This window comes from Octopus bimaculoides, chromosome 20 (assembly GCF_046866305.1).
Source record: "Octopus bimaculoides isolate indiv1 chromosome 20, ASM4686630v1, whole genome shotgun sequence".
In the NCBI taxonomy this organism is placed as follows: Eukaryota; Metazoa; Mollusca; class Cephalopoda; order Octopoda; family Octopodidae; genus Octopus; species Octopus bimaculoides.
Window position 1 is genome coordinate 15,778,514 of NC_142947.1, and position 65,668 is coordinate 15,844,181.

The window sequence follows — 65,668 nt, forward strand, 5'->3', positions numbered from 1 at the left end:
ACCAGTTTGAGAAACACCGTTGAGAGAAACTTTTTGAAATTGTGATTCTGGAAACTGCTCAGCAGTTGACTTTGGTAATTTCTTAGGTGTGTGCTTGTCTTCCGAAATTGATGTTCCTGATGCGAACTGATCTATCTCATAATTTGAGTGGGATGATGAAGTGTTAAAGTTTCCTATAAGTCAAGATTAAAGAAAAATAAAACAAACAAAATGAATAAATAAACATACAACTAATAATAATAATAACAATAATAATAAAAATAATCATTATTTCTGCTCTGGGCATAAGGCCCTGAAAATTTGGAGGAAGGGGACTAGTCAATTACACTGACCCCAGTGTTTCACTGGAACTTTATTTATCAACCCCGAAAGGATGAAAGGCAAAGTTGACCTCAGCAGCATTTGAACTCAGAATGTAAAGACAGACGAAACGCTGCTAAGCATTTTGCTCAACATGCTAAAAATTCTGCCAGCTTGCTGCCTTACTACTACTACTACTACACATAAGCTCCCCCCCCCCCATCAGATCGACATTACCTGTGCAGGTGCAACTGGGTGCCACATGTCAGATGTTGAAATGATCGCAGAGCAAGGTGAGATGATGTGCTTTGCTCAAGAACACAACGCATAGCCCGGTCTGGAAACTGAACCTACGATCTCACAATCGTGAGTGCAACACCCTAATATATATATATATATATATATATATATATATATATATATATGCACTCACACACACAGATATATAGATATATGCATTTAATTCAATATATATGAGAGTGTGTGTGTGTGTATGTATTTGTGCATGCGTTTGTGTGTATGTGCATGTATATATATATATATATATATATATATATATATATATATATATAGGCATGTGTATTTATGCATGTGTGTCTTTGTGTGTGATTGTGTGTGTGTACAAGCATACGTGTATAACTTCCACTACTAACTCTCAAAATCCTTCTTCAGCTGCCTTGTGTCATGTCCATTTTTCTCAAGATGTTGCAGTCTCTTCAGTTTTTTCTCTTTAATAGCTGCCTCTCGTGCTAGCTCAATGTTTGCTGCTAATTGCTGGAAATGTATTTCCTGGGCTTCCTACAACAGAAAAAGCAAATTCATAAAGCAGATCTACGATTAGGCCACTCCACCAATGTCCACTCCTTCGTTTCTTCACTTATAGTCTTGTATCTACAACAATATTATCCAATCTGTCCTCCATTTTCTAAGCTCATACAATGTGATTTGAGGATGAATTGACTGCTATTTTCAGCAGCTTAAGTGACAAAATAAAGGCTCATTTGTTGAATCATATTAAACAGATTTCTGACATAGGTACAAAGCCAGTTTATGTAGCAGAGAGATTATTGTTACTCAAATTAATACCAGGATATTGATATTTATTTGATCAAAATTAGTAAGTAGATCAGATATAAGAAGAATGTTTCCTTCTTGAGTCATGCCAGGCTCAAAAGGGCTGGTTTCCCAGTTTCGGTGGCGTATAAATTCCCCACCTGGACGGGACACCAATCTGTTGCAGGGTTACTCATTTTTGCCAGCTGAGTGGACTGAAGTAACATGAAGTGAAGTGCTTTGCTCAAGAACACAACGCATCGCCTGGTCCAGGAATCGAAACCACAATCTTACGATCGTGAGTCCAACACCCTAACCACTAAGCCACACACCTCCACAGATCAGACATAAGTCTATAATATTATAGTGTGTGAATTCAAATGCTTCACAGGTATATCACTGTCAACCTGGGCAGGACATTTTATTCTATATTACATCGGTTCACCAAGCTGTTGGAGTAGGGACCTCACGATGTGGGAGGAATAACCAACGAGAGACTAGTGTTCCATCCCGAGCAGAGACTTATTTATGTCTCTTCTCTGTTTAAGGCAAAGGGAACTCAAAGCAAGCAACAGTCCTATTGATCATGGGTAATTTCATCAAGTTAACATTTCATTCAGTTCATTTCACCAGACCTAAGGGATGCAACACAAAATGACTGTTGAAATATAATGGCTTTGACCTCTCTAATTTACAAATTCAGCCAGTGAAGCAGGCTGAGGACTGTATGATGCCTAGAAGCATAATATAATTAACAGCTGTTGTATAAATAGAACTTAAAGCCATATTTTCAGTGATGTAGCAGCTTAACTCCAGTGATGCTTTGTTGATTACACTGTGTAACAATTTCTTTTTTCTTTTTTATTGTCTCTGGTCAGTAAGTGTTATTTCCTATTTGTTTCTATTTAGAAATCAAAGAAAATGACTGCTTTTCTCTTCAAACTTTTCTTTTGCGTGGCCATCAATGCTTTGAAACTGATCTATTTTCCATTACATTTCAGACAGATTCGGTGCTGAGTAGCTGAAGCAGAAATATCGTTACAGCAAATATTCTACTCAATACCACAAATTTGCTTGTTAGTTGCTTGGCCTTAACCAGTTGAGCATGTTCTTTAGTGGCTGACATTTTGTACATCTCTGATGATGAGCAGGAATAGTCGGGGAACATCGTAGCCATGTGTTGAAAGGGATTCTTTGGCAAAGTTTGAAGGAAATATTAGCCCTTTTTCATACTTTCTAGGGGTAACGAAATAGGAAATAACAGTTACTACCCAAGGACAAAAACCATGTCACACAGCATTATGAAAGGAAGTTATGATCGTTGTTTTTAGCCCATGATTAACCATGAAGGAGCAAATCTATAATAAAAAATGTTCTATGACCTTTTTTTTAAACATTGTGTATCTTGGACCACATTATTTAAAAAATGATTTACTTTGAGGAAAATTTAGCTGCTATTTCTAGGAATTACATTGAGGAGGGTTACCCCACTGTGTAGGGAAGTAAATGTGTTAGATACTCTTTTACTCTTTTACTTGTTTTAGTCATTTGACTGCGGCCATGCTGGAGCACCACCTTTAGTTGAGAAAATCGACCCCAGGACTTATTTTTTGTAAGCCTAGTACTTATTCTATCGGTCTCTTTTTGCCGAACCGCTAAGTTACAGGGACGTAAACACACCAGCATCGGTTGTCAAGCGATGGTGGGGGGACAAACACAGACACACAAACACACATACATATACATGTATACATACATATATATATATATATATATATATATATATATACATATATATGACGGGCTTCTTTCAGTTTCCGTCTACCAAATCCACTCACAAGGCTTTGGTCGGCCCGAGGCTATAGTAGAAGACACTTGCCCAAGGTGCCATGCAGTGGGACCGAACCCGGAAAACTGTTAATGTTAAGAATTTATATACTCACCTTTTTCTTTTTCTCCAACTGAATCTCCGTTTCATGAAGCTTTTGTAATATCTTCTGCTCTTCCAGCATCTTTCGTTCAGCCTCAGCATCTTCCAGCTGCTTCTGTTTCCACTGTAGTTCTTTGGCTTTCTTCTGTTCATCAATCTGGGCTTTCAGTTCCAACTGACATCAAAATGCAGCGAATGCTACCAATTTATTTATTTGAATGATTTCAAGGTAATTTTCTCAAATCAATTCTCACTTATTCCTTACCACTATTGCCTCATTCTTAAGTAGCTTTCACTTATTTCTCTGACGGAATTCTAGTTTAAGCACCCCATATAACTTCTCGTAACTTTTACCAATTGGAATTTTCTGAAAATTTATGCGAATTTGTTCGACACACAGGAATTCATATGATTAAGAAGAAAAAAACATATATTTAAGAGGCAAGACACTCGCCCAAGACGTTACGCAGTGAGATTGAACCCATAACCTCATAGTTGCATAGCGCATTTTTAACCACTCTTTCATGTTACGTAAAACTGTATTTACAGAAAAGATTATGAGAAAAACGTATACGTTCATGAAAAAAAAAATCTAGGAATTTCTAGTTATAACAAATCCTGCCAAGGGAAATAACTCTCACTTGTTTCCACTAATCTTCCAAGGAAATAAAATTCATAAAAGCTCATAAACTCAGTTGTTGTTGGCATTCCGTCGCTTACGACGTCGAGGGTTCCAGTTGATCCGATCAACGGAACAGCCTGCTCGTGAAATTAACGTGCAAGTGGCTGAGCACTCCACAGACACGTGTACCCTTAACGTAGTTCTCGGAGATATTCAGCTTGACACAGTGTGACAAGGCTGACCCTTTGAATTACAGGCACAACAGAAACAGGAAATAAGAGTGAGAGAAAGTTGTGGTGAAAGAGTACAGCAGGGTTCGCCACGATTCTCTGCCAGAGCCTCGGGGAGCTTTCGGTGTTTTCGCTCAATAAACACTCACAACGCCCGGTCTGGGAATCGAAACCGCGATCCTATGACCGCGAGTCCGCTGCCCTAACCACTGGGCCACTGCGCCTCCATCATAAACTCAGTACACATAGAATATTACACCCATCATAAACTAACGTAAATAAAAACAATGGTTAATATATAGTTTAACAACCGGTCACCAAAGCAACAACAAAAAAGAAAAACACTATAATAAGTGTGAAAAAATGTGTAGAAAACGAATATGAAAAAAATTTGTGGAGATGGGGAGAGAACTCGGAAGATCCCACGATCCGAATTTCCCTCATATCTTTCTGGGAAACGGATATATATTGATGAAATTTTATAGAAATGTCTTTCAAATGGCATAGATTACGATTATAAAGAAAATTGTAAGGAAAATGTTTTCCGAAGAGGTGGAGAGAGAATTTTCGAAAATTCACACGACTCGATTTTTCCCACAAATCTTTTTTTTATAATCGTAATCTATGCCATTTGTAAGGTATTTCTATAACACTTCATAAATATATATCCATTTTCCTGGACATTATGTGGGAAAAATCAGCTCGTGAGAATTTTCCGAAAGTCCTCTCCACATCCCCACCCCACCCCGTTCGTTTTCGTTTTCTACACATTTTTTCACACTTATTAGAATGTTTTTTTTTTTTTTTTTTTTTTTTTTTTTTTTTGGTGATTGGCTGTTAAACTATATATTAACCAGAACAACAAAGCGAGCTGACAGATTCGTTAGCACGCCGGTCAAAATGCTTAGCGGCATTTCGTCCGTCTTTACATTCTGAATTCAAATTTCGCCAAGGTCGATTTCGTCTGTCATCCTTTCGGGGTCGATAAAATAAGTACTAGTTGAACACGGGGAGGGTGGGATGTCGACTTAATGGATATGTGCTCTTCCCTTTAACTTGCTGGCTTTGTGCCAAAATTTAAAACCAATAAGAACAACAACAAGAATAATAGTTCTTTCTGATGTTAGCATATAGCCAGTAGTTTTGAGGAGAGGGGCAAGTCAATTACACCGACTCCAGTTATGGTAAATTTCGTATGATAACGAACACTTTCAATGGAGGAGAAAGACTCCCTTCGCCAGGGGAAATAACTTCTCTGGAGATAATATTCGTCAAGGGAGATAACTCGTTTTTGTATAATTCTCTTTTACTCTTTTACTTGTTTCAGTCATTTGACTGCGGCCGTGCTGGAGCACCACCTTTAGTCGAGGAAATCGACCCCAGGATATATTCTTTGGATGCCTCGTACTTATTCTATCGGTTTCTTTTGCCGAACCACTAAGTTACACCAGAAAAAGTCCACAGATTTTGAGAATGGGTATAATCAGTTACACAGACATAGTTCCATACTGGTTTTTACTTTATCAACCTTAAAACATAGAGATGTAAGTAAATACTACCCGGTATTTTGTTCACCATTCTACCAACCCCATACACTTTTCAGCTACAAATACACTAATTCACGATGTATGTTTTTCCAATTATAAATCTAATTTTGGCACAAGGCCAGTAATTTTTAGGTTACGAGTAAATCGATAACATGGAACCTGTTATTTGACTGGAACTTTATTTTATCTACTCCAGCATTTGACTGATACTTTATATTATCAAGCCTGAAAGGATGAAAGGCGAAGTTGACCTCGGTGGGACTTGAGTTCACCACACGAGGAACCAGGACAAGAGGAAGAGAGGTGAATGAGCCAGAAGTGCCTGAGTAGAGGTGACATGTGACCAGCCTGCTCTGTGTTGCAGAAGTCACTGTTGTTATCAGTAGAAAAGGTAGAGTGGAAAGTCTGCTCACTCGTGGACCAAAAGCTGGAGTGTGAATCCATGCTCGTCAGTTGTGTGGGTTTTTTTTTTTTCTTAATTTTTGTGTTTGAATGCAATCTAGAACGTCTGTGTGTTGCATCAACAGCACTGTTACAGATCAGAATGTAACATGCTAGGCATGGCTGTTTGGATGTTCTGAGAAATGTGTACTTCTTTAGGCTTCACACCAACAACCATTCCAATCCTTCTTCCCCAGAACATTACATCCTCCCTCAGAAATTCCCTCCTTCCCTAACTTTTTCCTGTAGCTGTGAACATGCAGTTGTTCAATAACACAGGCCGTATTGACACCCACCTTTCTCAGAGAACACAACCCCTTTCCTCAAGACCAAACCAACAAAGACAAAATACAATCACCATTGTCTCTATCTTCATACATCAGCCACACTAGTGTCATTATAAGGCATTGACATACATTACAGGTCTAGGAGCCCAATTCCAATCTTTGCTGTCGCTTGCTATTAATAAATATACACAGTAGAACTCAATGCATTGATTGCTTCAGGCCTATCACACTGTGTAACATTATTTTTGTCCTTGGGTAGCAACTGTTATTTCCTATTTGCTTAACACTAGAAAATATAAAAAATTACTAATATTTCCTTCAAACTTTGGCTTTCTTACATTTATTCAAACCCCAAGAATCCATCTCTACACAAAGCTATTATGTTCCCCCCCACTACTGCTCATCATCAAAGATGCATATATTTTCAGCCACTAAGGGACATGCTCAAGTAGTTATGGTCAAGCAACTGACAAGCAAATTTGTGATATTGAGCAGAATATTAGCTGCAATGATATTTCTGCTTCAGCAACTCAGTGCTGAATCTGTCTTAAATGTAATGGAAGACAGGTCAGTTTCAAAAGCAAAGTTTGAAAGGAACAGTAGTCATTTCCTTTGATTTCTAGATAGAAAATAAGAAATAATACTTACTGACCAAAGAGAAAAAAAAATTTTTTACACAGTATAATACAGTAGTACCTCGGTTTTCAAACATCTCTGATCACGAACAAATCGTGCTTGATATATATATATATATATATATATATATATATATATATATATATATATATATATATATATATATATATATATAAAGTACGATTTATTCATGGTCGGGGGCGTTTGTAAACTGAAGTACTACTGTATTAAATGAATATGAGAAAGACAGGAGATAAAGCACGACTTATTTGTGATAAGAGTTGTTCGAAAACCTAGCTACTACTGTACTACTAAAACAGCCCTGAGCAACACTACTAATACTTCTACAGTATGAGTATATACTAGTATCAACACATACACACAAACACATACAAATACACCTAGTAACACACACAAAACCTGTATATATACAACATGCTACGTAAACTATTCAGTAATAGACAAATTACCATTAGCTCTTGATTTTTGCGTTTTTTCTCTTCAAGCTGTTGCTGAGTGATTGGATCCGTGTGAATGGTAAGGGCCCCTCGCAGATGAGACCTGCAAGAAGATAAATGGAAATAAATCTTGAATTAAAATATTTCTTTTTCGTTTGTTTATGAAACCAGACAAGGCATGAGCATGGCTGTGTGGTTAAGAAACTTGTTTCGCAACCATATGGCTTTGGTTTCAGTCCCACTGCACAGCATCCTGGGAAAGTGTCTTCAGCTATAGTCTCAGACCAACCAATGATACCTTGTGAGTGAATTTAATAGATATAAAATGTGTAGAAACCAGTGATACACACATAAGCACTCACACACACATATACATACAGACATATATATGTGAGTGGATTCGGTAGATGGAAATTGAAAGAAGCCTGTTTTGTGTGTGTGTGTATATATGTGTGTGTGTGTGTGTGTATATATGTGTGTGTGTGTGTGTGTATATATGTGTGTGTGTGTATGTATGTATGTATATGTTTGTGTCTCCCACTTCCCCACCATCACTTGACAACTGGTGCTGGTGTGTTTACGTCCTCATAACTTAGCGGTTCAGCAACAGAGACTGATAGAATAAGTACTAGGCTTACAGAAAATAAGTCCTGAGGTCAACATGTTCAGCTAATGGCAGTGCTCCAGCATGGCCACAGTCAAATGACTGAAACATATAAAAGAATAAAAGAATATTTGAACATACAGCAAGTAGAATATTTTGGCTAGGTATGGCCGGTTTAAATGTTAAAGGGTTAACACAGTTCTCACGAAGATTCAGCATGACACAGAACGTGACAAGACTGGTCCTTTGAAATACAGGTACTGCACATTTTTGCCAGCTGAGTGGACTGTTGCAACGTAAAATAAAGTGTCTTGCTGAAGAACACAATGTGTCACCAGGAATTAAACTCACAACCTTGTGATCATGAGCTGAGTATCCTAACCATTAAGCCATGTGCCTTAACATAATATACTATACTTATGTATTCTTGAGCTCTCAGGTGGAGATTCTATCCTGCTGGATTCTGCTTGTTGGTGTTTTCCTGCTTCATGGAGTATTCTGGGGCTTTTCTCTTCTTTTTTCTGATCTGTATAGAATAATAATAATATAGAATAATGAACAAAGTGAATTAAATAATAAATGAAAATTGATCAATAATAATGTCTTCTACATAAGGCCTGAAATTTTGGGGGAGAGGACCAGTTGATTAGATCGACCCCAGTATGCAACTGGTGCTTAGTTTATTGACCCCGGAAGGATAAAAGGCAAAGTCAACCTCGGCGGAATTTGAACTCAGAACGTAAAGACAGACGAAAAGGTAGAGTCAAATAGATGAGAAAGTTAGCGAAGCAGTTACATAGGTTTGAAACATCTTCCACTAAGATAACTAGTATCTTAGCATAATGAAGTTACCACACAGCCAAACTCCCACACCTAATTGATACAGACACACAGACTGTAGGAATAAATATCTTCAAGAAAATATGTTTTATTCACCTAATTCTTCCAGAGAATTCAGTTGCTCTCTTCTTTGGCTATCTTCATAATTTTGACCATCTTTTTGCTGTATTAAATGATAAAAATGGATTTCAAAATGAAGCCATGGAATTAATATGAAATATATATAAATAAATGAATAAATATATATATATATATTTATTTATTTATTTATTTATATATACAGGTATACCTTGGCTTAAGTCGTTTTGATTTAAGTCGTGCTCATTTATATGTTGGGTTTGAAAAATAAAAATCAAGTCAGGTCACTGTACTCGACTTTATATCTGTCCACCACAAATATTGGAACCGTAAAATCACTAGAAAACCGTTAAAAGCACACAAAACCATGTTACTGTACAATAAATAAGCTGCCAGGAAATGGGCTGCTATTGGTTACATGGTGTTGTCAGAGTGAGATCAACAAGTTAACAACAGCAGTTCCATTAGAAGGGGAAATTTCTTGGACTACATGGCTGGATATACACACACACACACACACACACACACACACATATATATATATATATATATATATATATAATCATTGATGAGGGAAACAGAAGATGGATTTAGTACAAATCTTTATTCAGCACAATGATCATTTCAACCCATTCTGCAGCTGTCCCTTAGGGGTAGGATATTGTGCATCTAGTTGTGTTGCATCAATCAGTGCAGGATGTCACTTCAGGTGCTTGGTGTAAAGAAAGATATACTGAGTTCTCCTTGGCATGTTGTTCTTGTTCATATATATATATATATATATATATATATATATATATATATATATATATATATATATATATATATATACATACATATATATATATATATATATACATATATATATATATATATATATATATATATATATATATATATATATATATATATATATATATATATATATATATATATATATATATATATATATACATATATATATATATATATATATATATATATATATATATATATATATATATATATATATATATATATATATATAAATGACATACTTCTGTGCAGTTTCCATCAACTATATTTTGACCTTTCAGTATATAGTTCAGCAGCCGTTATGCATCAACCTCTTTTTCAACTATAAATGCCAAGCTATGTACATTGCTGGAAAATTGTATGCGTGAACAAATAAGCTAATGATAAACACACAACTTCTCTAGTTATATTTTAGAGATACATAAACTAAAATATACATTCAATGGTAGATTTAAAAGGGTAAAGTAGAAAACTCAAAAAAAAAAAAATCCCAAAAAACCTTTAAAACGTTGAAAGTCAACACTGTTAAGATTTAATTGCAGGACTTTAAGACTACACCTTGTCAGTCTAGCCAAATTCTTCAGCCTAATCAAGTTCTCCAGTCTAAGTTATTCAGTTTAACAAGAATCTCTAACCTAATTGAGCACTCCAAGCTGTCTAGTTTAAGTTCTAGCCTAACCATGTACACCAGCCTAAGTACTCCATTCTAAGTTCTACAGTTTAATCAAGCTGTTTAGTCTATGAGTTCTCTAGCCTAATCATCTGCACCAGCCTAAGTACTCCATTCTTACCAAATTCTCTACCCCAACCAGGCAGTTATAAATACAAGAAAATACATTACTTACGCCAATAAACAAATTATCTCTCATGGCAGCAGGTAAAGGCTGCTGTGACATTTTCCTTCTGTTATCACCAGGATTAGTTGCAACCCCTTCATTGTTAGTAGTAGTGGTGGTGGTGGTGGTGGTGGTAGCAGTAGTAGTAGCTTCACTTCTTTCTCCAGTTATTTTCTCATCAAAGCCTGCTTGTTGACCACTTTTCTCAGATGGCATCTCTATTCGATTTAGGTTATCTTCAAGGTCATAACTCTGTGGAATTGGAGAGGAATATGAGTGAGCATGTGCTTAGAACTTTTCCATTTCCTAAGTAGAAGTCTTCATTTTTTTTTTCCAACATTTACATCAGCACTACATTTTTCATTAGTTTGATCTCCAATCAAAATGTGATCTAGAAGTAAATATGAGACCCACAAAATTATAGTCTAATTAACAACAACCTAGCTGAAACAGTATGTCATGATGACACTGCTACAATTCTTATCAGATGTTGAGTGTTCAAGCAAATAATAAACCAGAAGAAAATTCCAAAGGAGTTACATTTTGTGGAGGAACGGTTAGATAAAGTAACTGATGCAGAGGCCTGGAGAAAGGGTAAAATATGAGTAATGAGAGTAGGAAAGAAGCATGAGTTGGATGATTCTGTGTGACAATGATACAAGATCGACTAGATCCAAGGTACTGAGGCTATTGTAGTAGTGTTAGAAGCAGCATGGTGGAAGTGATTGCACATCTTAGCAATGGGGTTGATATAATTAACTAGCTTCCTACCCCCAAAATGTCAGGCCTTGTACCTGTATTAGAAAAGCTCGTTAATTATTGTCACAACAAATATCATTTACCTGGACTGTAGTATTTTTGTATGATGTTATAATTTGACCTTTTGGATTAACTTTTGGAGCTCCAGCACCAGGTCTGCCCCAGGGGTCATATGGAGTTATTTGTTCAGCTGAAAAATATTTAAGAAAATAGAAAACAAAATATTTAATCCTTTATCATTCATATTACTCTGTCAACCATAATATTTATTCATTTACACTGTTTTGAATGAATCAAGCATTACCTTGTGGCTTTGAGATTTTGAAGATATGATTATTTATTTTTACAGTAACATTGTATGGTAGGTATGAGAGGCCAGATTTGGCTGGTTTGAACATATAATTGGTAGAGCAAATAAGCATTAGATTAGAATAATTTGAATGTTAAAGGGTTAGAGAAGAACACATTGGACAGTGTGGTACTGGGTTCCCTGAACTTAAGAAAAAAATGGGATAGTCATGGTAGGAATGCCATTGATTGTAGATCCGCTTCATCAAGACTGATTGAAGCTAACAACTACAACAACAAAAACTTCAATACTAGCAATGTAACAGAAGCTTGCAATAAGCACCAAAACACAACCAGTGGGTTTTGTGAAAATATCAATGAAAACGATGGAGTCTCTTTGTAGTTACTTGACTTGCTAGAAGTAGCAGTGAAATCTCTCTTGAATTTTACTTTACTGTCATAAAATAGTGAAGAGGAGTGGAGAGGAGTGGCTGTGTGGTAAGTAGCTTGCTTACCAGCCACATGGTTCCGGGTTCAGTCCCACTGCGTGGCATCTTGGGCAAGTGTCTTCTACTATAGCCTCGGGCCAACCAAAGCCTTGTGAGTGGATTTGGTAGACGGAAACTGAAAGAAGCCCGTCGTATATATGTATATATATATATATATATGTATGTGTGTATGTGTTTGTGTGTCTGTGTTTGTCCTCCCAACATCGCCTGACAACCAATGCTGGTGTGTTTATGTCCCCGTTACTTAGCGGTTCGGCAAAAGAGACCGATAGAATAAGTACTAGGCTTCCAAAGAATAAGTCCTGGGGTCGATTTGCTCGACTAAAGGCGGTGCTCCAGCATGACCACAGTCAAAAGACTGAAACAAGTAAAAGAGTAAAAGAGTAAAAAGGGAGACATTTTGGATAATGATAACGTGGGCCAGATACATGTTTTCGTGTCGTGACCGCCTCTCAACTGGACGGGGCCAGTTTAAATGCTAAAGGGTTCAATTCCCCCATTAGGACTAATATACAAATAACAATACAAATCATTTTTATGCCTGATGTGTTCAGTAAGGAATAACAAAAGTTACTGTTAGGTGCAGATACTTATTTATGTTAACCCGACAACTACTATATGCTTGCAAAGCCTAGTAGAAATAGCAGCCAATCAGATCACAGTCTACCCATTTAAGAAAAGGAGAAGGACACATTGGGTTATGCAGTCCCTGATAAATACCACGTCTGAAAACAAGATGGGATAGAACAGCTGCAATGCCAATTCTCTGATGAATCGGGATTAACTTAGGCTAAACAACAACCTAAATAATGAACTGAGTGTTAAAATATGTAATGAAAATAAAATAACGTTTGGGGGTATTTTTTATTGTTTTTTTCATAAGTGTATTTTCACCATTTCATGTTATACAACATGCGCCACTTATATCTCCTATTTGTCTATCAGTCAAGCAAACAAAAGCGAACAGAGTTCCCTTGATACATGATGCAGCAGCCATGTTGCTTACTTGGGCAAGGTATATAACTATACTTTCTTCAGTCTGCCTGATTGACAATGAGTTCCACTCCTATCACAGAGTTACACATTTAGCATTAGGAAATGTCTCCTGTTGCTACAGGAACAACAACAATAACAGCAGCAGCAGCAGCAGCAGCAGCAGCAGCAGCAGCAGCAACAGCAACAACAACAACAACAACAACAACAACAACAACAACAACATACACACATACATACACAACAGGCTTCTTTCAGTTTCCGTCTACTAAATCCACTCACAAGGCTTTGGTATGCTATGTCTATAGTAAGTAGGAGACAATTTGCCCTAGGTGCCACACAATATAAAAAGAGCACTACCTTTCTCTTTTAACCATTGCTGCTTCTTTCTTTCTGCAAGTGTTAACAGAACAGGTTTCTCTGCACATTGTGTAGACTGTTGATCCTTATTTGGTTTTGCTAGAACTGGTTCACTTTTAACAAAGTTCTTTGGACTATAGTCTGGTCGGCTGAATTTCGCTTGCACTTCATGGTGAATATACATTTCTTTATTGGGGCTATAAAACAAAATTTACAGAGAATATACTGTTATTTAAGTGAAAACAATAAACTGATAATTAGCAACTAAGCACAGAGGGTTCTACATCTTGACCCTTTAGTATTCAGATTTCCCTGTCAAATATAACACTTGTTTATTCACTTGTTTATTTACATTCTTTTGTATTAGTCATGCATTACCTTATAGCTTTGAGATTTTTCTGTTCCAGTGGTTTTCAAACTGTGGTCCGTGAACAGCAAATACTTTTTATGGGCAATTTGATTTTATTTATGGTTTTTAATCGAAATCTTTTAATTGACAATAAACCTATTTGTTAAATACTGTTAAATAAACAAATGTAAAAATATATGTTATTTTAAGCAAATATTTATGTATAAATTTCATAAGCGTTTATAAGGTAAAGCCTGAAATATAAAGGGGTCCGCAAGTCAAAAAGATTGAAAACCCCTGTTCTGATCTGATTGTTTATTTCTAGAATAATTTAGCAGAGTAAGTGTGAGAGTTCAAATATGACCAGTTTGAAAATAAAACAGTGTGGAAGAAGGATGAGTAACCGGAAGGGAGAGGAAGTGATGTCATGTCAAGAGACCAGAAGGGAGAGGAAATAACATCATGTCACGAAGCAGTGGGTTCAAACAGCCTCTTCCTTATGGATGTGTTGCAAGCAGCTGATGTGTGTTGGGAGCAATCATAGGGTTGTAGTCCTTTATGGTCTGAGGTTGGGTAGAGCATATGCGTGGATACAACTGTGAGGTTTTGCTGGGTTCCCATAATCTGATGCTTGAAGGTACTGTTGCTGATTGCATCACAAGGTAAGAGCAACCTTTGTGCCTCAGGTAGAATATTTTAGCTGGATATAGCCAGTTTTAATGTTAAAGAATTAAAGGATTCTCCGAGACTGGTAGGTGACAACAACTATGTTCTGCTTCATGGTTTGGCTTTTGGACTCTTCACGCTTTCTTCTACACATCACTGCCCTATGTACCATCATCTCCAATAAAACCCACACCCACTCCTCCTTCATCTTTTACACTTAAGTATCATCCACATATGTCCTAGATGCCTCATGCCAAATCTACAGAGATATTGAAAGCATCCTGCAATGAACCAAACCAATCTTATCTCATTCATCACCACAAAAAAAAAAGAATAAATAATGGACTGCCCCAGTCCATTAACCCTTTTGAGACACATGGTGTTTTGGTATGTGCAGCCAAAAAGGCCAAAATTTTTTTTCTATTGAGATACAGCTGCTGAAAGATGATCTCTGATTAGCTATTACACTTCAAAACCAACCATTCACAACATTTGTTCCATCAAAGGCGGTGAGCTGGCAGAAACGTTAGTACACTGGGCGAAATGCTTAGCGATATTTTGTCTGCCGTTACATTCTGAGTTCAAATTCTGCCACGGTCGACTTTGCTTTTCATCACTTCGGGGTCAATTAAATAAGTACCAGTTACGCACTGGAGTCGATATAATCGACTTAATTCGTTTGTCTGTCCTTGTTTGTCCCCTCTGTGTGTAGCCCCTTGTGGGCATAAAGAAATAAGAAATGTTAGTACACCAGGCGAAATGCTCCCTTCTGAGATTACTTTAATTTTCAACAGAAACCGACAATTCTTTCCCTCCAGTCATGACAGTTGCAGGTGGAGGAGTAAGATATTTTGTGATTTGTTCAATCTTAATAAATACCTTTGCTTTTGTTGATCAGTTTTGCTTGGCTTCTTGGAGATTTCATCCGTACTACCTGGAAATACAAATACATATAATCCATAAACCACTAGATCAGATATCAAAGCAACTGATGGTTGAGAGACTGAATGTTCTAATTAAATATAATGATGTCAATGGCTTAATGTGTATCATTTGAATAACACACAATTGTTAAACTGTAAAGTCATGGATGATTAACTAATCTATCAGATTCAGTCAAAAGATCCTTGTATTTCAAGATTTAATAGCTCAAACAAATTACAGTTAAAAAGCATTTGTTCATCAAAATATATCCCATCATATTCTTATCTGTTACTCTTGTAGTGTTACGCTTAAACCATTTGGCTGGTTTAGAGCCAAAAAAACTCCCAGCACCTGTTTTCAGCCTCATCCACATTTTTGAACCTCCATCCATGCAGGAAATGAGCCATAACTCAGAAAAGGTGGCAATATAATGTTGCAAAGCCTAGACTGTAGACAGGGCAAGGCAGCTCTTCAAGCCCAGCAAATTGCTCAAGTTTGCACTTGGTCACATTGGCAGTGTGTGCTGGGACATTGTCATGCTGTAGGAATGCACATCTTTGACTGACCAATGCCAAGTAGTGGGCTTTCAAAGCATTATATACTTGCTGCAGTTGTTGAGCATAAAGGTTAGCATTCACAACATGGTCATAGAGCACAATCTTAAAGTGCAACAACCCAACGAAATTTCATCAAACACTCATCATGACCTTCTGTTCAAATCAACCTTGTTTGATAATAGCTTCTGAAGTCAGGCCAGGATGAAGCTACTGATTTTTTATTAGGATTATGAAAATAGTTCCATTTTTCATCCCCCCAAAACAGGCATCTCGAGGATTTGCCAACAGTCGTTTGCAAATATTCACATATTGTTGAACCTGGTCATTGGTCAGTTCATGAGGAGCTTCTCAACAGCATCTGTTCACAAGGATGAGCTTATGGAGGTGTTGATTGATGGTGCTTTATGAAGGACCAAGTTCTGCTGATGTGTGAATGTTTGTGCTTGGCTGTGGTTCAACAATTTCAACTTCCACAACAGAAGGTCTCCCAGTGCAAACAATTAATGCTTATATGTTATATAAGAAAATAAATAATAAACATCACACACCCACACACACACACACAGAGGCATGTGTGTGTGTGTGTGTGTGTGTGTGTGTGTGTATTCATATACAACAGACTTCCACACATTTTACATCTTCCAAATTCATTCGCAAGACACTGGTCATCCCAGGGCTATAGTTAGACACTTAGACACTTAGTCAAGGTGCTGTGCAGTGGAACTGAACCCAAAACTACATGGTTGCAAGTAAACTACTTAACCACACAGCCATGCCTATTCCACAAAAGAGTGGCTGTTTCCCAAGCAAGGTAATATTTTCCCCAAAGCTAGATACATATTTTCAGAGAAGGCTGGAAATGAACAATATCACTTGTATGATGATGGTGCTCATTTAGAGGGATCCTGGGCGGTGGAGACACACGACCAGCCATCGCCAAGGAGAAAAGACCACCATGGTAACCCTAGCATGGCTACTTTTTAATATCTGAAACCAGTTTCAAAAATATAAAAGAAAGACAATGGAGATGAAAATGCAGAAAATTCAAAAACTTACGGGGTAAATTTTGCGACTGGTTATTTTTGGGTACAACTGTAGAAGAAGGTATTTTCCCTACTGATTTCAATATTTCTTTCAACTGGGACTGACTCACAATAATAGATTCAGCATATGGATGTTCACTTTTCAAATTTCCATTACTACTCTTCTGAGAATGATTTTTCTTCCTGTTAAATTGATTTGATTTTATTAATATCTAAGCATATGACATGATTTGTTGTTACTATAAGATTCTGAATTATTAAGTGTCGTGTATTGAACTCTTAATGAATATATAACAAATGCGGTATTTTTCATTTAAATAATTAAAAACATCAGTTACATGGCATGTATAAGTTTTATGTGGAGTCTTCTTTTTTTTTTTTCTTATATATATTCTGATTAAGATAAATGGGCACACACAGTTGATCCCATTGCTACAGGATCATGGTTGATGTTGTTACACCTCATACATTCTGCTGTTGGTTGTGCTTCTGCTACAGTGAGATAGAAATTGGTAGTTTACGTCTATTTAATTTTTGTTCCTATACCTTGCTTATGAAATAAGCAAATTACAAAACTTGGCATTAAGCTCATCTTGAAAGATGAAATATTTTTTTCGATATTTACATCTTTATGTTATGATCATCAGTTACACCTGGTCGATAAGAATGTCTGGAAAAGATCTAAGCTAGAACTAAGATAGTTTTAATTTATTTCAACCAACAGCATATGTCTAAATACAACATGCATATTAAAATAGAAAACAGCAAACAACCTGATTGAATATGCAGTGGTGATATGAATAACAGAATTATGATGACATTACAATGGAAAAGGAGAGGAGTCATACAGACTCTTAGAGCCAGTTTCCCAGCTTCTGTAACATATCTATTCACCACCTTGAGGGGACGCCAGTCTGTTACAAGATTACTCATTTTTACCAGCTAAGTGGACTGGAGCAATGTGAAATGAAGTGTTTTGCTCAAGAACACGTGTCACCCAGTCCAGGAATTGAAACCACAATCATGAGTCCAACACCCTAATCACTTAGCCACATGCTGCGACTGTTATTGTTGTTGGCACTCCATCGCTTACGATGTCGAGGGTTCCAGTTGATCCGATCAACGGAACAGTCTGCTCGTGAAATTAACGTGCAAGTGGCTGAGCACTCCACAGACACGTGTACCCTTAACGTAGTTCTCGGGGATATTCAGCGTGACACAGTGTAACAAGGCTGACCCTTTGAATTACAGGCACAACAGAAACAGGAAGTAAGAGTGAGAGAAAGTTGGGGTGGAAGAGTACAGCAGGGTTCGCCACCATCCCCTGCCAGAGCCTCGTGGAGCTTTAGGTGTTTTCACTCAATAAACACTCACAACGCCTGGTCTGGGAATCGAAACCGCGGTCCTATGACCGCGAGTCCGCTGCCCTAACCACTGGGCCATTGCACCTCCACTCGTGCTGCGGCTAATCCAATGGAATAATACAGTATTAAAATAAGACACTAAAGTATGCAATAATTTTCTTAATGTCTTTTCCCTTGGTTTATATCTAAACCAAGGGAAACATTTGTCAATGATTTGACAGGAAGCAGAAATGAAAAAGTCACCCCTACTTCTGAACAGTTTTTTGGGTGTTCGCTTGATTGGCAAGTGATTGAAGCCTCTTCTTGTTATCTTTCATCGGTTGGTTAGCTACAACAGTCATTGCAGAATGTGAGTTTTGCTTGTGGTTTAGTGGCATAGAGTTAATCTGAAGAGAAAAGAGAAAGCAACCATTGAAATTAACTACCAGATACAGTATAAGTTTTTGATAGTTGACAGCCTCCTAGGAGTTGCTATGTATTATTAACCCTTTAGTGTTCAGATTATTCTATCAAACATAATGCTTATTGATTCACATTGATCTGAATTAATCATGAATTATCTCATATCTTCAAGATCTTGATAGTGTAATTACTTAATGTAGAATAACATTGTAGGGTAGGTATGAAAGCCTGGATCAGTTTGAACATAAAACAGATTAAATATTTTGGCCCGATATGGCCAGTTTAAATACTAAAGCTTAATAACAACTCCCACCTCTCTCTCTCTCTCAAGCCTGTAACCATTAGCACACATAAGCTAATGTCTTTTAAATGCCTAACCACTCTTCCAGTCACAAGTAAACTACTTTCTGCTTTTACATTTTTATATGCCTATATTTATGGCCTCCACAGGAATTTCAAATTAATTCCCCACAATTTTTTTTCTAGCTCAGGAAATAATATTTCCAAAACAAATATGCAAATGCAAGGCGGTAAAATATAAACGTAAAACTTAACAAATCTTACTGTCTTTCCAAAATAGTGCTTGATTTTCAATATAAATTCCTTGACTTCAACTGAGACACATCTATAAACTATAAAAATATAAGAAATGCCTTGTAAAAATCATTCATTAACATTTCATAAGTATAATACAATAAATGATGGACAGTAGGATGTAAATTGTATCAAATGGTTTCTGTCTATCAGTGTTGCCTTACTGGCACTTGTGCTGGTGGCACGTGAAAAGTGGTGGTGTGAGACAACACAGACACAAAGACACACACACATACACAAACAAACAAAAATCAAAAGTAAGTAACTCTGCTGCTATCTATGTTTCTATAGTCTTTTTCAATGGTTATTGATTTATTGTGATTCTATTTTTACCAGTTCATACAAAAATTCAAAATTAGATTTCAGTTCAAGTAGAACTGACAGATCTAAACAAGAAAGAAAGGAACAGAGAATGAGGGAGAGAGGAGTGGAGAGGGAGAAAGAGAGAGATAGGAGTGGAGTGTGGGAGACAGAGACAGAGAGAGAGAGGGAGAAGGTGTAGATTCTGAATGTGCTATAATCTCCATGTAGTTCATGTTTTCAACAATGTCAATGTACACAATACATTGTCAGCACAACATACCACATTGATCTGATGTAACTATCATCAAGTTTGTTGTATTATGTCTGTCGCATCCTACTCCTTCAGTACTCATTGCCAGCCATTGATTAAAACCTAACAACTAATCCTAATGACAAATGTCAATCAACAGTTATAAATAAAAATTCAACATTATAAGAATAGATGAGGGATTAAGAAATTTGCTTTGCAACCATAAGCTTTCCAAGTCTGATCCTACTGTGTGGCACTATAATAGAAATAATGGCAGAGTCCTAAACATTAACTTACAGCCTAGGAATTGAACCCCAAATCACTGTGTTCAGATGGGTAAATAATGATAACCAACAAACAGAATTCTGTCAAGAATTGATGACATCAGCAAACAACAACTCAGTCAAATCTCTGGTTGACACATCAAGAGCTTGTTTTCTTTTCTTATCAGCAGATAGTTGACCAGTGAAAACAATAGAACAGATGCTTAGCTCATTAGATCTCAGTTGTGAATGAATGACATATGAGATTGTCATTAATGACTTTGTCTTTGGTGCCTTTTCTTTGACTGACCATGGCTATACATAGATGGTGTACCTGCTAACTAGTTAGTTGTCATGACACAGTTTAAGACAACTTATTGCAAGAACTTGAACTAATCACAGTTATTGTCGTTACTGACACATACACATCTCTCATGGACACACACACACTAGCTTGCTTGGCATAAATATTCTTTTGTGTCATTTGTTGCAACATTGTTTTCTTTCCTTTTATTGACAGGTGTGCCTGTGTGGTAAGAAGTTTGCTTCCCAACCACATGGTTTCGTGGTTCAGTCCCACTGCATGGGACCTTGAGCAAGTGTCTTCTACTATAGCCATGGGTTGATGAAAGCCTTGTGAGTGGATCTGGTAGACAGAAACTAAAAGAAGACTGATGTGTGTGTGTGTGTGTGTGTGTGCATGTGTATGTGTCTTTGTGTCTGTGTTGTCCCACACCACCACTTGACAACCACTGTTGGTGTGTTTACATCCCTGTAACTTAACAGTTGAGCAAAAGAAACCAATAGAATAAGTACTAGGTTTAAAAAAATAAATACTGGTGTCAGTTCGTGTGACTAAAATTTTTCAAGGCTGTGCCCCAGTATGGTCGCAGTCTAATCGAAACAAATAAAAGACAAAAGAGATTAAATGTGAATGAATATTTTGTATCAGGAAATTCATCCAGACTTTTGTTCTTCTGTCAGCCAACGAAAATATACCTTCATTACAGAACCATGAGCAAGTATTTTTACCACAGCTTCAGATTGGCCCAAACATTGTAAATGAATTTAATTTCAAGGAAACTGTGTAGAGGGCCATCAAATGAACTGTACTTGCAATTCAAAGTCCAGCCTTGTCATGCATGTATGACAGGGTAGTCATGTTCTGGAATATTCAGCCATTTTGCCCACTAACTCAATGTGTTATCAGATAAATTCATATTTTCTGTGGAAATTTTCCAGAAGTATCTTAGTCTTTATTCTTCTCCCGGATGATTTTGTATTTAGGATTCAGTTAAGTTTATGAAGTTATGGGGATTTAATCAAAGCAACATTAGTTCTCAAATGTTGGTGGGAGGCAAACACAACACAAACACACACACGCGTGCACACGTGTGTGTGTGTGTGTGTGTGTGTGTGTGTGTGTGTGTATATATATATAAACACACATATAAATATATACACATGTGTATAAATATATGTTTAATTTACAAGGAAAGATCCAGAGAAATGGTTACCAGGGTAGCCAAATGTAACACAAGTGCCTAAGAAATTAGTAACCACACTTACATGGGTGATAATTCTGAGGAGAAGTGAGACGTGTTTTGGAGAACATAAGAGAAATGGAAAATGGAGACAAATGCACAAGATATTATTTAAATCATTTATATCACCATATCACCAACATATGTTTCAATTGATGCATTAAAATTAATCCGGGAGGAAAAATAATGTGAAATACTGTATCAATCTCATCAGGGAGGAGATTATAAACAACAATGTCCATTGATAAGCCATTTTTACAGATGTAAGATATTATAATATATAATATATGAAAAACAAAAGGTGAATAGAGAACGCTAGTAATTTTAAAATACTGTTTAGAAATTTTGACATCATGGACACTTAATACTATGAAATTCAGATAATATACATATACACACTTGCTTCAGAACACATAGAAAACAAGGAAATTGCTGTCAGAAAATATGCTTTACAACCAACACAATAGCCCCAGTCTGTAACATACGCGTGAGTTTACTGCTACTCCACATTGTAGTCAACAAATCTTCATTTTCAATTTGTCTACGATTTCTCTACCAATCACCAACACAAATTCCACGCAAACTAAGAACTTCAATGACGAACTGTTTATTTTTACAGGACAAGCATTTTATGGAATAAGGATTAAACAACATCAACATGACTTAAGTAATTTCTCTTTGATTCTGACTTAGAGCAAATGAAAGGGAAAACTCATTGGGAGGCTTTTTCCCTTTCTATATTTTAAAGAGGTTTCAGGCTAGTAGTGTTTGGGGTCTGAAGATACGTTGTAAGGGTAAACCCCTGAATTCAAACAAGAAAAACGACAAAAAAAACAACAACAACGCGAGGACGTGATAAAGATATTGTGTTACTGGACGCTCAGGAAAGGAAAGAAAGAGAATTTGACGTTTCGACCGAAACTCTTCGTCGGAAATATAGGAAAGTCCAAAGAAGGGAAGACGGAGGAAGAAAAAATCGCCAACGATATGCACGAGGATACATTGTGGAATATATATATATATATATATTATAGAGCAAACTTACTCAAATTACATAGACTCAGAAATCGAAACCCACAACCTTACAATCGTGAGTTCAGTACACATATCCCCTCACATACCACTTAGCAATATACTCGATTCAGCTCGCCGATCTAGGCTTTCTACACAAAATATAATTGAAAGAGAAAAAAAAAAAAAACATCCATAATCAGCAATAGAAGTATAACAGAATACGAAGCAATAACATCAGACAAGTGAACTATAAACAATAACTGATACAGGTAAAAATTATACTGGCAGCGATGGGATTCGAACCCACGCCTCCGGAGAGACTGGTGCCTAAAACCAGCGCCTTAGACCACTCGGCCACGCTACCACATTAGACTCGAATCGCCATTATCTGTAAATATCTCAAGCTAATCTAAACGACTGTGCCACGTGATTAATTCATCATCTGACTAAGTTATTTATTATATGAAAGCTAAACGCAGTGAGCTGGCAGAGACGTTAGCGCAGCGGACAAAATGCTTGGTCAAACTTCTTCCAGCTCTATTCCCAGTCCAAATTTCGCTGTGATCGAGAAAATAAACACCAGTCAAGTGCTTGTTGGACCACTTTAGTGAATCATAGTCTTACCAGTAAGGCGAGAAGTTGAAGGAGTTGTAAGAATGTTGGACAGAATGCCTTGCAGTATTCGTCCTGGCTCTCTGCATTCTGAATTTAAATCCCATGGAAGTCAACTTCACATTTCATCGCTTCAGGGTTGATAATAAAAGTACCAGTTCAATACTGGATTACAGTACTACTGCTGTTTTCCTTATTTCAGTCTTTATATATTTCCCTTTCTTTCTGGAAGAAATCGGATGCGTTCAGACCTGAAGAAGGATGGGTTCCGCCAAGTTTAAACTCCAATGCCTGAGAGTTACGAAAAATTTTTAATGATTAAACACCTTTTAGATGTGATGAATGATGGCAATTACAGCATTTGCCTGCTTGTGAGACGTACCACTATTTTACAAAGTTTATTTTGTGGAAAAAATAAATTTAGAGTTTTGTCATACGCTTCAGGCGTGGTTGTATGTTAAGAAGTTTGCCTCTCAACCTAAAGACCTTGGGCCATCCAAAGTTCCGTAAGTAATTTAGTAGACAGGAACTGGAAGAAGCCCATCGACTATATCAGTGGTTCCTAACCTTTTCACTACCAAGGACCCTTTTGGAAAACTCATTTAATGAGTTTTCCAAAGGACTCCAGGATATTGAAAGGTCTGTTAGCTTAACATGTTCACGGACCCTCAGTTCTACCTCTGCAGACCACTGGTTGGGAACCACTGGTCTATAGGGCTTTCCTATAAGTAGGTTATCTCCCTTGGCCAGGCTGCGCTCCATGTAGACAATGAAACTTCCGCAGACTATCCACGCTATTGTTATTGTTTTACGTCTTATCATGGATATAAAGCAGGTCGATGATTCAGCTATCGAAGTACTTACTGTGCCTGAGTTAAAGAAATATTTAAGATCATATGGACAGTATGTTACTGGAAGAAAGGCAGACTTGATTGAAAGGTATAAATTTTGTCGATGAAGAATGTCAACAAAGTAAATTCATCGGACGTTAAGTCTGAAGTATCGGACGATACTTCAGACAGGAATAAGCAGAAGCTTATATCTCCTCTCGGTGAAGATCTTTGTAAGTTGCCGAATTTCACAGATAATGATTCAGGATTAACTGGACCACAGTAATCATGAAACATTAAAGAATTGTTCAACATAGACATGGTAGGACTTATGAAGCAACCAAGCTGTTCTGTAACATTCATATCTTCGACTTCATTGGTCTCAATATCTTCTGGATATCCATTCACTTGTATATTCTGCAAATAAGTTAAATACGGTTTTACGTGGGCATAGCTTTCAGCAACCATTCACTGATTTGGCCATGAGCATGATGGGGTGTAGAAGAGGTAGGGACAGTTACACTATAATGTCTAATAATTAGAGGAATATTAGATTCAATGCTGTAAATTTATTATTTAATCAAACAAACACACACACATATATATATATATATATATATATATATACAAAAATAAGAGGAATGACCAGCAAAAGTGGACTCCTATATGCTAGAAATAGATGCCGAATCGGCATCTATTTCTAGCATATAGGAGTCCACTTTTGCTGGTCATTCCTCTTATTTTTGTATGTAATATAATTTTAATCTTCGGATTTTTTAATATGCTAGACCACTGGTTCTAATTGATTAATATCAATTTCTACCTTTATTAATAAATATATATATATATATATATATATATATATATATAAAGAAAAATATCACAGCAAGTCTTACTCGAAATTCCCACATTCATTCAGAACATTAACAACAATTTCAATGTATTTATTATTTGAATGCAAAATTCTTTATTAAAAATACCTGTACATCTGCGGAAGTTAAAGCAAGTCACTGAGCATGTGTACATGTCATACGAGGGGAGTTCCAATCAGGGGTGTGTACGTGCGTGCGCGTGTGTCTTTGTGTTTGTCCCCCACCACCACTACGACTTAACAACTGATGTTGGTTAGTTTATGCGCCCATAACTTAGCTGTTCCGTAAAAAAAGATCTGCCAGAATAAGTACGAGGCTTTAAAAGAAAATAACTAGGGTCGATTTGTTCGACTAAGCCATTTAAGGTGTTGCCCTAGTATCACTGCAGTTCAGTGGATGAAACGAATAAAAGACAAAAGATGTTTTTAAATAGTTTTGTAAGGAAAAATGCATAATTCTGTGCAAGTAAATACAATGTTGTGACAGTATGTCGGAATAAAGTATGAAAGCATAAATTTTTCATAAATAAACGTTATGGAAGTACCGTTTTGGAACTTTATTTTCTTTCAGTTCAACTGTAAAGATGTTGATATTTTGATCAAGGTAATTACCATACAAGATGTACAATTCACATTTCTGGTTGTAATGGTTTATGCAACTACGATCGGTCATTAGTGTAACGCTCCACCGCTATGATTTTGTTGTCATCCACTCATTGCGAACAGCTTATAGATGATTGAAAAAATTTTCAACATTCTTTTCATTTCTCTTAAAGGTAACACAATCATTAAATGACGTAAGACACAAATCAGGTGTGGATTATGTATGTTGGGGAAGGAAGTATAATGAGATGATGATGTGACCTCTGTACATAACTGCTAATGTTTTACATAGTCCAACCTACACAAGTTAATCTGAGAAAAACAAAATAGGAATTTTGAAAGAAATATCTATAAAACTAGGTTTTAAACATCGAATGACTATGGGAGTGGGGAGACACTAGAATAAAATAGCAATCAAAGGAGTCCATAAGTAAAAATGGTTGAGAACCCCTGATTTAGGTCTTTCGACAGCAAGATTCAATCTGACGAAATCTACTGATTTCGATCCTAAAAGCTTCCTAATATTATTATGCATTTCGCCAAATAATTTTCTTAATCACTTTTCACTTCTAAGTTTCACTCTACTTGTGAAATGTGAAATGTGTTGGATGAAAAACGAAAATACACTAGCTTCCTATTTGTAATAAATAACCCGGTCAATGAATGAGTAAGCCACGTGATATAGAAACATAAGAGCTTAGAATTTCACCACGTTTGTTTAGCTTAATCATGACATATTTATTCACGAGGCCAACTAACAAGTGGTAGCGTGGCCGAGTGGTCTAAGGCGCTGGTTTTAGGCACCAGTCTCTTCGGAGGCGTGGGTTCGAATCCCATCGCTGCCAATGTATTTTTTCTTTGTATCTCATGCTTCTTATAGTTATAATTGCGATATAAAGTGTTGTAAAGATAGTTATAAAGTGATAATTGCGATCGATTTGTTTCCTCTTATCTCTTTTTATGTATGTGTGTACATATAAACAAAACGTTACTGTTTACTCTAACAGTTACATGAAAGAATGTTTATAACTCGAATCGATAGGAAACCTACTGACTTAATGGTATCTGTGATCGATCAAGTTACAAAATAACATTATGCACAAACTGAAATTTTCAACACCTGGACATTAAATGTCCTCTCTTACTATTTTGGAGTTGCCACTCGCCAACAGACGGGAATAACAACGATTTGATTGTAACGAGGAAACAATGAAAATACATGACCCTCTCACTCTCTTTCTCTCTCACAAAAAGAAAATGTCGTCAGACTCGGAGTATTTACCAGACAACAAAAGATACTAACAGGTATGCTAATTGTTTTTAAACACGGACAACAAACGTAAAAAAAAAATTGTCTTAAGATGATGTTTTGCCAAAACCTTGACGATACTCATGCTCAAACCATCCAGAAGATTCAGTAATCCTCTGGCGATGATGCCAAAGGCAAAACTCAGATCAAAGAATGGTACAACTACTTTAGACATAGCTATACTTTAGTGGAAAGAGAGGCACGCTCAGGCAGGCCATCTACAAGCCGAAACGAGGAGTCAATTGAGAATGTTCGGTGAATAATCATGGAAGACTGTTGTGTAACAATCCAGAAAATTGTTGACGAAGTGGGAATAAACACAGGATCAGTACATTCCATTTTAACGGAGGATATATGCATGCGGTGAGTGTCAGCAAAATTCCTCAGGATGCTGGAGAAACAGCAGAAGCAACTCCGCATAGAAATTGCACAGGAAATGTTTGACTACGCAAACCACGGCCCAGAACTTCATGAAAACTATCATCACTGGTGATGAGACATGTGTTTATGGTCTCTACTCGATGCGTTCGTTCATCTTGCGTGAAAACGAAAATCCGACGAGCGCGTACTACACATACCCTTTTACTCTTTTATTTGTTTCAGTCATTTGACTGCGGCCATGCTGGAGCACCGCCTTTAGTCGAGCAAATTGACCCCGGGACTTATTCTTTGTAAGCCTAGTACTTATTCTATCGGTCTCTTTTTGCCGAACCGCTAAGTTACGGGGACATAAACACACCAGCATCGGTTGTCAAGCAATGCTAGGGGGACAAACACAGACACACAAACATATACATATATACGACGGGCTTCTTTCAGTTTCCGTCTACCAAATCCACTCACAAGGCTTTGGTCGGCCCGAGGCTATAGTAGAAGACACTTGCCCAAGGTGCCACGGAGTAGGACTGAACCCGGAACCATGTGGCTGGTAAGCAAGCTACTTACCACACAGCCACTCCTGCGCACATCTGTACAAGCACGAGAAATTTCGTGCGCGCGTGCAAGAAAGGTGACGTCACCTCCCACCCAAAGGATTTTGCCCACGTGACATTAGTTTTAGCGGAGAAAAAAAATTAGTCGGATACTTTTTGAACGCACACCTTATGTATGTATATTCTTTTACTTATTTCAGTCATTTGACTGCGGCCATGCTGGAGCACGGCCTTGAAGGGTTGTAGTCAAGCGAATCGACTCCACAGGACTTATTTTTCTTAAACCTAGTACTTATTCTATCGGGCTCTTTTACCGAACTGCTAAGTTATAAAGATGTAAACATTGGTTGTCATGCGATGAGTGAGAGACAAGCACAGATAGAAACACACACACACACACACACACACACACATAGATATATATATATATATATATATATATATATATATATATATATATATATATATATATATATATTTAAAATTAAAATTAAAATTGTGGTTTTGGAGTCAGGATTTGACTGCTATTTTTTCAGCGTGGTGGTATCTCTTGATACCCTGTATTATAATTTTAAATAATTATTACCTTTGATGGTTTTTATTCCCATGCTGACCACTTGATAAGATCAATATTTTAAATACCGATCTTATCCTTATTTATATAAATATATATATATATAATATATATCGTGTATATATCGTGGTATAATTGAATAAAGAGAGCACTCCATCTGGTGAGGGTCAAATGTTTCTGTTCAAGGATTGCAGTACTTATCTTCGGACACTACGAATAGTTTCACGTGTTTGAAAATCCAAGCACGTTCTTCAAACGCAGACCACTCTTCGTACTGAAATAAGAACTTTAAATATGGTGTGGGACATACATACATACACACACACACATAGATGAAAATAAGTTTGACTATATGATAAATATATTATTCTATACTATCTTGTAAATAAATTGTTTATATATATCGAATTAGATAGACAAATATTATACACGCACGCGCGCGCGCGGATGTGTGTATATATATATATATTGATAGAAAAAGTAATATATATATATAATATATATATATATATATATATATATATATATATATATATACGGGAGAAAGAAAGAGAGAGAGAGTGAGGAAGAGAAGGTGGTAGGGGGAGAAATGTATACAAAAAGGCATACCCGACACTCACGATACATCAGTTCGTAAAAGACTGCCTACACCCGGCAAAACATTTCATCTCATAACCAGTGTTTACGCCTCCTGTTTGTTATTAGCGTTGCGAAGGTTACGTACGGTTACGTATGAATACTTGTCCCCGTGCAAATTTAGATATAACTGTAATAATTATATTATGTTTTATAAAGATCGTCTTGGCGTCATATAAGTTATGTGTTATAATACATTGGAATCAGAAAGATACACAGAAAATAGATGTTTCTATTTTTCCTATTCCTCTCGCACACCAATAATGCAGTTTTATTTAGGTCGATGATCCTAATAAAACAAGAATATCGGTGTGTCTTCAAATTCAGAATGTTTATGTAAAATGCCCGTCCGGTACTTGTACTAAGTTCGTTCGTCGGTAGTAACGATTTTATCATCGATTCCTTCGATATGAAAAATACTTTATTAGACTCAGTGATGTTTATGCTTTCTTTTTCATTCTTTTCTTTTTTCTTCTTTCACTCTTCCCTCCAAAGTATTAAGGACATAAATGATATGAAATGGTTTATTTGCCCAACACGAAGAATGACCACTTTCACAGCAGAAGAGCTAGGAATTTCCCCCTGATATCACCAAAATATAGGCATCATATTCCACTCAAGACAACTATTTTCCTTGATCTTCCTCGTATAAGATTCAAGTTCTATTCCTTCAAGTACGTCATCAGGTTTACCATAATGACCAGGTCGTGAAACGGTTTTTGCTAATAATCGCCCAGTCATGAATTCTTCTGGAATAGCAGTGTCGTTAGTTAGACAAGTAAGACACGATTATCTATGACCGACTACCCCGAATTCTCGATGTCACAGTATTTGTAACGACTAATACATACCACTGGTCATATGGGAGGGGTGTTCCATTATCATTATTGTCTCCATAATAATAGGTGACAAATTAACAGTGGAGGAGGATGCCCTGGAAGCATAGTTGCTGGAATAAGAATAGGATGGAGAAAGGATGACGTGGTATTGCGAAATTACTACATAAATCTTTATCTTAATTTAGCTATAATTGGCAACAAAAGGCTTCTCTCTCAGAGTGAAAGGCAGATTGTATGATATCTGCGAACAAACAGCTATGCTCTATGTTAGAGTGACGTGGACCCTGAATGCAGAAGACATACAAAGACTGGAGAGGAATGAAACTAGTATGCTTCGATGAATGTGTAACATCAGGGTACAGGGACGACAAAGTGCAAATGCGTGGAGAGAAAAGTTAGGCATAAGAAGAATCAGATGTAGCTTGCAAGAGAGAAGACTACGACGGTTTGGGCATATGATGTGCATGAATAACAACAGCTGTATAAAGAAGTACTGATCGTTTATGTGTGTGTGTGTGTGTGTTTGTCCCCCCCCCCCACACACACACACACACAACATCGCTTGACATCCGATGGTGGTGTGTTTATGCCCCCGTATTTTATTGGTTCGGCAAAAGTCCCGATAGAATAAATTCTAGGCTTACAAAGAATAAGTCCTGGGGTCGATTTGCTCGACTAAAAGTCTGGTGCTCCAGCATGGCCGCAATCAAATGACTGAAACAAATAAAAGAATATATATATACATACACATATGTGTGTGTACGATCTTATTTCAGTATCCGTACATACACACACACACACACACTACGACCTTCCTTCAGTATCCGTACACACACACACACTACGACCTTCTTTCAGTATCCGTCGGCTTGAGACTAGAGTAGAAAGCACTTGCCCAAGGTGCCACGCATTGGAACCGAGCCCAGAACCATGTGGTTGGGAAGCAAGCTTTTTACTACACAGCTATGCCTGCGCATTATATAAATTTATTAACTAAAGCGATCCTGCATGTTCTTGGGACTAAATAAAACCTTCAGTTACCACATCTTCAGCGTCAAGATACAGCAGGGCAGCTATGTATCTCTTCCACAGGAAGACAATCTGTTTCTGTCCTTCTTTAACCTCTCATCAACTAGCACAAATCCACCTCCATCATACTACTCCCCCTACCAGTCGAGGGTGGGGAGTTTTTGCCTTGCAAGTTACTTGGTGACCCCCGCCTATGCTTGTGTCACATAAAAAGTACCCAGTTCACTCTGTAAAGTAGTTGACATTAAGGAAGGGCATCCAACTGTAGATACAGTGCCTACACTGACAGTAGAGCTTGTACCTGTCCTCTGTCTTGCTAACTCCATCCAACCCAGACCAGCATGGAGAATGGACGTTAAATGATGATGAAGATAATATATCGTGTGTGTATGCGCGTACGCACACACACACACACACACACATACATACATACATATCACACAACTAAGGAGTAAGAATAACAAAATACGTTTTTGTTTTGTTGTTGGCACTCCGTCGCTTACGACGTCGAGGGTTCCAGTTGATCCGATCAACGGAACAGCCTGCTCGTGTAATTAACGTGCAAGTGGCTGAGCACTCCACAGACACGTGTACCCTTAACGTAGTTCTCGGGGATATTCAGCGTGACACAGTGTGACAAGGCTGACCCTTTGAATTACAGGCACAACAGAAACAGGAAGAAAGAGTGAGAGAACGTTGTGGTGGAAGAGTACAGCAGGGTTCACCACCATCCCCTGCCGGAGTCTCATGAAACTTTAGGTGTTTTCGCTCAATAAACACTCACAACGCCCGGTCTGGAAATCGAAACCGCGATCCTTTGACCGCGAGTCCGCTGCCCTAACCACTAGGCCATTGCGCCTCCAACAAAATACGTACTCGCGTTTTAACTGATTCGAAATAAAATCTGTCCGTAGTTTCGTATTTGTCAGTGTTATAATGGCAGTGATGTTAGCACGTTTTCTCCGAACTGGATTTTGTTTGAGAGTTACTTTAGGTAAGTTGAACATCTTTTATTTATAGTGAATTTTTTTTGTTTAAATTATGCGTATATAAAAGTAAATTCGATAATGTTTACTGTTTAACCTCGATTCAAAACATAAAATATTAAAGTAGACCTTCAAGGTCCGTGTATCCTATAGACATTATAATGTACTTTTCATCTCGTGATATTGCAATAAAAAATACAAATCCACTCACGAACACAGTTTATATATTGCTACATGTATAAATATACATATATATATATATAATTCAAATCGTTATGTTTTATTTGCATTTTCTTTTTATAATTGGCGTATTTGCAAAGGAAATAATCGAGCCATATCATTTCGAAGTTATATAATTGGTAAATTTTTACTATTAACACCTGTCCCATGAGACAGGGAAAAGATGGAAATTAGGGACAAAAATGTAAAAAAAAAATCTAATTTATTAGACAAAAAAGTTATTTCACGGAAGGAAACAGCCCCTCAATTCCTTTCCCTTTTTTTCTATCCTTAAGATAGTGTAGCTATTTCCGAAAGTTCGCCGTCCTAAAATATGTTGTGAACAGAATGCCGGCTATTTTTTTTTAGATAAAGTCTAGTATCTACGAAGTATTTTGCTATGTTTTGCGTTAATTTTATACATTCGATGGCAATCTTATATTTATATATATATAATCAATTAATTTTCATTTTGTGGGCGCTTCAGCTAGTACTATTTCGTTTATTATTGGCGAAAAAATTATGCTTAGAGGTTTTGAATTTTGTGTGGTTTTCTTTTTATCTTTTTTGTTTCCTAATAACTTTCAGAAAAATGATTAAATTTTTAATGAAATTTTCTACAAATTTTCAGAGTGTGTAAATTACAATTATGTCGGAATTTGATGTGAAAAGAAAATTACTGAGCACACCACGTACATACTGATACACATGTCAATTTCTTTTTTTCGAAATTTCAAATGCGATGTGCGTCAGTATGTATGTGTGTATGTCCTTGTTCGTCCCCTCTTTGTAATGCCTTTATGGCAAGTATTTATGAAACAATGTATGTGTGTAATCCCCCCTAAGTTTTCAATCTACACACTCTGAAAGGTATTTATAGAGAATTTCATTAAAAAAAAAATTACTAATTTTTCCTAAAGTTATGAGCAAACAAAACCGACGCGGGTGAATTTTCCGAAACTCAATCCCACCCTCGGAAAAATGTTTTCACCACATTCCAAATTCAAGTTCAAGCCTATGAAAAGGTTGCTGACCACAGTACAACGCTTAAGAAAAAATCTTTGGCGACCATTCAAGATTATAGTGGTCAGAATAAGTTTTACTGCATTTTTGACTTTGAGACAAAATATATTTTTCACAGACGTTCACTACCTTATAAAAACTATATCATCTAAGCAAATGACTTTCCCTAAATGCATTAGAAACATAATTTGAACACTGTTTCATAAAATTATCGCCTTTCTCTTTGAGCATATAAAAAGCAAATTTGGGTTGGGCAAAATGAGTAAGCCAAGATTAGGTAAATTTGCTGCTTCAGTTTTCCAGAATTACTTTTGAAAACAACTCGTACATATCAATATCCATCCTCAGACATCAGAAATACAAAATTAAAAGATTTTAAATATTTAAATCAAATGAAAGAGGATCGTCGGAAAATGGCACATGATCTGAAATTAACGAAACTCGGTTAAGAAAAAAAAAAAAAGCTCGACATAGAATATTCTCTGTAGCTTCTTCACGATCTGCTGGAATGTCTCTCTACATGATATATTTACTTACCATTCTGTTAAAGAGAGGAAATTATTGAAATTACTCACGACACCTCATCTTAGACATCGTTTTTTTTTTTTTAAACTTGAAAATTATCAAATTAGACATTAGTGTGGGAGAAAATTGACTTGGAATCCAACAGAGAAGGGAAAATTGATTCATAAACACCAAAAATTATCCAGATATTTTATTAGCAACCTCAATTACAATCGGGTCAAAGTCGAGGAAAGATTTCTTGAAAAAAAAGTACTTGTCACCTGACTCTGTTTCGGACTCTCAAATTCAACAACAATGCTGACCAATTTTTACTCTTTAACATAATGTAGCAATACAAAATGATGATACAATAACGAGAAATCAGAAATTACTCAATTTACACCGGTTACTAATTTTGCCCCATCTCTCTATTAGATGTAGTTTGACGAAGTGAAAGTGGACTGTTACATTAAAGTACCGCGTAGTGAGATTACCTAATTGTGTTTATTATCAATAGGGGAGGGCTAGCTTTATAGCAAATGAAAGGGATTACTGTTATTTCAAGACCAGGGCCTTTATAATCAAATTTGAATTTCTCTTGGTTTTGAAGAGGAAATAAAGCTCATTCAGAATCTGCTAATCATGGATAATCCGCGGAGAGAAAATGAAATTATAAAGGACATTTTCAGTCCTCTCTCGAACTAAAATGTGCTACCAGTTTCGTTTATTTTGAAATTCATGTTGGAAGTTTTGATAGATACATTTATGGTGGATAAAAAAAAGAAATGGATTGATCAATGTATTTTGAGAGTTCAATGGACGAAATGCAAGAGAGTTTGCATTAGTGAATCAGACTTGTTACCCAGAAAAGCCTCTTCTCACTTCACTCCTAGAAAACGTAATACAAAATTAAGCTGGTAGAAAAGTCAGTTGAATTTGAAACCCAACCATTCCTCGTTTTTGTTGCTTTTTTATTTTATTTCCCCAAGTGGGTTTAGGTCAGAGTGGCATACTGTTGACATGCTCATTTCACGTCAGTAATGGCCATTGTAATAGCAATGAGGAAAGAAAAGAAGGAAATCCAAACTTAGTATGGACTTACGGTTGTGAAGTATTGATGAATAAAGCTTTGTCAAATAGCTAGCCTCTTTGATTACTGTCTAGAGTATCCCTAATTTACTATTTTGTTTGGACCCCCCCAAAATCTTATATGGACCCCAGTTGAGAACCACTGTTTTAGATGTACTGCTGAGCATCCAGATATTTGTAATTAAAATTATTGTTCTGATCCTTTCAAAGTGTATTTGGGTAGTACATTATAATTAATTCTCTGTGTATCTCAGTTTACTTAGCTTGCAGCAAAAGCAATGTTCATTTGAAAATGTCCCTTGCAATTTACTACCACTATAACTAGAAATTTATCTTGTCCTGTTAGCTAACACCTTGATATCTGAATTTAAGCGCAGATTCTTGCAAACATCTTATCAGGAATTAGAAACATTTACTACTTTAAGTAAACAATTTAACTTACACTATTTTGAAGTGTCTGTTTTGATGGGTTGATATGGCAGTGATTTATTTAATGGAAAAATTGGTTCTAAATAAGTGAAGCTTCCTTCATGGACTCATATTTCACGTTATATGCATCTATGTAGTGCAGTTTCATCACAGTAAAATTGTATTAGCTAGTTATATGTTGAAATTTCTCTGTCTTTTAATCCTCAGCTTATTAAATGTTCAAGTGAGTAAATGTTTTTTAATTAGATGTGAATTGGAAAAAATCATGTTGGATCCATTATTCATATTGTAATATATAATTCTGCTAATATTGCCAATTTAAGGACAAAGTTTGTTAATTATGTAATGAAGTAAATGTTAATGTAGGAGCAGTAGTGTAGAATGTAGAATTAAGCTCCAGCAAACTGAGCCATTGGCAATGACCCTTACCTCCTAAAAGGCTGAATTTATCTAATCAGTACCATACACAGGTGCTGTTTATGGTCCCAGCCAATCATACTCTGTTTTCAGATGTTTTAGATTTCATTGGTTTGTAGTGCTGAGATCAAGTATTTCCTTGGTCAAAAATTTACAGTGGACTAATGTTCTATTCAAGGGAAGAAATTTCTCAGTTACTTACCCTCTTGAAAACCAAGTGCAACAATTCATCATCATCATTTAGTGTCTGCTTTCCATGTTGACATGGCTTAGACAGTTTGAAACTGGTAAGCTGGAGGGCTACATCAATTCCAATCTGATTTAGCATGGTTTCTATGGCTGGATGCCCTTCCTAACGCCAACCACTCCAAGAGTGTAGTGGGTGCTTTTTACATGCCACTAGCACGGTTGCCAGTTACATGACACTGGCATCAGCCACAACTATGATTTCACTTGGCGTGACAGGTCTTCTCAAGCACAGCATATCGCCAAAGGTCTGTCACTTATCATTGCCTCCATGAAGCCCAATGTCCGAAGGGTGCTTATTATGTGACAACCTAAAAAAAACCTGTCAAGATACAGGTTTTTATTAGAGCCATGTTTTTAATAACAGGGTGCCTTTCTTGCTGCTATAAACACTAACTTGTAAAGCAAAACTGAAATATATTTGTTATTCAGACAAGCAGAGTTAAGTGTCTTGCTCAAGGTCTCCATACAGTGGCTAGTGGGAGGTTTGAATTAACGACTCTGTACCCTGTCACTCAATACATTTAGCTCACACTCGTCATCTTGATACAAATATTATTCTTAGAGGCACAGTTTTTTTTTTGGGGGGGGGGCGTGCTAACATGTATTGAATATAAGTCATTGCCACTTTATATATCTATATATAAAGTGCTCCAGACTCATTCTGGAGGAGCCTGCATCTGTTAAAATTTTTCTGTAGATTATTTTCTTAAAATCCATGTTCCCAGATTTATATTTCAAGTGAAGTTAATATGTGTTGAGACAGCCATTTGTATGTACAAATATATGCAACACACTCCAAGCTCTGACCCGCAAACTTGCTGTCTCTCCGCTTTCTGTCTTTCTACTATTACAATTCTTTCTGTTCTTTTGGTGCTATCCAGTCTCATGTCACCTCTGCTTACACACTCCCGGTTCACTTGTCTCTTCTCTTGTTATTCTCTACTTCATAGGCCCCACATTATATCCAAAACATTGTCCACATGTCTTTCCTCCAGTTAGTGACTTATAGACTATTCAAGAGGAATCTTGAATCTCATTAGTCCTAGAGTGCCTGCAGAAGCTATGAGCCATCCAATTCCACCAGACTAAACTAGTGTAAAAAGAGAGGGGTAAAAAAAATAAATAAAATTAAAAATTAAAATAAAATGACCTTTACACATGAAATTGAAAATATTATCTTTAAGATATTAAAAGTTTTAAATATTCAAACCGTTTTGAATATGTCTTTAGTTCCAGGAGAAATGAGTCTTGAACAAAACCTTAAAACTTAATTATGAATGAAATAACTTCTATGGTTTTCAAATGCAGAGTGATATTAGATATAAACTCTAATTTGACTAGAGAAACAGATATATTGAAAACATGTTATTTGGTGGGGCGGGGGAGTCATCTCAGAGCAGTTCTTTTGTTTAAAATTTGATGATTTTGAAAATTGTAATTATCGAAATTTAGATTTTAATTTGACCCACCCCACCCCACCCCACCCCACAATTTATTTGACATTTTGTCACACACATATATATGATAGGTAGGAATATGTAGCATTTGCTGCATAGAATTGGTGATTTAGTATATCTATGTATTACATATTCAATCTTAGTGGATCCAGTTTGATGCTTTCCTTTTGCTTTTCAGATATTCACTAAAGCCGCCCAGTTGATGTCATCATTGTGAATTGCATTTTCTGTGATTCTTTGGTTGCTGAGGATGGAGGGCCCACTTGAAACTCTTGCCAAAACCGATGACCCTACTTTATTATATGACCAAATTAAAGAATGCCTCTCCTTTTGTGATTCCAAGGGACTTGCTAACTATGTTTTAGAACAAGATCTTTCAGAACAGACTATCTTCTTTGATTTAACAAGTGACATTGTACATTGTCTGACGCAGGAAAACCTTGAACAGAATCCTAGTTTCTTCAAAACTTGTGAATATTGTCTTGCTCATATTATTAAGAAAGGCAAACCTCGTGTCTTGTTACTTGCAATCTTAGAAAACTGGGGAGATCTTGTCGATGACACACAGTTCAAATCTGTTCTTGGACCCATTTGTGACTGCCTGTTAAAATTTCCAAAACCTTGTGTGTCCTCCTTAGAAAATAGCTTGCAAGCAATTTATCGTTATATCTGTTCAGTGGAACTTCCTGATAATAATGCATTAGAAGGAGAAGAGGAACAAAAGCTATTTGAGAATGATCCTGTTGTCAAAAGGCTGACTGACATTATTCTTGCAACTCTTGATTTTATGAAGCCATTTGTTGAAGCAGTCTCCTTAAAGAACAGAAATAACCAGCATGCTTACCAACCACTCCAGGCAGATCTTCTCAATTGGTATCTGTTGGCATTATTAAATAAACCTCTTCTCTTTCTCCATCTAGCTTCTCCAGCCAATGATAAAACTGCAAAGTCAGAAAGCCACTTATGTGCTGAAAGGCTTTTTTCCCAGCTGGCTTGTCTTCATCAAGATTTTCTTCAGATTGCTGAAGATGCTCTCTTCTATAACAGCAGCCTAAAATTAGATAAAAAAAAACTCAAAAATGCTGATGAAGAGGAAGAAGAGGCGGAGGATGGAGACAAAACAGAACGTGATGATAACATGAGCACTGAGGAACTTGAGAAAGGATTGACTGAGGATAAAAATACAAAAGAAGAGGATGAAGAAGAGACAAAAGCTCCAATACCAGAATTGTCCATAAGCTGTTTATTGTATTTAGTTTTCTCAGAAAATCTAAATATTAACAGTATACGCTGTGTATATTCTCTAAGATACATATTTGAATACAACATACCATTTATTCTTAAACTTCTTGATTCTTCCCAATCTCTCATCTTGTATAAGGGTTTGCATTTGGCCAATAGTTGTTTGCAAAAAATTGAACCTTATACACTGCGGCCAGTGTTTTTTGAAAATGATTGTTATCTACAACTCTTAACTAGTTTGACTAAGATTATGTTACACTGTTCCCTCCAAACTTTCCGCAAACTCGCCGTCAACATTTTCACAGATGTTATACGGATGTTTGAACCAGCAGGTCGTTATCAAGCGTATAAATCTTTGTTAGCATGTTGTGAGAATCCTGGTGTTCTTGGTTATTGTATTCAGTTAATCAAAGATGAGGTAGACGTCTGCTTACAGAAATATCCAGTAGAGGATCAGACTTTCCTTGGTGAAAATTTATTAAAACTGCTTCGAGCTATTATCCAATTGCCAGATGCAGAAACCACAGATATTCTCCAACATTCCGATCAAATTCTTTCTTCTATGAACTTTGTGCGTTATCTTATATTGAGAGATCCTCGTTCTAAGAATATTTCTGGGTTTTGGAGTTTAGAGAATAAATTAAGGACTCAGTTCCTTTCCCCTCTTCAAGTGGCTTTAGACATGTCTAGGGCTCACTATAAACTCGAGCTGAAAAACGTCCTTCATGGAGAAGAAGTGAAGAAGAATGCCCTTGAGGAGAATAGACCAGAGATGACAGTCAATGTTGGCAACCGGGTGTTGCCCAATCTTCCACCTGACCAATTGGTACAAGTATTTAACAATGCTTTGAATACATTTGACATGATGGGTTGTGTGTTGTGTCGTATTAATGAGCTCCTTGATCAGCAACCACAGGCTTCCACTGTTAAATCAAACAGTTGACGAGGTAGATTGACAAAATGAAGAAATTAACATTACCTCAACAGAAAATTGTCCAATTGCTTCAAAACACTGAAAAATAAAAATTCCTTTTAAAACATTTTCTCTTATCAACCTGATCTCCACCCATTCATAGCCAAAACGTTCATTGGTAATTACCACACACACACATGTATTTGTGTGTATGTATATATATATATACATACATATATATGCATGCATTTAAATTTGTGAAGGAAAATAAAAAAAAAAAACCTATTGAATAATTGAAGTAGACTTTGTTTTTATTTGATGTCGAGGTTACCATTGGTTGTCACTCATAGTTTTGTGAAAACCTCTTGAAAAAAAATTCATACACAATCTACACGGAACAGAGTTACAATGAAAGGAATCCTCAGCCGTGTGGTTAAGAAGCTTGCTTCTCAATCACATGGATCCAGGTTCAGTCCAACTGCATGGTACCTTGGGCAAGTGTCTTCAATTATATCCGTGGGCCAACCAAAGCCTTGTTAGTAGATTTGGTAGGTTGAAACTAAAAGATGCTCATTATATATATACATATGTATGTGTGTGTACATATATGTATGTGTGTTTGTGTCACCTTATTTTGACTTCATGTGATATTCGTAAATGAGAACCACTGTCATGCAAACAGTATCAGTCAATTCTAATATTCTACAAAAGACATGTCTGGCTCTGGGGAAATATTTCTTTGCTTGGAGACAGGTGAGGGTTGGTGACAGGAAAGGCATTTGACTGTAGAAAATCTACCTCAGTAAACTCTGTTTAATCTATGCAAGCATGAAAAAAATGGACATTAGAATAATAATGATGACACTGATATACATATGTATGAATTTCTACTCCTATGTTCTAATTCCTTAGATTGTGGACATGGATGTGGATTCAGTAAGCTGTTAACTTATTGCAGTATTATTCAGAAACTCTCCAATGTACCTACAGCTGCAGTGATGAGCCATTTTACCCTACGTTGAAATTTTAATCTCTTTAATAATCTTAGGTTGTTTTTGTTGTTTTTTTTTTTTTATGTATAGAAATTCACCCACTCTTTGAAAATGTGAGCTGTCATGTAACTCCTCCACAGCAAGAAACCTGTTCTGCTTTGACCTCTTCTCTCATACTCTCAGCCCTCATCTACGAGCATAAAGCTACTCTTCTTAAGGTTCATTGTGTTGTAAGCTGCATAGCAATCTCACCAGTACTGGCTGGTATCTTGGTAAAAAGGACCCAGTACGTGCTGTAAAAAGTAGTTGACGTCAGGGACATTCAACCATAGAAACCATGCCAAAACATACACTAGAGCATGATGCATCCTTTGAACCCATTGGATCATGTCAAACCACCCACCTCATGCCAACATATAAGAGGATTGTGTGTGACACGTAAAAGCACCCACTACACTCTCTGAGTGGTTGGCGTTTGGAAGGGCATCCAGCTGTAGAAACTCTGCCAAATTAGATTGGAGCCTGGTGTAGCCATCCGGTTGCACCAGTCCTCAGTCAAATCGTCCAACCCATGCTAGCATGGAAAGCGGACGTTAAACGATGATGATGATATATATATATTGCATTGACCCCAGTGTTTCACTGGCACTTAATTTATCGACCCCAAAAGAATGAAAAGCAATGTCAACCTCAGCAGAATTTGAACTCAAAATGTAACAGCAGATAAAATACTGCTAAGTATTTCACCCAGCATGCTAACGAATCTTGCCACCTTAGTAGTAATAATAATAATAATAATAAAAATCCTTTCTACTAAAGGCACAAGGCCTGAAATTTTGTAGAGGCGGGGCTAGTAGATTACATTGGCCCTAGTGATCAACCGGTACTTAATTTATCAACCCTGAAAGGATGAAAGTTAAGGTCGACCTCAGAGGAATTTGAACTCAGATCGTAAAGACAGGAGAAATGTCACTAAGCATTTCACCCAGCATGCTAACGATTCTGCCAGCTCGTCAATTTATTACCACCTACAATGATAATGATAGTTTCAAATTTTGACACAATGCCAGCAATTTCTGGGGAGTGAGGTAAGTCGATTAGATCAACCCCCCCCCCCCCACAAGGGATGAAAGGTAAAGTCGACCTTGATGCAATTTGAACCCAGAACATAAAAACATGAAATACTGGATAACACTTTACCTGGCATGCTAACAATTTTGCCAGCTCACTGCCTTAAATAATAATGATAATGATAATAATAATAATAATAATAATCCTTTCTACTAAAAGCGCAAGGCCTCAAATTTGGGGGAAGGGATTAAGTCCATCACATTGACCCCAGTGCATAACTGGTACTTATTTAATCGATCCTGAAAGGATGTAAAGCAAAGTCGACCTCAGTGGAATTTGAACTCTGAACATAGTGACAGATGAACTACAGCAAAGCATTTTGCCCTGTGTGCTAATGATTTTCCAATTCGCTGCCTTAACCTTTCCAAGCCAGGATTTTTCTCAAGATTTGCATGCATCTTCTCAAAAATTTTGGTAAGACTATATAGTGTAGATGCTTATTAAATGGTTTATGACGGTGCCAGTTATGTAGACACTATTTTTAGACAAATAAACAAACACAACTGAAAACAATACCTCCACCTTCATTAAGGCAGAGGTAATAATAATAATAATATTAGTAATAACAAGCACTCAGAAAGTACAGACCTCTGCCAAGGCAACATCAATGTCCTCTCAGCGATTAGCCAGAGATGATTTTTAAAATGAGAATATCTTAAATAAACTCTACTGCTCTCGCAAATGAGAATACTAGAAATGAACCTGATTGCTCTCAAAAATTAAATAAAAAAATTTAAAAAAAAAGACATTCCAGAATCCTTATCGGGTACCAGATCGATTCCAAAATCTAATCAGATTGGAGCCTGGTGAGGTCTCCTGGCTTGCCAGTCCCCAATCAAACTGTCCAACCCATGCCAGCATGGAAAACGGACGTTAAATGATGATGGTGATGAAATATATATATATATATTTATATATTAGGTTGGCAACTAAGTTCCTGCCGTTTTTTTTAAAAGGTTTGATAAAAAATAACTAATTAATCAATAATGTATTCACCTTTATTATTTACAACTTCTTCCCGACGTGCAACAAGATTTTCAATACCTCGTTGGTAGAAATCACCTGATTTCGACTCGAAAAATTGATCCAACCGAGCTCTCAATTCTGCATCAGTATTGAATGAAACTCCATGCATAGCATTTGAAAGAGGTGGAAATCCATTGGTGCCAAATCAGGAGAGTATGGCGGGTGTGGCAGCACTTCCCAGCCATGCATTTGGGTGCATTTTTTGTGGCACCAGCACTAGTCAGGTTGTCTTGCCCTTGGAAAATCTAAAGAGTCCTCTTGGCCCTATATTCTTTCTGCTTGATTCACCAAACACTTTGGGTGTATTCATGGCACAAGCTCTAATAAGATTGCCTACAAATGAAAGAGAAATTAGGAGAGAGAATGTTGACTTCAAATGAGATGCTGAGAGGACTTTTCAGCCGATAGATCAGCCCTGTCATCTCCTGAGGGTTAAAATTTCTTCAGTCTCGTTTGTTAGTTTTTTTGTTTTTGTTCAGTCTTTTTTCTTTTGTTCTGTGTTGTCATCAACAATACTGCTGAGGCATTGTTGTTTGATTTCAACCCTTACAAGGTATGTCAAAGAAGATCATAGAGCTTATCTGTTGTAGATGAAAGCTCTCAAGCAGGCACATATATACTTGGCTTGAGAGCAACCCACCTCTCCCTCTCTCATCCACACACATGCATGAACTGAAACAAATAGAGAATTAAGTGTACTTTCCATACACACAAGAAACTGCCAGCAGTGGATTTAAACTTCTTTCACTTCATGCTCTTGCTTGGAGCTGTCATCATGCATAGAGCCAACCAAGTGCACCAGTGCTCTCCATTGCTGGTGGTCCCATGCACAGCCCCTCTGCATCCTCCAAGGTGACATTGAGCCTCTGGAGATTTTCCCCTATCACGTCCAGCATCTGGTGTGGGGCCTACCATTAGGCCTCAGCTGCTGTGTCAAATGAGAGTAAAGCTCTGGTAGGATGATCCAGAGGGAGATGGAGAACATGTCCATACTAGCTATGAGGTGGGAGGCCGTGGGCTGATGCATGCACACACACAGTTCTTTATTGAAAATGTGATGGTACCAACTGATGTTCGCAGTGGTTCTCAGGGCTCTACTATCAAGACATTGATCCTCTTTGCCAGGGTCTCCAAGAGGGTAGGGCCATGTGTCTGATACATAGAGGAGAATGGAGAGGGCTAATGCATTGTAGATGTGGAGCTTCATCTACCAGGAGATAAAGGATTAAAGTGGCACCAAAGGGCTTCCATAGAGAGTACATGACTCTGGGGACCAGACCACATCAGTGGTTGATCTCCAGGGTCAGGTTTCCATTGTTGATTACCGTGGAGCCCAGGTAGGTGAAGGAGCTGACAAACTCCATGATGTCGGGGCCAGTATGAGGAGGAGGAGAGTCTGAGCCATCTCTGATATGCATCAGCTTGGTCTTCACCCAACTTACCTGAAGGCCAAGCTTTGCTGATTCTTCATTGTATTTGGTCAGTGCATCTCTGATTTGAACTCCCAAGACTGAAATGGTCTGGTATTCCAATACCACATATATGTAACTATTCTATTTCTGATGAGATAGGCTTCTTTTTTTTTTTTTTTTTTCTTTTCCTGTTTCGCAACCAAGAAACAAGAAGTAAGTTTGTAAGTTAAATAATCTGTCAAGAGTTACTAAGTATTAGAAATATTAGAAATCATTGAAAATGTTAACTTGCTGCTGAATTTTATTTCAAGCAGCCTCAACCTTTTAGAAATAGCAGCCATCTCCATCTGATCACACCCTACCATAGGTGCAGGCATGGCTGTGTGGTTAAGAAGCTTGCTTTCTCACTGTGTTGTTTCAGGTTCAGTCCCACTGTGCAACAGCTTGGGCAAGTGTCTTCTATTATAGTCCAGGGCCAACTTATGCCTTGTGAATAAATTTGGTTGATCGAAACTGAGGAAGCCTAATGTGTGTGTGTGTCTTTGTGACTGGGTTTGCTACCCACACACACACATATACACATGATGGGCTTCTTTCAGTTTTTGTCTGCTAAATCTACTTGCTGGATTTCAGTGGAATTGAACCTGAAACCATGTTGTTAAGAAACAAACTTCTTAACCACAGCAGCACAAGCAGTGGTTTTTTTGTTGGTATTTAACACCAGGTCAGCCTTGTTCAAGCAGACCTATAACCAAAGGCATTCCAGCGATGACCAGCTTGTCTTTTTTGTAGAGAGCATACAGCATTAAATTATGTGTCCTTTTTAAGTTTGTAGGGTGGGCTTTGAGGGACATCAAGGACTATACAACATATCCTTTTTTTAAGCTAGAGATTGAGAGAGATTTAGTTGCTATTTCTAGCAGACTGAGCAACCATGTAAAGTTCTGACCCCTCCCCAACCCCATTATCCCATACAACCATGTAGAGATTCCCTCTAACTCAGAGTATTTCATCTTTGATATTAAGTGAAGTCAGACTTCCTCTTGCTTTTGTTGTGTTTATTTGAAGAATATATTCCAATAGAAATCAATGAACACCAAACTAGATTCCTTATGGTATTTAGTTTCATTATTTCCTCTGGAATTTGAGTTCAAATCCTGCTTGAATCAACACTACTTTACATTCTTCTAAAGTTTGATAAGTACCAGTAATTTATTGGTTTTGGTGACATATAAAAGGCACCCACTACATTCTTGGAATGGTTGGCATTGGGAAGGGCATCCAGTGGTAGAAACCCAGCCAAATCTGGTTTCTACAGCTTTCTGGTTTACCAGCTCCAGTCAAACCACCTTAACCCGTGCCTGCATGGAAAATGGACACTAAATGATGATGATGATTAAGATCCAAGTTACTATTTAATCTTAACAAAGTTGGCTTTTTTTGTTATTCAGTAGGCTATGCAGGAATAGCTATGTTAGTTCAGAAGTTCATTGTATAACCACATGGTTCCTGGTTCAATCCCATTGTGCAGTATTTTGGGCCAGCGTCTTCTATCACTGCCTCAGTTTAACCAATGCCTACATAGGTGAAATTTGGTAGGCATAAATTGTGCAAAAGCTTACACCCATCATTATTGTCGTCGTCATTTTTTTATTTTTTATGTGTGCTTCCCATGCTGGCATGGGTTGGACTGTTTAACAGGATCCATCAGGTTGAAGGACTATGTTTTACTCCTGTGTCACAGTTTTGGCCTGGTTTCTATGGATGGATGCCATCTTTCAAACCTGAACTGCTTTACAGAGTATATTGGGTGCAATTTTTATGGCACCGACATTATAGTGAGCGTTTGTCTTGTCTTTGGCAAAATTGAAGAATACCTCTCAAACCCTGTGTCACCTATGCTCAATTCATCAACCATTGTACACACATGATGGATGTGTGTTTGTGTGTCATCAAACGTTAGGTATAACATCATCCTGTTTTGTTTCAGGTCGATCTTCAGGAGGAATAGTTAGCTGCCATGCAACAAGAACCTTTAGCACTGATGATGGACACTCAAAGGAACAGTCCACCACTCCTAATGAGTGAGTACCAAAACTTTTTCTCTTATTCAGTGGGCTACATTAGTCTTAATCAGTGTTTCTCAATCACTTTTTACCTATGGATCTCTTTGATTCTTATTTTACTCAGATGAATCCACCTAGCCATTCAATGTTTAAAAAAAACCCATATTTTTATAATTAAATATTAGAAATTGTATAAAAATAATTATTGAAATATTTCGCATATGGTAGAAGTTTAAGCAGTTTATTGCACATAAATTTTAACAAAATCTTCTATGGACCCCCAAGGGTCATGTGGACCAATTAAGAGCCACTGGTCTAAATATTTCCCTTTTTTTCTTTCCAGTTTACTTTGTAAAATATATCTATGCTAAATTAGTTATTTCTTTTTGGTTTCTTTTTTTTATTATTATTAAGGAGTTATACATCTTTTGGTTTAAAGATGTGAAAGATTTTGTCAATGAAAACAACAGTTTTGCCTAAATAGCTCACTTGTGTCTATAAAGATTGCAATTATACGTGGTGGATTGGCAAAATCAACAACATGTTGGACAAAATTACTTTCAGCATTTAACTACAGCTCATTACATTCATAGTTCAAATCATGCAAAGGGTTGATAAAATAATTACATCATCATCATCATCATCATCGTTTAACATCTGCTTTCCATGCTAGCATTGGTTGGACGATTTGACTGAGGACTGGTGAGCCAGATGGCTACACCAGGCTCCAATCTGATTTGGCAGGTTTTTTACTGCTGGATGCCCTTCCTAATGCCAACCACTCCGAGTGGGTAGTGGGTGCTTTTACGTGCCACTGGCACGAAGGCCAGTCACGCTCAAAATGGTGTATTTTATGTGCCACCTGCACAGGAGCCAGTCCAGCGGCACTGGCAGTGACCCTGCTCGAAATTCTTTTCACGTGCCACCGGCATAAGTGCCAGTAAGGCGACGCTGGTAACAATCACGCTCAAATGGTACTATTTATGTGCCAGTCATAAGTCTCATCTCTAAAATATAAGGTTTGATTTTTTTTTTATGGTTGTAGGTCTGGCTCAAATGATAGTCATGACAAAGAAAGTCCATCTGATGAAGATATAAAACAGAAAATATTAGCTGCATCACTGCAATTTGTTCAAGTGCATGGATTTTCGAGAAAAGCACTTATTGATGGTAAAACTATTTCTTCTTATATTTCAGTTTAAGTTTTCCGAAGAGGTTGTATTAGTAACTAAGTAATTTAATAAAATATATCTAATTACAAACATTAACCCTTTAGCATTCAAATTAATATGTCAAAAGTAATCCTTATTCATTTACATTTAAAAAAATTAATCTGGTTATTATCTTGTAGCTTCAAGAGTTGAAAGATGTAATTGTTTATTTTTAGAATGACATTGCAGGACAGGTTAGAGATACTGGTTCTGGCCAGTTTGAGCATAAAATGAGTAGAACATTTGGGCTGGATATAGCAGGTTTAAACACTAAAGGGTTAAACTCATGTAATACAGCTTAGTATTTAAGCATTAAAGCTGGCCAAACCCAGCCTTATCATTATGTTGTTTTTAATAGGAAAAAAATCTCCCACATAATACACACAATTGGTTAGTCAGTATCATACTATTATACTACTATGTTCTTATTTATTCCCTCATGTATTTGTCTTCAGATGTTTTTATGTATACACATTGTAATGTGTATATTTAGAAATGAAAATGTTCATGTATAAAAGTGACATTTTGTTTTTTTATTATATTCATTTTTCAAAAGAATTCCATGGAAATGAATCTAAATTTATAGCATGGAAATCAACAGGAAAATAAGTTTTGCATTATGGATTTCCACATGTTAGCAAAATTTTTCAGGAACACAGAATTCCATAGCATAGGAGATGCCTGTTGTCCAAAACAATAATTTATTGAACAACACCCCTCATATATTTAGACATTTATTTTAAAACTCTTTTTGCAAACTCTTTGTTTTACCTTGATACTATCTGTTTTATTGCAAGGTGCTGAAACTGTAGGATACCCAAGTGTAAGCCATGGTATGTTCCCTAAAGGAGGTGCTGACCTTGTGAATTATTTTTACCAAGACTGCAATAAGAAATTGGCTGAAAACCTAGAAAAGAAATGTAAGGAGATGGATGAAAGGTAACAACAGCTATCATATTTTTTCACTGAACTCAATTTAGACATTACATCTAAAATCTGAAATGTCATTAAACTCCAGTGATACCCTGTTTAACATCTTTTTATCACTCTTCGGTGACTATATTTTCATTGTAACATTAATACATGATTATAATAATTGTATGCAAACATGTAAGAAACTATGATTCATACTCAAGCATACACATACTCCCACATACAGAACTTGAAGTTGTAAGTGTTGAAAGTTCATCTATGATGCTGAGGAAAAGCATTGCAGTGTTGAGGAAATTAGAAGCTGGAAAATGTCAAGCGAAATCATGATGGTACCTGTACCAGTGGAGCACTAAGAGCACCGTCCGAGCGTGATCGTTGCCAGAGCAGCTGTCTGGCTTCCGTGCTGGTGGCACGTAAATAGCACCATCGTGATCGTTATCAATGTCGCCTTCCTGGCACTTGTGCCAGTGGCACGTGAAAGGTCATTCGAGTGAAATCGTTGCCAGTGCCGATGGACTGGCTCCTGTGCAGGTGACACATAAAATACACCATTTCGAGCATGGCCTTTGCCAGTAAGACATCCAAGCGAGATTGTTGCCAGTCCAAAGGAAAGTTGCCTGTAGAAGATGACATGGGAAGTAGTGTTGCAGGTTTGTTTTGGTTTACTGAATCTAAGAAAGACAGCCAGAAACCATAGCAATTGGTGAGACATAGAGCCAGAGAAGGTCTGTTCAAACTGCAAGCATAGCATAAGTTACAAACTAATGATCACACACATATTCACACAATTGTCTTCTCCACAATTTCTTATTTCTTTATTGCCCACAAGGGGCTAAACACAGAGGGGACAAACAAGGACAGACAAAGGGATTAAGTCGATTACATTGTCCCCCAGTGCATAACTGGTACTTAATTTATCGACCCCGAAAGGATGAAAGGTAAAGTCAACCTCGGTGGAATTTGAACTCAGGACGTAGCAGCAGACAAAATACCACTAAGCATTTCGCCCGATATGCTAACGTTTCTGCCAGCTCCCCACCTTGAGCATTGTCTTCTACACAATTTCTGTCTACCAAATTTCATTCCCAAGACATTCATCAATCTCAGTCAATAGCTAAAAGCTTTTGCTTAACATGTCAGTGGGATCAAAAGTAGAACCACATAATCAAAAAGTGAACCACATGACCATGCCACATGATCATGCCAGCACCCATTTAAAAATGTTTTTCTCATCATTCATCTTTTTGTTATGCTTATGTTGAGATACTCATACTGATGTTGTCTCTTCTCCATTCATTATTGATTTCAGTTCGAAGCCCTCCACACGTGTATTTATTCAAAATGCTGTTGAAGATCGTCTCATGATGTTGACACCTCACATTGAGCAGTGGCCGCAGGTATATTTAGATTGATACACTTCACTTTTAGGCATTTAACCCTTTAGTATTCAAATTACTCTGTCAAATATGATATTCATTTATTTATATTGTTTTGAATTAATCATGCATCATCTTGTATTCATAGAGATTTCAATGATGTGATTGTTTAGTTTTAGAATGACATTGTAGGGTTGAAGTGAGAGGCCAGATCTGGACAGTTACAACATAAAACAGGTAAATTTTTTTTAGCTGGATATGGCTGGTTTGAATGCCAAAATGGTTAAACTGGCCATAACTGGCCCAAATATTTTACCTGTTTTATATCCAGACCAGTCAGGACTTGCCTCTCATACATAACCTGCAATGTCATTCTAAAAATATACAGTCACTTCATTGAAATCTCAAAGCTGTGAGATAATGCATGATTAATTGAAAACAATGTGGATAAATAAGCATTATATTATTATTATTATTATTATTATTATTATGGCCAGGTTCCAACCTGGGCTACAACAACAAAGTCCAGTGTCTGACATCTAGTTGTCTATGTAAGTGTGATGAGGTTTTCCTCTTCTTACATCACCATGAAGTAGGTCTCACAAAACTAATTTGGGTGCTTCCAATTCAGGGTGGTGCATACAATGACCACAGATAGTCACAGCCATCTTTTCCCGATCTTCTCGCTAACTTTTGGCAGGTCTCCATAAAGGCATTCGTTTGTCATATGTTGCTGCCATTCATAGCATCCTTGAGTAGCATCCATTAGACAGAGTAATCTGAAGGCTAAAGGGTTTCAAATTTTGGCACAAGGTCAGCAGTTTGGGGGGGATTGGGAGGTAAGTCGATTACATCAACCCGGGTACTCAACTGGCACTTATTTCAACCCCCCCCCCCCCCAAAGGATGAAAGACAAAGCTGAGCTCAGAATGTAAAGACAGGCAAGATGCTTAGCAGCATTTTGTGTGGCATGCTAACGACTCTGCCAGCTCACCATCTTAATAATGACTTCAAATTTTGGCACAAGGCCAGCTATTTTGGTTGGTTCGGAGGTAAGTCGATTACATCAACCCCCAGTGTTCAACTGGTACTTATTTCAATGAACCCCAAAAGGATGAAAGGTAAAGTCGATTACATCAACCCCCAGTGTTCAACTGGTACTTATTTCAATGAACCCCAAAAGGATGAAAGGTAAAGTCGGTTACATCAACCCCCAGTGTTCAACTGGTACTTATTTCAATGAACCCCAAAAGGATGAAAGGTAAAGTCAACCTTGGTGCAATTTGAAGTCAGAACATGAAGATGAGCGAAATGCCACTAAGCATTTTGACCAAGCTCATTAACAGTTCTGCCAGCTCACTGCCCTCGCCACCTTAATAACAATTAATAAAAACACTTCGGGATGGCGCCTGTGCCCGTGGCATACATAAGGACTTTCGAGCGAGATCGTTGCCAGTGCCCCTGGACTGGCTCTTGTGCGGGTGGCACATAAAATACACCATTTTGAGCGTGGCCGTTGCCAGTACCGCCTGACTGGCCTTCGTGCGGGTGACACGTAAAAGCACCCACTACACTCTTGGAGTGGTTGGCGTTAGGAAGGGCATCCAGCTGTAGAAACTCTGCCAAATCAGATTGGAGCCTGGTATAGCCACCTGGTCCACCAGTCCTCAGTCAAATCGTCCAACTCATGCTAGCATGGAAAGCAGACGTTAAACGATGATGATGACTTCAGTGGTCACATGTATGTAGAAAAGTATCTTATTGCTAATATCACTTTACATTAGTCCCTGTGAAATTAAGTTATCATACCGTCTAGTCATCTTTCCTTCCTCATCCCTTTTCTTTGATGAAACTTTTACAGTTTATTGAGCTATTTTAGCCTAATATTACTGATACACTGTTATTTATCTTTATTAATCTTTAAAACAGGCAATGGCTCTGCAAGCTTTACCTCAAAATGCTTGCCAGTCTTGGTGTAACCTTTTACAACTTGTGGATGACATTTGGTTTTATGCAGGAGACAAATCTACTGATGTAAGTAATCTTTTCTGAAAAGAATACAATTATAATACCAAATCTTTTGACATGATGTTTATAGTCTTGAAAATTATGTTTTCAATCACAACTCATTGCAGGCATTCAAACATTTATAGAACATTTTATGTTGTTTTAGTTCTTAGGTAAAGGATATTATGGTTTTTAATGCTTATATCTTTGTATCTTTTATTCGTTTCAGTCATTAGACTGTGGCCATGCTGGGGTAGTGATGATTCTGACTTTGTTTTTACTTCTACTATATAGTTCAACTGGTACACCAAACGCCTTACTCTGGCAGCTCTCTACAAATCATCAGAAATTTATATGCTGCAGGATAAATCTGAAGATTTTGAGAATACACTGAAATTTGTCAACAACAGGTTTGATGATGTCAAATGCCTTGGCCAAAGTATGAAAAATGTGAGTAAATTTTCTTTGTTTTTTGTTGAAACAAAATTAAATTTAAAAAAAAAATATATATAATTCCAATTAGTCCCTGAATTTGAAGGAAGGTAGTAGAGCAGAACAGAAATTTGTCATTTGTTAAAACATTAAAATTATTCCCATTACATTCCATGCCTGAAAAATAAACAAGATTTAAGTATAAGAAGACAAACATAACCATCAGTTAAAGAGAAGGAAGTTTATAGAAGAATGTTAATGTTAAAAGATTTAAAATGTGTTTCTTCTTAGTTAAATACAAATATTTTTTCATATAAGTTGTCGTTGTTGTCATCATCATTATCATTACACTGTGTAACAAAATTATATTTTTCTTTTTGTTATTTCCTATTTGCTTCTATCTAGAAATCAAAGGAAGTGACTGCTATTCCCTTCAAACTTTGCTTTTGTCACTTGGACACTAAACTGACCTATCTTCCATTACATTTCAGACAGATTCAGTACTGAGTTTCATTACAGCAAATATTCTGCTTGATACCACAAATTTGCTTGTCAGTTGCCTGACCATAATCACTTGAGCATGTCCCCTTAGTGGCAAACAAATATGTATAGTTGTTTGAATGGAGATCTTTTACAACAAAGTTACCCTCCTCATATTAACAGTATAACTATCAAAGTGGTCAGGGTGGGAAGGAGGATATCCAACAAGTGAAGGATGTTTACTTTTCAAGAGATTTGTTTCAATAGTTTTCATTTAAAATGCTTCATCATCAGTGTTTAACATCTACCTTCCGTGCTGGCATGGGTTGGGTGAGTTTGACAGGAGCTGACCAGGCAGGAGCCTGCACCAGACTTCTGTGTCTGTTTTGGCACAGTTTTTACAGCTGGATACCCTTCCTAACACCAACCACCCAGTAAAGTGAACTAAATCTGCTTCACAAAATAAAATATATTTCTATAGAAGTTTGAATGTTTTTATGTTTTATTCATTTTGTTTCATTTTTGTTTTAGTGCCAAATGGTAACAAAGTCTATTGGAGAAAATTTATGGGGTCTTTCTCTCATGGTAAGTCTTTGTGTATGTCCATGTTTTTCCACCACCACCACCATTTTCCTCACCTTATCATTATCATCACTTAATATAGTAGTAAAGATTCTGATTAAAAGTACAGTAAGTTACAGCAGTGAATTTTGACTCACAAGTAAACAGCTGGCTGCCCAACATCTTTTATCTTCCCAGTCATTTTGTCTTCAGTGATAGGGTGTCAAAGAATCATATTATGGTTACTTTCTAAAGGTCAAGGTTTATAGAGGGGAAAGTGCTCCATCAATGACTGGCACAGCAATACCATGGTTAAATTCTACAGAGATAAGGGAAGTGTATTAGAGGTGTATTAGAAGCATAACAAACTTAGCACAAAATAGATTTCATCATTATCATTTAATGTCCATGTTGGCATGAGTTGGACGGTTTGACCAGATCCATCAGGTTCAAGAACTGCTTTGGTTTCTACATGGATGCCCTTCCTAACTCTAACTGTTTAACAATATGTATTAGGTTTCTTTTTACCATCTGCACTAGATTTTGACTGAATATAATGCAATTCCTTTAGAGGGGAACTTAGAACCAGAGATAATGCTATACTTTTAGTTAAGACAACAAGTCAACTTCCTAACCAAAAGCAAATGGGTTCAATGCTGTGTAGTCCGTCAAATGCTGAATAAACTAGATGTATGTGAAAGGATCATTAGAGTGGTTTGGATTGTATATGAGGGTAACATAAGCAAGAATAGGATTGGATGTAAGTTCAGTGAAAAGCTAAGTGTAAGAATGGGCGTATACCAAGGCTCTACTTCTAATTCTCACTTCTTATGTCTTGGAGCAATACCAAAAACTCTGGAACTGGTTGTCCCTAATAATCTTTACTGTGGTTATTGTCTTCTCATTCATAGTATCTGTCAGAGAACTCCAAAGTTCTTAAAGTGGAATTATAATGTAGTTTGAAAGAAAAAAAAACTAAAGATAAATAGCACAATGATTAAAGTAATAATAATTTGTAAAAGGGAACAGAAAAACCAGAAAAGGTATTGCAGTCTCAAAAATGACCTTTAATATGCTGGGAAGGAGTTAGTAGTGCAACCAGGATCCATAACTGAGGAACAGAGCTTTAGCCAGTACAAGCTAGTATCAGGGAGTCATGGAATTAAGTCCATTGTCTGCTCAGTTGACCCTTGGTATTTTGGTAATATAATAAGTGCTGAAAATGGATCTAGTGAAAGTATCATTCAATCACATTGGTGGTTGAATATATTCTTAAGTCCACCATTTTGTCAATTGCAGCAACTTCCAACCTTCACCACTGAATTAGTGGTTTCAGTTCTCAACTAAATTACAAACTGTTAACAGTTTTAAAGAGGACGCCTCTTCAGCCACATTTTGGCATAAATAGTTTGAGATTTGTTTCAGTAGAAAAAAACTTACATCAAAATATCTGCAACTTCAAGGGGGGCAGTAAGGCATGTATTTCATCTTCAAATAGCATAACTTTTCTCTCAAGATACTTACACTCTGTCGGGTATGCACACTGACATTACTCATCCATCGGAGCATACTGGCTTCATTCCTTGCGAGCTTACGCATGTCCTCAGCAGTCAAGGCCCATGTTTCACTGCCATGTAGCATGGCTGTTCGTACACATGCGTCATACAGTCTGCCTTTTACTCTGAGCAAGAGGCCCTTTGTCGCCAGCAGAGGTAAGAGCTCTCATGAAAAATATTTGCATTTAACTAAGAAGAAACACATTTTAAATCTTTTAACATTAACATTCTTCTATAAACTTCCTTCTCTTTAACTGATGGCTATGTTTGTCTTCTAATACTTAAATCTTGTTTATCTTTCAGGCACGGAATATAATGGGAATAAACAGTCGTGCTCGTTAGCAGATTCTTTTTATTTCATTTAAGGTTGTATACAGATGAGTTTTGTTTGAGCAAAATAGAGTTTTGTAGTTTATTTTGTTCTATATTAAAATATTGTTTGGAAAATTTCTTTGCGTCTTCATTCACTGTTTTCTTCCTTCATTTTTAACAAGTATATAAAGTGGTACAGACAAATGAAGTTTGCTTCTCAATCATGTTTTCATGTCCAGTCCTACTGCATGACACCTGGAGTAAGTGTCTTCTGCTATAGCCTGGGGTTGACCAAAAAATTCATGAGTGGATTTGGTAGATGGAAACTGAGAGAAGTCCATCATATATACATATATAGGTGCAGGCATGGCTGTGTAGTAAGGAGTTAGTTTCCCAACCACATGATTTTAGGTTCAGTCCCACTGCAAGACACCTTGTAGAAGTGGCTTCTACTATAGCAAGAGGTGCAAATGAGGGTAGCTAAATCAAACTCCATTCTTCACTAAGTACCACATATTGTAGGAGGCTCCCCGTAATAACAGTGTAGCAAAACGGTGGTGCATCAGCATGGCCACAGCTCTAAGCTGAAACTATAAACAAAAAAGAAAAATATATATATATATATAGTCCTTATATATTTAATACTCAATATTTCATATATTCAATAAGACATTCAATACTTCATTTCATTTTACTATTTATATTATATATTCCATATTCTATATCCCACATTAATTTTATAAAAATATAAATAAAACATAAAAAACAGAGTCGGAACTCTTTTAAATAATATATATATATATAAATTCAGAAGAGTGGTACAACAAGGCATATATATATATATACGCATGCCTACTTGTCTTATCTGTAAACTGTTATCAATACATTGACTAATGCATAGTCAACAGCTTCTAACGATGGCTACTGTAACTATTTGTTATTAAATGCTTTAGACAGAAACGAAAGGACTTTCGCATACAAGAAATTGAATCTGAGCAATTTTTCAACCAACACAATGAACAATACTGTGTTTGTTACCAGCTTTGTAGACTTGAATGGGTTAACTGTTATTAACAGCCAGAAAATTTCAGCTGGATGAATCATTCTGATGCCAGCAGAAGAGTTGAACATTCATGTCCCTTAGCTTGGACTATACTGTTGTGTCTCTATCAAACACACTTAACTCACTGACTGGCTATAAATATGTACCATAACATAATAGAGTTCATCTCTATAAGGAATGGAAAATACTGTTTAACTTGTGGATGTTTCACAATCCCATTTCGTTGAGGAAAATGGCTCTGTAGACAAATGTTTACATTGATTCTGCTTTCCTATCCCAGAAGAGAGATGCCTATATCTCTCAATTGTTATTTTAACTTCATGAAAACCAGGTTGAGTTTCAACATACATTACAGACTGCCTCGTCAAAAGAGCCACTCCTGAAACATTAGAATTTGTTTTTCCTCATAAACAAATTAATGTTATGTATTTCTTAACACTTTACTATATAGACATAGGCGTGGGTCTTTAGTTAAAAAGCTGACTTCCCAGCAATGTGGTATGGAGTCAGTCCCAATGTGTGGTATCTTGGGAAAGTGACTTCTAGTATAGCTCTGAGCTGACCAGAACCTTGTGAGTGAATTTGATAGATGGTAACTGAAAAAAGCCCATTGTATATATCATCATCATCATCCATTTCCTATGCTGGCATGGGTTGGATGGCTTGACAGAAACTGGTAAGACCTGGGGCTGCCCCAGGTTCTATAGCCTGTTTTTTACAGCTGGACACCCTTCCAAATGTCAATCACTCCACAGAGTGTACTGGGTGCTTTTTAAGTGGTACCAACACCAGTTCTTTTTGTGTGGAACTTTGGTTTTAAGATCTCAGTTATGTTGTGGAGGGTGGGTCATACATGTGTGTGTGTGTGTATCATCATCATCATCATAACATCTGCTTTCTTTGCTTGCATGGGTTAGATGGTTTTATGAGGAACTGGCTGCAGTCAAATGACTGAAACAAGTAAAATAGTACCATAAAAACATGTCTGGTTGTTGGGCTGTCAGCATTTGAAGGACTATGGAAAATTATTACCTTACTTGGAAGCTGGAGAAGTTTGTTGACAAAAAGGGCATTTGGCCACAAGACCAACAGCAACACATTTCAGCTGAACAGTTCAGGCATGAAGAAGTAGATATCAAATGATTGTTGACTATGATTAAATATATAGGCATAGTCATGGTTGTGTGGTTAAGAAACTTGGTTCCCAACCATGAGGTTTTAGGTTCAGTCCCACTGTATGGTACCTTAGGCCAACCAAAGCATTATGAGTAGATTTGGTAGTCAGAAACTGAATGAAGCTCATCATATATATGTGTGTGTGTGTGAAAATGTATGTTTGTTTGTCAATGTGTAACCTTGACTAGATATGATGTGATGATAGGATCTAAGCATCATTGTTATACAGTCCAGATCATTTATTTCCAGACTTCATGAAAAACATGTCTAGCAATTTCCTTGCTTGGCAATAAGCTAGGACTGATAACAAGACATTTTGGTCATAGAAGAATCTGCCTCAACAAATTCCCCCTGACCCATGTAAGCATGGAAAAATAATGATGTTATTAATATATATATATATTTCTTTATATATTAATATACATAAACAGACATATATAGAATGCACCAGTTATTTGGGAACAAAAAAAAAAAACCTTACATACATATATTATATATACATGTGTGTGTATATATATACATACACACACACACACCTATCATTTTAGCCTGGTACTTACCTTATAATTCTCTTTTGAGTTGCAGGGATGTAAACACACCAACATCAGTTCTCGAATGGTGGAGGGGACAAACACAGATATAGACACACACACACAACGGGCTTGTTTCTATTTCCATCAACCAAATCCCGAAATCCATTCACAATGCTTTGGTCGACCAGCAGCTATAGTAGAAGCTATGCAGTGGGACTGAACCCAAAGCTATGTTGTTGGGAAGCAAACATCTTAACAATACAACCTTACCTACACCATACATATATACATACACATAGAATATAAAAAGAAACTTCGAGCCGCGCGGGCTCGAAAGATGGACCGTTATGTAAACCTCCTCGAGAAATGTGAAGACGCAGGCTGGAAAGTGGAGCATTTTCCAATCGAAGTTGGATGTAGAGGGTTTGTAGGACAGTGTGAGACGACTGCTGTTATTGTTAGGCCTAACTCATTGTAAGGTAAATACCACCATGACCGATATCCAAAATACAGTGGAGAAGGCTAGCCACTGGATTTGGTTAAAAAGAGACGAGCGATGGCTAGAGAAATATTGAGCTTTGTTTTAATAATCAGTTGATCTAGCAAGCGGGGCCTCATATCAGTGAGGGCGGCCGATGCACATTGATGCCGTCGAGAGGTAGGCCCCGAAACGGTGCGCATTCTCTCCTGATGATCCCATACACTTGCTGGCTTCCGGAATGCGGAGTTCTCGACTGGTAGCACTTGCATGTGCGAGTTGTTTGCAAGACATACATACACATAGAATATAAAAAGAAACATTTAATAGCTTAACACAGTTTTCTTTATTTCATTGTGTTCATACATATTATTTAGACAATATACATTTCTATCATTTAATTTAAAAGTGACCAGCATTCATAAATAAAAATTACTTTTATGAAAATTTCTCCATTTTGTCTTTGTCTTGTTGATGTTATTTTAAGTTTTTTTTTTTTTAATTTTGCATTTCATTAAATTTTCTTTTAATTGAACCATATATAAGTCTTGTAACATCTGTAATTTGTCAGTTTATCAGTTCTTTCTTTCTTTCTTTCTTTTCTGCAATATGCAGTTTACACATTTTTTTTTTTAAATTTCATGCAATGTATGGCAAATGTACCAAACAAATAGTAAGGGAAGAAGAGGACAAATTCTACTTGTTAGTGTCAAATGAGAACATACAAAACTAACAAATTTAGGAGTTCCAAAAGTTTACTGCAAGTTGAATAAAAAAAAAAAAGTTTACATGACATGGAAATTGTAATTAAAAAAAAAATTAATAATTTTTAATTACCTGTAAACCATTAATAATAACAATAATAATAATAATAATCTTTTCTACTGGAGGCACAATGCCTCAAATTAGCAGGGAGGGGACTAGTTGATTACATCGACCCCAGTATTTCACTGGTACTTAATTCATCAACCCTGAAAGGATGAAAGGCATAGTCGACCTCAGCAGAATTTGAACTCAGAATGTAGCAGCAGGCAAAATACTACTAAGCATTTTGCATGGCATGCTAATGATTCTGCTAGCTCACCACCTTATTAATAATAATCATATTATTATTATTATTATTATAGTTATACTTTGGAAAAAACGGAATAACAAAATAATCGTGTGTGTTTTGTTTGTGTGCGTCGGCTTTTATGTTGGGTAGCAGTATATCTGAGATTGGAAATGAGACAGTAATAATAATAATAATAATAATAGTAATAATAATACACACCCATGAAGATTCAGCTGCCTTATTTGGAGACAAAAAGAAGTTTAAGTCTTCACCCTTTTGATATCAACCCACCTGAAACTGTCTCTGGCTTTGTAGTACAAATGTCTTGTTTTCAAAAGTTAAGCTCTTCCACCAAACCTTAGTCACAATTTCTGTTCCTAATACTAGCATAATGATAACTTAGTTATTTTACTAAATTCTTTGTTGTATTTCAAATTAATTGAAAGCAACACAGAGCATCTCAACAGAAATATGGTAACAAAAGGGTTAAAGAAATGTATTATTTGTCAGACATTTCAGAAAATCTCATAATGTAACTTTTTTTTTTCTTTTCTTTTTTTTTCTAAAGCAGAAATTCAAAGGTTCATCCAAGGCCCCACTGAAAGACTGAAGAAATGAGCCGAGAAGTGAATAAGCTTAATCTCAATAGCAAAAACTATACCTCTACAGTGAAGGTGGTTGGAAGCGAGCTACTGAAGCAAAGACAACTCCTGCTAAACCCTGTAGATGAAATGCCAAGAGAATTTTCAAACAAAGAAAATATACTTGACTGGAGTTGAATTTTATTGTTGTTCCCCCGCCATCCCATTTTGTCTGCTTTCCCAAAACCCCAGGTTTTGAACTCAGTACTGCAGGATAAAAAAGAAAAGTAGGGGAAAAAAAAAACAAGCTCCCTTACTCAGTCAGATGATACTTGTTTTACACCTAAATGGACGGAGCCAGTAAGAGGTAAGTATCGTAGCCAAGAACAGAGTGTAGCAATTCCAATGAGAAGATATGGACTGTCTACTCATTGGTAAGTGCCAGAAATGTGCTCCATGTGACACCAAGTACAACTCATAACTGCACCTATATGAAATCCATTGCAGGGGAACTGGACACATGGATCAAATTTAATTGGTTTCCAATAAGGATCAAATTTTTTAAAAATTCAAGTAAAAGAAAAATAGCAAGAACAGTAATAACCAGAATGCAACATTTTTCATTTTCTTTTTTTTTTTTGTTTTTCTAATATATAAACAAATTTTCAATAATTCTTCAATAGGACTCAACAAAATTCAGTTTGGACGGATTCACAATATAAGTCTCAGTTACTACATATATATGCGCACAAACACACATACATATACACGCACACACATATATATATATACACACACAAAGACATAGAAGCAAATATATACACTCGTGTGTGTGTGTGTATATATATATATATATATATATATATATATATACACACACACACACACACACCAACAAAGATGTATGTGTACAGACTTTTCATAAAAACCTTAAGCATGCTACACCTGCATATATATGTCTGTGTGTATATATATATATAGACAATATTAAAAATAAAGATTACCCCAAAGTAGCAATAGCATTACCTTTAATTCTATAATTATATACTGCCTTAAACACATATTCCAATTGCACCTGTTAGTAATCTTGAAATTGCACCCTACTATAAAATGGTGCAGTCTCTTCAGGGTCTTAACTTGACATCCCTCAGTATGGCAATTTAATGATTTTCTTTTATAAACTCTGACATATATATATATATATATATATGTATATATATATATATATGTATATATATATATATATATATATATATATATATCATTTAACGTCCGCTTTCCATGCTAGCATGGGTTGATATATATATATATATATATATATATTTCGAAACGTCTAGTTAGAATAGAGGCAGCTGACGAAGGATTAATTCCAAGTGGCTATCTGTTTTCCTATGTGTTCGTTCCGTTGTCTGTAGTTCATTGTTCTAACATCCTGTACCCTGATATGCATCTATATACACATGTAGATGGAAGTATGTACATATATGTGTGTATACATGCATATATATTCTTTGTATTATATATATATATATATATATATATATATATATATATGCCCTTATTAAAATAGAGTATTATAATGCTGAAACTTTGTGGTAAGACATAATCACATACATTAATTATTTCATGTCTTTTTTTTCTTTTTTATGACACTTGCAGATATCAATCTTATAAGTTCAAATTAAATTTAGTTACTCGATGAAATTTATTTTAAATCCCTTGAATTTCTTGTAATATATTTTTAAAGTCTCTCCCACACACCTACACATAGCAAAAACATTTAGAAATTAATAGAAACAGGTCCATCAGTATATATCAAACTAGTGACAATCAACTTATTTTATCATTAGTAAATGTGTTTCAGTACACACATGGAAGCTTTAGTTTAGAAAAGTAATACAAAACTTCATCTCAGTAAAGGAGCAATTAGTCAGTCAGTCAGTCAGTCAAATCTCATACTATAGATAAGTGAATTTAACTTTTTATCATTTAAACTCGCCATATCCAGTCCAAATATTATTCTTGTTTTATGCTCAACCAGCCAAATTCTGACACCTACCCTACTTATGTCATTCTAAAAAAAAACAATCAAATCTACCAACGTCGCCTTCCTAGCACGTGAAAAGACATTTGTGCAAGATTGTTGCCAGAGCCGATGGGCTGGCCCCTATGCAGATGACACGTAAAATACACCATTTCGAGCGTGGCTATTGATCGTTACCAACGTCGCCACCCTGGCACGTGAGAAGACATTCAAGCGAGATCGTTGCCAGTGCCGATGGACTGGCTCCTGTGCAGGTGGCATGTAAAACACACCATTTCGAGCGTGGCCGTCACCAGTACCTCCTGACTGGCCTTCGTGCTGGTGGCATGTAAAAGCACATACTACACTCTTGGAGTGGTTGGCGTTAGGAAGGGCATCCAGCTGTAGAAACTCTGCCAAATCAGATTGGAGCCTGGTATAGCCACCTGCTCCACCAGTCCTCAGTCAAATCGTCCAACCCATGCTAGCATGGAAAGCGGACGTTAAATGATGATGATGATGATGAAATCAAAATTTCTAAGCTACAAGATAATGCATGATTAATTTAAAACAATGAGAATGAATAAGTATTACATTTATCAGAAAAATCTGAACACTAGTGTATATACATATACACATACATATATATATACATATATATACAACAATATACAATATGTCAATTGACCACTTTATGAGTGAACTCATCAAGTTTTTTATTTCCTCTATAATTTTTAAGCTTAAAAAGACTAATTGATAGTGGAAAGCAGTCTCACAGAAGACATCTGATTGTTTGGCCTTATTCGAAACTCAGAGCTCATCTCTCCTAATGGCAAAGAAACATTTTACGAAAGTTGTTAAAAAGTTAATAGAGTAACAAGATGGAGGGGGGGGGGACAACCACACTAATGTCTCAGATTCTCATTCGTTAATAATATTCTGAGTTCAAATCCTGCCGTTATCTACTTCACTTTTAATCACTCCAATATTGATAAGTAGGAGTATTATACTTGTGTTGAATAATTGGCAATACCATTTCCCCAACAAAAACTGGATTCTCCTCACAATGCAGAGAAAAAGCAACTTGACCTCTGAGCTATGCACTCTGTCGAGTAACATTATTCCAGAGATACTTCAAACAAATAAGTTAATAATAGTCGTAGGAGTGGCTGTGTGGTAAGTAGCTTGCTTACCAACCACATGGTTCTGGGTTCAGTCCCACTACGTGGCACCTTGGGCAAGTGTCTTCTACTATAGCCTCGGGCCGACCAAAGCCTTGTGAGTGGATTTGGTAGACGGAAACTGAAAGAAGCCCATCATATATATATATATATATATATATATATATATATATATATATATGTATATATGTATGTGTATGTGTCTGTCCCCACCAACATCGCTTGACAACCGATGCTGGTGTGTTTATGTCCCCGTAACTTAGCGGTTCGGCAAAAGAGAGACCGCTAGAATAAGTACTAGGCTTACAAAGAATAAGTCCTGGGGTCGATTAGCTCAACTAAAAGGCGGTGCTCCAGCATGGCCACAGTCAAATGACTGAAACAAGTGAAAGAGTAAAGAGTACAGATCTCAAGTTAAGCTCTACAACTGCAAGAAAATAGAAAGATCAAACGCATAATAAAACTGATGACTGATTAATACCTTTGCTTTGCAACACTTCTACTGGTTTCAGCTACTTGGCTATGACTGAGACAACATAATACTCTGCTGCCCCCCCCCCTACTCAGCTCTTTTATTTCAACATAAAATTAATTGTATATGAACTTTGGCAATTTTTCTTAATTGAAGAAACACAGCTGATCAGCATCTGACCACCTGGTTATACTAATAGAACTAGCTGTCACAAATTTAGGCATGGTAGTGCTTCTGAAACTAGGTTGGACCCTAGATAAAGAAGATACTGCCCAACAGACCTAACTAGTAAAGCACTAGGTATAGATTTCACTGTTAAAAGGCCTGATGTTAATCCATTTGCGAAACATTTTAACTCATTGAGAAACAGATTCAGAAACATTAACGAAAAACAAAAAGCATTAAAAATTGGAAGGAACCAAATGTTATAAACAATAATTGGTAGTAAATAAAAATAAAAAAAAAAGACCAAAATGTAGAACAAAACTCATTGTAAATAAAAAAAAAAAAAATTAAAATTAAAATCTAAATTTTTCAACACCCTCAAACTATGACTGAGTGACCCTGAGCTAAAAAGGGGGTCTCGACACGTCTCTGACTTTCCAGAAATAGCAATCACTATATCAAAATCTCCATCATATTGCACCCTACTATCTTTAAAAAGGAGAGAGAGCTATTGTATAGTGTATTTTGAGTTACACTATGTCCGAAAAAATAAAGAAACAAAATTAAGCGAAAAGATGAGGCGTTTGACTAGAATACCTTTGGTCATAGATCTGCTCACTCAAGGCTGACCTGGGGTTAGACAAGAACAACTACAGTTTACTCTCATGGTGTTTGCAAAAAAAAAAACTCTTTTTTCATTCAGAATGTTATCTAATCCGGTATCTATCTCATCAAGCTAGTGAACTGAAGCATAAGAAACTAAGTGTGGTAGCTACAGATTTGCTCATGAGACTATGAGCTGGTAGAGTCGTAGGATCTTTTTTTAAAACGGGGGCCACATTTTTCATTAATGTTTTACGTAGTGTTTTTGGTACCGAAAAACTTTCAAACTTCGTATACTTATCTATTTTGTGTTATAGAACAGAAAAATATTTTTGTATTCGAATTTATTTCATGTAAAAGATTGTCTTATTTCGATAATTTCAACCAATCACTGACAAGTATTCAGTTGTTTACATTTACTCCTTTGGCTGATTAAGCGGTGTAAAGCGTATTTAATTTCCATAGCTTCGTTTTGCTTTTTTTCTTTTTAAATTTGCTGTTTTACCCTAACCCTAACCCTATCACCGATAGAATTGTTTCAGAATCGTTTGTTTATGTAGTCGGCACTTAATGTATATCGGCTGAATGGACGTCAGTGATTGGTTGAAATTACAGAAATACGACAACTTTAACATGGAATAACTTAGGGATTTCTTTTTTTTTAAGAAGACTAAGAGAAAAAGATGTTTTATATGACACATTCTACCAGTGTTCCAAGTTTCAAAGTGTTTCGTTAATGAAAAATGTGGCCCCTGTTTTAAAAAAGATCCGAGTCATATTCTATACTGGCTTAGTTATTTTGTTTCAACATAATAATCATTGAATGTGAGTTAAAGTAACAGATAGCGTAATGGTTTAATGGTAGAGCACTGCGCTTAATACCTAACAATGCTGAGTTTGAGCCCTTTAATTAGGTATATACTTGTTCTGATTGAATATAGGAAGTTTCAACTGACAAAATCTTTAATTCTATACAGTTGCTCTAAATAGTTCTTGGAAGAACACGTTCCCTAATCTCTGACATCAGCTAATCCTTAATTTATAAAGCCATGCAAGGCTTCTTTTTGGTCACTTGTTACTTAACCAACAGATGAGACTACATAGTTTCTCAGAGTATGAAAAACAGCAGCCAAGTTCTTCCACACACAAACACACGTATATATATATATATATATATATATATATATATATATATACACACACACACAAAAATATATATACACACATACAAATACATATATA

At 36.6% G+C, this 65,668-nt stretch overlaps 2 protein-coding genes and 2 non-coding genes across 10 annotated transcripts in view; 2 read left to right on the forward strand and 2 right to left on the reverse strand.

Annotated features, from left to right (window-relative positions):
* The window catches only part of LOC106881276 (uncharacterized), a 52,163-nt gene extending 22,850 nt beyond the window's left edge, over positions 1-29,313 (reverse strand). The window contains exons 1-14 of one of the 4 annotated variants that reach the window (XM_014931604.3): positions 29,180-29,313; positions 19,436-19,503; positions 18,719-18,855; positions 17,119-17,288; positions 15,461-15,515; positions 13,567-13,763; positions 11,500-11,606; positions 10,667-10,909; positions 9,045-9,111; positions 8,526-8,634; positions 7,517-7,607; positions 3,297-3,458; positions 954-1,098; positions 3-173 (exon numbers count right to left, since the gene is read on the reverse strand). In XM_014931604.3, coding sequence (XP_014787090.2) covers positions 3-173; positions 954-1,098; positions 3,297-3,458; positions 7,517-7,607; positions 8,526-8,634; positions 9,045-9,111; positions 10,667-10,909; positions 11,500-11,606; positions 13,567-13,763; positions 15,461-15,515; positions 17,119-17,288; positions 18,719-18,846 — 1,645 coding nt within the window. In that variant the 5' untranslated portion in view covers positions 18,847-18,855; positions 19,436-19,503; positions 29,180-29,313. Of the gene's footprint in view, positions 1-2; positions 174-953; positions 1,099-3,296; positions 3,459-7,516; positions 7,608-8,525; positions 8,635-9,044; positions 9,112-10,666; positions 10,910-11,499; positions 11,607-13,566; positions 13,764-13,944; positions 14,084-15,460; positions 15,516-17,118; positions 17,289-18,718; positions 18,856-19,435; positions 19,504-29,179 lie in introns of those variants that run through there. The other 3 variants (XM_014931603.3, XM_089338071.1, XM_089338072.1) reach the window with 3 other exon arrangements.
* On the reverse strand, positions 23,122-23,203 carry Trnal-uag (transfer RNA leucine (anticodon UAG)). The gene has a single exon. It is a non-coding gene; the product is annotated as a tRNA-Leu (tRNA).
* On the forward strand, positions 26,519-26,600 carry Trnal-uag (transfer RNA leucine (anticodon UAG)). The gene has a single exon. It is a non-coding gene; the product is annotated as a tRNA-Leu (tRNA).
* Positions 29,314-31,992: 2,679 nt separating the features above from the next.
* Positions 31,993-60,269, forward strand: LOC106881274 (ubiquinone biosynthesis protein COQ9, mitochondrial). 4 transcript variants are annotated; one of them, XM_089338075.1, is made up of 10 exons: positions 31,993-32,068; positions 46,154-46,247; positions 47,275-47,399; positions 48,238-48,379; positions 49,683-49,770; positions 51,679-51,783; positions 52,051-52,206; positions 53,200-53,253; positions 55,089-55,151; positions 59,973-60,269. In XM_089338075.1, the coding sequence occupies exons 1-9, from the start codon at positions 32,011-32,013 to the stop codon at positions 55,125-55,127; spliced, it is 861 nt and encodes a 286-aa protein (XP_089194201.1). In that variant the 5' UTR covers positions 31,993-32,010; the 3' UTR covers positions 55,128-55,151; positions 59,973-60,269. The 4 variants fall into 4 exon arrangements, with proteins under 4 accessions (XP_089194201.1, XP_089194200.1, XP_089194202.1 ...); XM_089338074.1 differs by lacking the exon at positions 59,973-60,269 and having other exon boundaries at positions 55,089-55,236; XM_089338076.1 differs by lacking the exons at positions 47,275-47,399; positions 59,973-60,269 and having other exon boundaries at positions 55,089-55,236.
* The last annotated feature ends 5,399 nt before the right edge of the window (positions 60,270-65,668 follow it).

What these genes read in the sequence shown, in the direction of transcription:
- LOC106881274 (XM_089338073.1), top strand. Translation starts at nt 37,698, where the DNA reads ATGGAGGGCCCACTTGAAACTCTTGCCAAAACCGATGACCCTACTTTA.